The sequence below is a fragment of the Setaria italica genome, chromosome VII (genome assembly GCF_000263155.2).
Source record: "Setaria italica strain Yugu1 chromosome VII, Setaria_italica_v2.0, whole genome shotgun sequence".
Classification (NCBI taxonomy): domain Eukaryota; kingdom Viridiplantae; phylum Streptophyta; class Magnoliopsida; order Poales; family Poaceae; genus Setaria; species Setaria italica.
In genome coordinates this window covers 25,002,420-25,062,190 of record NC_028456.1, presented here as the reverse complement: position 1 = coordinate 25,062,190, position 59,771 = coordinate 25,002,420, and the positions used below count along the sequence as shown (strand labels likewise).

At 49.2% G+C, this 59,771-nt stretch overlaps 6 protein-coding genes across 6 annotated transcripts; 5 read left to right on the top strand and 1 right to left on the bottom strand.

Moving 5' to 3' along the window:
• The first annotated feature begins 8,814 nt into the window (after positions 1-8,814).
• On the top strand, positions 8,815-11,556 carry LOC101756700 (phenylalanine ammonia-lyase). The gene is made up of 2 exons (XM_004976184.3): positions 8,815-9,367; positions 9,493-11,556. Exons 1-2 carry the CDS (start codon positions 8,967-8,969, stop codon positions 11,237-11,239), a joined length of 2,148 nt encoding a protein of 715 aa, XP_004976241.1. The 5' UTR covers positions 8,815-8,966; the 3' UTR covers positions 11,240-11,556.
• Positions 11,557-21,706: 10,150 nt separating this feature from the next.
• Positions 21,707-24,468, top strand: LOC101756300 (phenylalanine ammonia-lyase). The gene is made up of 2 exons (XM_004976183.3): positions 21,707-22,181; positions 22,439-24,468. Exons 1-2 carry the CDS (start codon positions 21,817-21,819, stop codon positions 24,177-24,179), a joined length of 2,106 nt encoding a protein of 701 aa, XP_004976240.1. The 5' UTR covers positions 21,707-21,816; the 3' UTR covers positions 24,180-24,468.
• Positions 24,469-30,965: 6,497 nt separating this feature from the next.
• Positions 30,966-34,694, top strand: LOC101755894 (adenosine kinase 2). The gene is made up of 13 exons (XM_004976182.2): positions 30,966-31,178; positions 31,709-31,762; positions 32,051-32,097; positions 32,202-32,233; positions 32,348-32,449; positions 32,551-32,618; positions 32,691-32,767; positions 33,234-33,331; positions 33,401-33,471; positions 33,648-33,714; positions 33,789-33,911; positions 34,138-34,198; positions 34,420-34,694. Exons 1-13 carry the CDS (start codon positions 31,087-31,089, stop codon positions 34,560-34,562), a joined length of 1,035 nt encoding a protein of 344 aa, XP_004976239.1. The 5' UTR covers positions 30,966-31,086; the 3' UTR covers positions 34,563-34,694.
• Positions 34,695-39,919: 5,225 nt separating this feature from the next.
• On the top strand, positions 39,920-44,380 carry LOC101755481 (phenylalanine ammonia-lyase). Its single transcript, XM_004976181.2, has 3 exons — positions 39,920-40,741; positions 41,206-41,579; positions 42,358-44,380. The coding sequence occupies exons 2-3, from the start codon at positions 41,215-41,217 to the stop codon at positions 44,102-44,104; spliced, it is 2,112 nt and encodes a 703-aa protein (XP_004976238.1). The 5' UTR covers positions 39,920-40,741; positions 41,206-41,214; the 3' UTR covers positions 44,105-44,380.
• Positions 44,381-51,115: 6,735 nt separating this feature from the next.
• LOC101779156 (auxin-induced protein X10A) lies at positions 51,116-51,511 on the bottom strand. The gene has a single exon (XM_004978080.1). The coding sequence runs from the start codon at positions 51,509-51,511 to the stop codon at positions 51,116-51,118; it is 396 nt and encodes a 131-aa protein (XP_004978137.1).
• A 4,183-nt stretch (positions 51,512-55,694) lies between these two features.
• On the top strand, positions 55,695-59,119 carry LOC101755074 (wall-associated receptor kinase 5). Its single transcript, XM_004976180.2, has 4 exons — positions 55,695-55,809; positions 56,404-57,309; positions 57,403-57,549; positions 57,715-59,119. Exons 2-4 carry the CDS (start codon positions 56,424-56,426, stop codon positions 58,911-58,913), a joined length of 2,232 nt encoding a protein of 743 aa, XP_004976237.1. The 5' UTR covers positions 55,695-55,809; positions 56,404-56,423; the 3' UTR covers positions 58,914-59,119.
• Positions 59,120-59,771: the final 652 nt, after the last annotated feature.

Sequence of the window (59,771 nt, the reverse complement as noted above, 5' to 3'; positions counted from 1 at the left end):
TTTTTTTCACTCCGAATTGTTAGCCAGGTACCTGGGTAATATTTTTGTGCAACTACATCTCTCACTCAGGCACAGTTTTACGGATCCCAAGTGGCTAGTGATGTCCCGCACGACTATGATAGTACGTAAAATAAAATTATCACTAGTTAATTATTTTCTACCTCCTTATATTTAAGTGTTGAGTGTAACATTCACAAATTTCTCCATTATTGGTAGTGTTATATTCACTCCGTACTCTTGCAGAAGAAAAGAGTAGAGCGCGATATGTGTAGGTCTCATAGGATTCATAATGGACGTGGTCGTAAATCCACAAGGAGACTTTTAGTCCTATTAATGGCAATTAGATGCTCTGAGAAGCATCTCGACGTGAAGATTGTTCATATATAGTTTGATTAGTATATATTATACGGTCCCCCCCCCCCCCCCAACCCACCGGTCCCGCGACCCATCGACGCCGCCCCCGCCCCGGCCTGCTGCGCTACCTACCACCGCAACCCCCCTTGCGCTGTGCGGCTGTCCCTCCGCGCATCGCATGCAGCGGCTACCGGCTAGCGACGCGATGGCGTACATCGCCGGCTCGCCCTGCAATAAGCTTGCCCTGCCGGCTGGCAGGTGCCAATCGGCTGGCCGCAGGACGCTGAATGCGGCTACTGCTATACTGCATCTGCACGGCTGCAGACCTGCAGTGATGGATGGGAGCCTGGGCCATGGCCGGATCGATCGATGGAGACACGAGTTGTACTGATCGAGGAGCTGGTGCTGGTGCTGCAAGCCTGCAACCACGTCGTGGCTCGATGAATCATGAGCCCACTAGCTAGCTGCCCAACTAATAACGTAACGTCGATCCGTCTGTAAACGCCTAAGACTACCCGGAAGCGTCTAGCTTTCTTCTACTGGTAACACGTACGCGTGAGGCTAGCTACGGCGGATTGGAACGTGTCATTGGGCGTACTGATGGTTACGTTCCTGGGAACGGGCCTGGGTCACGGACAGACGACATGGCATTCAAGAAAGACAAGCTCATGCATGTCTCAATATGTGCGCACTGAGTTTCTCCTCGTCCATGGAGGGATCATTCTTCCTGTGGCTCCTATTTGTTTGCACGATCGAGGTCCCTGCCGACTTTTTTTTTAACCCCTTTTGCGAAAGATTCTCACAAATACGTCCTTGGCGGAACCAATTCCAAAAAGATTCGAACTCAGGTCTTTGGGATAAGAAGCCCACGTCCTAACCAGTTGAACTAGAGCATAGTTTGTTGCACACTCCTCGAAATAATTATACTTGTTTCGTTTGAAACGCCGGAAGGCATGGGTAAATTGATCGGCGCCAAGGCCTACGGCGCCAAGCTTTGCGCCAAGAACCATGGCGCCAAGCCCCCGCCACGTCGGCATCCGCGTCAGCAGCTGCGCATGGACCTTGGCGCCAGGATGGCTGGCGCCGAGACGTGTAAGCTTGGCGCCGTCGTGGATGGCGCCAAGCTAAAGGTCCATTTTTGGAATTGGTTCCGCTAGGGACGTATTTGTGAGAATTTTTTGCAAAAAGGGCTAAAAACAAAAAAGTCGCAGGTCCCTGTGACCCTGGAGGTGATCGGAGCAAAGAGGTCGACCGGATAATTTAGCTACGATACGCTTTCTTCAGTGACTGACTGACCACCCAATCTATCTACCTGCCGCGTTCTATTCATGCATGGAGCTAGCAGAGTTTAGCCCAGTTTGGCTGGGCTCCTTGTGCTCCGACTCCTGCCACTGTAGCATGGCGGGGGTAGAGGAGTCATGGCTCCTCCAGCTCCTTGCCGGTTTGTGAGAGGGAGTGGGGAGAGAGGAAAGTAGCTTCCATGAACAGTGTCGCTACAGCGTTGCTGCAGTGTATTGCCAGGAGGAGCCAGAGCTGGTAGAAGCTCGCCAAACTGGCCCTTGTACGACTTCCCAATCGATCGAGCCAAATGGATGCATTCTGCTAGGCTGTAATAATCAAACTGCATGCCTGAAGTACGAAGGATCTGGTCTTTTCCAGTGTTTGTACCCTTGCATTTGCAACACCAACCAGGCACCATGCCGACGAACAGATGAACCGTCTGGGGTTCCACGTACGCGACCGGCCATGCACCGGACGGGGGGACGAGCTCTCGCAGGGCAGTCCACGCATGGCAGCGCGGGGGTCGGAGCTCGAAGCACTTCGTCATGCGTGGGCACTATTTCAGCGTTGGTGGCAGCCGTTGGCTCCACCCGGCCGTAGACCAAGCGTGGCCTCTTCCCGGTCTTCCCCTGCTCAGTTCGGCGCTGATGATCGTTGAACTCGGCGAGGAATGTCAACACACGTGTCTCACCAACCCCAACCAGAAATGGCATGGTCGACCACAGCGGCTTCGCTTTTGGTGGTGGCCGAGGACACCTACCTACTATACGCACTTACGCAGCAGGGAATGCTTGCACATATGCAGCTTGGTTATTAGTAGTTGGTTACTGGTTAGCAACAAAAAGAAGCACGTCCGCGCATGATGTGGTGACGGATGGGGAAAGTTGACTGAACAACTAACGGTGATCTCAACGGGTTGTTGGCCATAGCTGTTCTGTTCTAGCGGCCAGGCCAATCTCGCGGAGAATTGCCCAGCTTAGAGAGACAACGGGACGAAAAGGTGCAGGAATTTTCCACTATAAGGAAATCATAGGATAGGAAACATTTCCACGAAATCATTGTTACTGATGAAGTGGTATGACTGATCGAGACCAAACCGCGCATAGATTTTCACAGAAATCCACATGCAATTAATTAAGACGCTCCCGCATGATAATTTCTTTGTATACTCCTTGACGTGACAGTTGGGATCATGATCTTCTTTTTAGTAGCTCCTCGAGAAAAAAGCTTCCTTTTAGATGATGAACTAGTTAAATCAAAGGATAAAAAGGGAGCCTCTGAGAAGCATAGACAGGGGCGCTAGGCCCCCATTTGACAGTGAAATTTCCACTACAAGATTTCAAATTTAAATATTTTTTTAAAAATACTAGCAATGTTGGCCGCACTTAACAAAGAGAAAAACGAATTGCTAGCTCCGCGTGTATAATGGAGTCTGCACTAGTTGCATATAGGTGCTCACCTTTGGCCCGAATTAAATTCCAGATTATATAATAGAGGAAGGGCAAGTGGGTGCTTTTGGTAGTAAATACGTGCGCATATGCTATGTAAGGTTAAAAACTAATCCAGTTTAAACCTAATTTGCATACTTTTGACCAATTAATCCAATCTTATGTATATCTTTGAACTAAAACAAATCATATTTTTTAAGCAAATGGTTGTCTCCTTTTACCTTCAGAAAAAAAAACAACACTGAACTCAAAATATTGTGACTTGATTGAACACGTTCTATAAGATCGTCAACTTCTCTGTACTTAATAATTAAACTTTGTTAGAATCAAAGAGAAAAAAGGGGAGTCTCTAATCCCCAGGCATGGGAGAAGCAGCTTAGTTAAGATTTTTGGTGTTGGATCCAGGGGCGGATCTAGAACGGGGCTGCGCCCCAGGCTGAGCTGTTGAATCACACCTAAAATAGTCTAATTTTGTCTCCTAAGTCTCATTTTCTTAGGCTAAACAACACATAGGGTAAAGGGACTCCATGGTCTCGCCCCGGGCCTTGGATCCGCCCCTGGTTGGATCCTAACCTACTGTATGCGCTCACACTACTACAGTACTACAGAAAAGATTTTTAGTACTGAGTAAAAAGTCATTTGTAGTGGCGGGTATGTTACCGCTTCTGCTTTTCGTAGCTACAAATAGTTGTTTGCAAGAGCAGTTCCAGATTAAAACATGAAACAACCACATGGGTACTTTACTCGTAAACATGTACCTATTGTGGTTTTTGAACACATTAACTATATTATATGTGTACTAAAATTAATTATTTTGGTCAAAGTTATCTGAAATTTGTAAATCTTGCATTTAGGAATTAGTAAGGGGCACTTGATCACCTCTAGCGCGTTTGCGATGAGGGAGAGTGTAGTGAAGAGGCGAAGAAGGTTGGAGTTATTAAGTCACTTGGAGTTATTAAGTCACTTGTTGAGTCGCATGAGAGAGAAATAGTGGGTAGAAGTAGGTGTTTGTATCCAATTGGGATGTGATCCAGATTATGCGATGGAGAGGGATACACAATTGGATTGTAGTTATACATAAAAGGATGATTTCAAAACTTAAAATGTTTGGTGGATGCATAGAAGTACATGAATTTGAGGAGAGAGAATGACCATATGGGAAATTTTTAACGAGGTTGAGCCTCATGCTCATTCCTCCCGAATTACAATGACGTGAGCCATTGCATAAGAAATCTATAGGATTTATGGAAAGCTCAAAGGTATTTCTAAATGAAATTTTGGTTCAGAACTTTTGAAAATCCTTTTCTTTAAAGGTTCTTTTGAAAATCCTTCGCTTTCCCTATTTTCCTATTCTCCTGGCCTAGATGCGGAGTATGTGCGCACCTGACTGACTTGGACCAGATATGTGACTAGTGACTTGACCACTCAAGTCTTGCCAATAATTAGTCAATACTATGATGCTGCAATATTCATGGGCAGAGGTAGAGGAGGTAATTCCCTCGAAAAAGTGAAGTTTTAACAGCATATACATCCAAGGTAATTTCTGTTGCAATTCTGACGGGATGCGGAGTGTGCATGCAGATGACCGACCCGGCGCGAGACCAGAGCTCGTCCCTATCACCTTTCGTGTGTCTCTTGTCCGTGTGAAGATGTTGGGGTACGGTCAAGAGGGCAAGACCCAAGGACTCCAGACTGGAGAGAGGCCCCCACCCGCCTGTAGCACCGGCCCAGCAAGTCGTTGCACTGAAGCTCTCTGCAGCTGCACCGTAATCTCGTGCGCATTACAGATTATTCCAGTCTTTGTCGTACTCGCTCTCCACTTGAACGGAGGTGAGAGGTGACCTCGACGTGAGAAAATTAGGCGATGTTTAGTTTCTCAAAACCCCCAACTTTGACACCATGCAAAAAGAAGATTTCCCATCATATCAAACTTGCGGTACATGCATGGAGTACTAAATGTAGACGAAATTAAAAACTATTTGCACAGTTTTGTTGTACTTTGCGAGATGAATCTTTTGAGCCTAATTAGTCAATATTTGGATAATAATTCACAAATACAAACGAAACGTTACAGTGTGCTACAGTGCTATAGCAGTAATTTTGCACCTCCAAACTTTGGGCAACTAAATAAGACCTTAAGCGTAGACTCATCCGGTGGTCAGGTCAAGTGTGCACTGAGAACAAAACACAGGACTGCACTGCTGCGGCCAGACCGGAAGTCCGCATCAGACGAAGACGTCTGGTTGCCTCTGCATTTCGACCCCAATCCCACACCATTTCCGCGAATTGGAACAGCAGCGCGCTACCTGGAGACCAGGAAGTTAACAAACGAAAGCTCCGGTCACTTGCAGCGCGTCAGCCGTGATTCAGTCAGCAGTGCCTGTAAGACCGTTCGTCCATTTGTACGTAACTGGATGCTTACAAGAGATTGGGACTGAAACAGCGTCGTCTCGTATATGCTAATGTACAAACTGAACTGTTCGTGAAACACATGGGACTGTGGGAGTCTGGGAGACCGACTCGCTGACGGACTGTGACGGCGATAGCTCTCTGCAACAAGACAACGGTTCAGCTGCATGATTCGCTTTGCCTTGCCCGCACAGAAATCGAAGCTCAAAATGTGTTTGGTCTGCTTGCTTTGCTGCCTCGGGGCCTGCACAAGCAAGCATTTCCTTGCCAAAGCGAGCGAGCCGGATTGGCTCTCCGCTGCGGGCAAGGCAAAGCCTGGCCTTGCAAGCAAGGCCAGGCAAGGCTCATGTTGCTACCAAGCAGGCCCTTATGGTATCCGGCGTATTTCTGTTCGCAGCTCACGTTGCAACTGTTCTTTAAGGGTTTTCCCCCCCTCTCCCTCGATTTTAGTTTCAGGCTTTCAGCACAAGATGTAAGCAGCCGCCCAGTGGGATATAAACTGTTCAATGCTGACAAAGTGAAGCGGTTGCGTCAGTACGATGTGGGTGTTAATTACTTGAGAGTTCAGCCTTTTGGCATCGATTAGGTAGCATTTCCAGCACAGGTTTCAGCAACTAGCGGGCATTTCAACTACACATGGGAGGAACGTGTTAGTTGCCAACGCTTAAGGATTTGTTGCATGATTAGTAGTCAGAAAATACGAGGGACTAATGATTAAAAGAGCGACGAGAGAACGAGATGTGGTTGTTATTTTTTTCCTCTTTTTTCCCCTACTAGTAGAGTGCAGTGCCCCAGGCACGTGTTTCCAAAAACTCTAGTAAATAAGAACTTTAGAATTGTATGCCAAGGTATGTGTTTTCAAAAAAAAATTAGCAAATAAGAATTTTAGATTCGTAGAAAAAAATATACTTATCGGAAGGTACATTAGTGTGTCCTTTGTTTTTTTAAAAAATAGTAGAGATGCACCAACAGATTTGGAGGAAATTGGTAAAGAAAGTGAGACTAAAAATTGATCGCACGATTAACCAAACTAAAAAAATGAATCACGAGTGTATTGCAAGCCTCAATTACCATAACAGTATAACACGTACTTATACCAGGCCCAATGCTAATACTACCTCCGTCCCAAATTATACGTCGTTTTAACTTATTTAGATTCATAGATTTTGTTATGTACTTAGATATACCATATGTTTAGATGCATAATAATATCTATGAACGTAGAAAAGTCAAAACGACCTATAATTTGGAGGGAGTATAATTTAAGGCAAACATATTGATCTACCGAGTGTTTTCTTTCATATAATATATTCATTCATATCACCCAAGCTTGGAGCAGTCAGAGAGGCATCATATATCACAGTCAAATATTCATATTGCATAATAACATGAATTCACAGGTTGAAGGAAATGTGCTAACTAGCCTCATATGCAATCATCAGTATGTACACCTCTCAAGTCCCACCAGGCTCGCATATGCAAATTGCAATCATCTAAACCAAAGTAGTTAGATTACCTGTTGACCGGCACGCAGGACATATCAAATAGCTACATCACCATCGCTGTCCAGTTGCCCACGCGCGGGCTGGTGACGGCACAGCCTTTCGCACCCTCGCATCGCCTGTTTGCGTCGATCAAATTAACCAATGCAACGATCCAAATAACGATCTTGGTGTTGCTGTATGGGCTCCGTAACCAAGGTTGAAGTTTGCTGCACAGCAGTCCAGGGGGGTGGCCTTGCGGAGGAGGGTGAGGCACCGGTGGGCGGTCGCAGAGAGGCGACGGTGATAATGTGAGATGACGGCATCGCGTGGGGGAAGCCACAGGGTGAGGCACCACCCTTCTGATTCGTGATGGATCAATCACGCCGTACGTCACGCGCACAAAATTAGAAACAACGGAGGCGTGTGACTGGGTGGGAAATATGCTTCCTAAATCCTAATTGGCAAGCGCAAAGGGGAGGAAAAGAACGCGTGGAAACCGGGTGGGTACGGTGGGCGGGTAGGAGAAGGGGCTGGTGACTCTAATTCTTCTCTAGAGGTGTAAACATTTTAGAAAACATGATTTCAGGTGTTTCTCCATCCTCCTTCCTCTTTCTCGCCTACAGTGTGGGACCATATGTGAGGGGTAAGGAGGTTTAACCTCAGATGAGAATTTTTTAAAAATATTTTCGATCCTTATAGTATAGAATTAAATAAAATTTGACAAATCTCTCATCACCTATATTAAAAAATAGACGTTTGTTGTCACCGCAATATCCATATAAAGAGAACCTAGGGATTAAGCGGCTTTCAAACATCTTTGATCGTATTTATATATGGAATAATTCCCTGCAATCTATACATATTGGAAGGGTTGATAGAAAATTTAGTTCATTCCACCCCCAATCCATACATGGAAATAGGGAATGGTGTTATCCAAATAAATCCTGATGGGATTGCCGGTAGCTGTACAACCTGTTCGCTTCAGCTTATCAGTTGGCTTATCAGCCACCGAACAGTGTTTTTCTCTCACAACAAATCAGCCGTTTCAGCTTTTCAGCCGGTTTATAAGTCCAGCCGAACAGCCCTGTAGAAACGAATGGCAGAAAAAAGACAAGGCGATCGAGTGTGTGAATCTACTACACTTGTGTGTGTAATCGTTCGTAGCAAGGTTTGGACGGTAGCGGATAAAACGGTTTCTTATCGTTTTCGATCTGACCTCCAACATAACGAAGGCAATGTGGGTGAACAGCGTAAATCCATCACAATTGCGCGGGCTACTCAAGAATTCAAGATGACCACGTAAGGGAGAAACGGATCAACTTTGGTTGCAAAGTTGTTAGCGAAAGCAAATCTCCACACCACCACAACAGCGAGAGTGCACCATTTTAGTCATCGAGGCGCAAGAACACCGCCAACGATAACGCAAAGGTCCGGATGAAATGTCCCCAAAATGGCAAAGACGCACGCCCGGACGTTACGGGAACCCAAGACGGGGACAACGACGACAGCCGCGAGCCGAAACAGGCGTGCCCCGTGCGGCCACCTCCTGCGTGTTCTACTCCTGCTCCTCTGCCCGCACCAACCCCCGTCGTCTCGTCCCCCCGCGCGGCGCGCACCCACCAGAGCCACAAACCACATCTCTCGATGGCTCCGCCGGGCGGCTGCCGCAAAGCCGCCACGGCGCAGCTCTACGTAGCCGGTAGCCACCGTCTGGTCAGTGCGAACCAATCCAGCAGCGGTCAACCCCTGCCCCACCACTCTGACGTCCCGACCAACCCCGTTCCCCCACCCACCCTGCTGCAGTGCTGCCGCCTATTTAAACGCCTCCCCCTGGCCCATTCCCCTCCAAGAAGAGCCTGAGCCGCCGCCTCCTCTGGTACTCGCGAGCTCTTCTCCACTCCACGTCTCCTCCATCCATCCAGGCCGCCCATCACAACTACCAAGCTTCCAAACACAATCACGCGCACACAAGCCTCTCCGCCGTTTCGAAATGGAGTGCGAGAACGGTCACGTCGTCGCTGCCAACGGCAATGGCGTCTGCCTGCCGGTGCCGCCGCGGGCCGACCCCCTGAACTGGGGCAAGGCGGCGGAGGACCTGTCCGGCAGCCACCTGGAGGCCGTGAAGCGGATGGTGGAGGAGTACCGGAGGCCTCTCGTGAGGATCGAGGGCTCCAGCCTGACGGTCGCCCAGGTCGCCGCCGTGGCCAACGGCGCCGGCGAGGCCCGGGTCGAGCTCGACGAGTCCGCCCGCGGCCGCGTCAAGGCCAGCAGCGACTGGGTCATGAACAGCATGATGAACGGCACCGACAGCTACGGCGTCACCACCGGCTTCGGCGCCACCTCCCACCGCCGGACCAAGGAGGGCGGCGCGCTCCAGAGAGAGCTTATCCGGTAATAATAAGCACTAAAGGACAAGTTTCTTTCATCTGCCAGCGGTGAGGTGGCTCATGTATGGGTAATTTTAGAGGCCTTGTTATTTACGCGTCCAGCACGTTTTGTCTGTCGTACCTGTACAGATTCCTTAACGCCGGAGCGTTCGGCACCGGCGACGACGGCCATGTGCTGCCGGCGTCGGCCACGCGCGCCGCGATGCTCGTCCGCATCAACACCCTGCTGCAGGGCTACTCCGGCATCCGTTTCGAGATCCTCGAGACGATCGCGTCGCTGCTCAACGCCAACGTCACCCCGTGCCTGCCGCTCCGGGGCACCATCACCGCGTCGGGGGACCTGGTCCCGCTCTCCTACATCGCGGGGCTCGTCACCGGCCGGCCCAACTCCGTGGCCGTGACGGCCGATGGGAAGAAGGTCGGCGCCGCGGAGGCGTTCAAGGCCGCCGGCATCCAGCACGGCTTCTTCGAGCTGCAACCCAAGGAAGGCCTCGCCATGGTGAACGGCACCGCGGTGGGCTCCGGGCTCGCGTCCATGGTGCTCTTCGAGGCCAACGTCCTCGCCGTCCTCGCCGAGGTCCTCTCCGCGGTGTTCTGCGAGGTGATGAACGGCAAGCCCGAGTACACCGACCACCTCACCCACAAGCTCAAGCACCACCCGGGCCAGATCGAGGCCGCCGCCATCATGGAGCACATCCTGGAGGGCAGCTCCTACATGAAGCTCGCCAAGAAGCTCGGCGAGCTCGACCCCCTGATGAAGCCCAAGCAGGACAGGTACGCGCTCCGCACGTCGCCGCAGTGGCTGGGCCCCCAGATCGAGGTCATCCGCGCCGCCACCAAGTCGATCGAGCGCGAGATCAATTCCGTCAACGACAACCCGCTCATCGACGTCTCCCGCGGCAAGGCGCTCCACGGCGGCAACTTCCAGGGCACGCCCATCGGCGTGTCCATGGACAACACCAGGCTCGCCATCGCGGCGATCGGCAAGCTCATGTTCGCGCAGTTCTCCGAGCTCGTGAACGACTTCTACAACAACGGCCTGCCATCCAACCTGTCCGGCGGGCGCAACCCGAGCCTGGACTACGGCTTCAAAGGCGCCGAGATCGCCATGGCCTCCTACTGCTCCGAGCTCCAGTTCCTGGGCAACCCCGTGACCAACCACGTCCAGAGCGCGGAGCAGCACAACCAGGACGTCAATTCCCTGGGCCTCATCTCGTCCAGGAAGACGGCCGAGGCCGTGGACATCCTGAAGCTCATGTCGTCGACGTTCCTTATCGCGCTGTGCCAGGCCATCGACCTGCGCCACCTGGAGGAGAACCTGAAGGGCGCCGTGAAGAGCTGCGTGATGACGGTGGCCAAGAAGACCCTAAGCACCGGCGCCACCGGCGCCCTCCACAACGCGCGCTTCTGCGAGAAGGACCTGCTCACGGCGATCGACCGCGAGGCGGTGTTCGCGTACGCCGACGACTCCTGCAGCGCTAACTACCCGCTGATGCAGAAGATGCGGTCGGTGCTCGTCGAGCACGCGCTGGCCAACGGCGAGGCCGAGCGCGACCCGGAGACCTCGGTGTTCGCCAAGGTCGCCACGTTCGAGGAGGAGATCCGCGCGGCTCTGCCGCGGGAGGTGGAGGCCGCTCGTGCCGCCGTGGAGAACGGCACCGCCGCGATCCCGAACAGGATCGCCGAGTGCCGGTCGTACCCGCTGTACAGGTTCGTGCGCGAGGAGCTCGGCACCCAGTACCTGACCGGAGAGAAGACGAGGTCCCCCGGCGAGGAGGTGGACAAGGTGTTCGTGGCCATGAATCTGGGCAAGCACATCGACGCCGTGCTCGAGTGCCTCAAGGAGTGGAACGGCGAGCCCCTGTCCATCTGCTGAACAGAGGAGCCATGCCCTGTCCCCAAGGAGATGATGGAGTGAAGAGTGGATACAGTACAGACAAAGATAGCGAGTTGCAGAGTGGTCAGACCCAGGGTCCTCAAGGTGTCCAGATGTGCGTAGCTGATTGTACTTTGTTTTGTTCCTTGTTTTTTTTCCTCCCCTACATAGTTACTGTTTGAAAAGTTGTATCCGGGCTGCGACATCATCGCTAATGTTTGCCATTTGCAAGGCATGTATGGTAATGGCAGCCCCTGGAACTTGTGTTGATGTAAGTTAAAAGGTACCGAGTGGGACAGATAATTTTTCGTTGCCAACGCTCCCTGGTTCTTCATGTTCAGATAGTAGTACAGTAGCGATCCAAACCACAAGTCAAGTACAGCTATGGCTGGCATGCGAACATCAATCGAGGTACAAAAGGACAAATAATCTTAGCCAGTTCCTCGGATACTCCATGTATCACCTAATTTCAGTAGTTTAGGGCTGGAAATTCTTCTTTTATTTGCAAAACAGCTTCACATACCCGTGCATCATCAATGTACTGGTTGTCAGTCAAGGAAAACGGACATGAGGAAAACTGCACATCAACCAAGGCCGGCAAATACAAAAGCACCATGAGTTTGGCGTGGATGATGCCCATACTTTATCCACATAAACGCACATGCCTGTACCCTGCACACACGCACCCTCCTCCCGCCGGCGCCCCTCCCTCTCACTGCCCCAGCCGGCGGCGGCCGGTGCCCCTCCCCTCTCTCCTTCCCCCGGCCGCCACCCCCTACTCGGCCGCCGCGCCCCTCCCCTCCTCTTCTTTCCCCGGCCATCGCCCCCTCCCCTCCTCACGCTGGCGCCGCCCCCTCCCCTCGAATCCCTACCGCCGCGCCCCTCCCCCTTCTCTTCTTCCCCGGCACCGCCGCTCCCCTCCCAGTCCTCCCTCGCCTGGATCCGGCGGCGGCGGGGATCCAGCAGGGGAGCGCCCGGCCGGCCCGTGTGGCAGCGCAAGGAAGCGGGGGCGGCGGGGGTGGGGTTGCCGTGCGGCGACGGCAGGCGGCGGGAAGGACGCCGCCGGCGGGCGGAATGGCGGGGATGGCCTAGGCGGGAGGGAGGGTGAGAGAGAGGAGGGCAATAAATGAGGGTAGTGGGGGTCCAAGATGAGCTTTAGATTTTAGGAGGGGTGGAGCTCCTAAAGAAATTGAAGCCTCCTAAATGTTTTTAGTCACTTTTAGTCATAATGTTTGGCTCTTTAGTCCCTTTTTAATCACTTTTTAGGAGCTAAAATTTTAGGAGGGTGGAAACAAACAGGGCCTAAAGAGCAACTCCAAGAGTATCCTAAAAAATTCTTCCCAAAACTATGTATTGGAAGTTCTCCAAAAAAAATTTCCCCTAAAAACATATCAGTCCGCAGCAGATCGCTAATAAATAGCCCCCAATATTTCAAACACAGGGCACGTTATTGTATTGGGCCCATCGGAAGGGACGCACGGGCGTGCGGGAATTAGGATTGGGGGAGGAACGCCAACGCTAAAATATACGCGGTGGCAGGTTATTTTTTAGCATCGCTAAAAAATTAGGGAATGTTTAGGTGGATTGTTGGAGTTTATTTTTTCTCTCTTTTTTCAAAAAAAATATCGAGTGGGTAAGATTAGCTGCCTCTTGGAGTTGCTTTACGCGTGGTCAGGAGGTGGATAGACTTTATGTGCGCGGAGTAGGATCTGTGCAGGTCTGAAGCTGCTGACGCATGGGGGCACATACGTATTCAGTATTTTTCTTTTCTACAGACAGCTGTGCACGTTACCTGTCGACGTGTAGTTCCCGTGGATGGCTCCTCTGTTGCTCGCGTGTTGCCGGTTTCTGGAGAGACCGATCTCTGCAGCCTCGCCAGCAACGGAACCGTAGCAGCTTCACAACGTGCGGTAATAACCATGTCCTTTATACCTCATTCACAATCCAACTCAATTCTATCTATTTTTAGCTTAAAATCATATATAAACCAATCCTTATTAAGTACGATCTTTAAATTTGCTAGATTAAATTTAAAACCCTTTACCATCCTACATGTACTGCGGCCGTGTGTGTCTTCTTGCAGGAAAACAATGCTGCGAAGTACTGAAGAAGCAGCTACCGGGAGGTCTAGAAGACCGAACCTGAACAAGCCCATCCTGATTCCTGAGGTGAACGTGATACCGCCAGATCCACCAGGAATTCGAGTTGAAAACCAACCCGATGGTCTTGTTTGCTAGAATCCTTACTGCCGTTTTGCTGTGAACTTTGATGCGCTGTGTCGCGGAGCGGCGGAGGCTACGTAAAGGGCGCATCTGGCCATCTGGCAAAGCCTCCAAAGTGGACGAAACCGAACGAGTGATGACAGCCAGAGCCAGATACAGAAGCAGGTCCTGCAATTTCAGAAATTTCACAACCACCGCCACCACCGCGACAAATTCAAGTCAGCTGAGCCTTGGCTTGGCTTGTCATATCCGTCTGAATTTCATATTTTTTTCCGTATCCGTCTGAATTTCATATTTCTCTATGAAAAGAAGTAAAAAATCCTCATATACCAAATGTTCGCTAATTAGTACTGCGTCTTCAAAATTTAACCCTCCCAAGCATATAAGCTACTAAATGTTTTTCCTAATAAAGCAAGTTCCCACCAACCGTAGCTGTTCCCTTTGCTAAAATTTACCCTTTTTAATGCATTTATTACCCTGCGGAACACATGGTTTTTTTTCATACAAGTATTACCCCGCGGAACCTGTAAGACAGCGCAGAAGCGATGAAGGAAACGCGCTCCACTTCCACTCTCATGCAACACCACCTGAGAAAGACTACATCATAGGAAGATCCTGCTGCTAGTTCTTCTCTCGAATATTTTACTCGCTAGTACGGTGGTAGTAATAGTCTCTGTAAACGATTCTAAGTGAGTCCTCTTTAGCGAGCAGGCCATCTGTGTCTGGTTACTGAAGATCTATCTTTTGGCTCTTCGGTTTGTAATTAAACCTGCAATACTGTGCAAAACTCTGTAATTTCGTTTCTCTTAAAAAGGTAACGAAATTCGGATGAGACCTTTGATGGAATTTTCTTTTTATTAGAGCGCTGATGGGTTCGATGGCGCATCCACCCGGCCCGCCACGTGTCTAGGTCACTTAAGCAGGCCTGAACCGAACTGGTAACAAGCCAGAGGGGGCGGCCCAGCAGCAGCTTTGGGTGCAATGGGCTGGGCTGGTTCAAATAGAACAGGCCGAAATACTAACAGACGGAGCCCACTTGTGCCCACTACAACCAGCCCGGCCTAAACCACCTGAGAGACAAATTAAAAACGGTGTGGAGGATTTGGGATGGGTTTTCAATTCAAAACATTTTCTATTCACGTAATCTAATGTTCTCTGTAAACTCCGATGAAATAAAACGAAAAAATGACTGATCCTTCAATTATCGACCCCATACCTTTTCGTGCTTTATTGAGATCATGTTGATCCATGCACTGTAGAGGGATAGCGCGTCGTCAACAGACACCTGTATTATTGCTTCAGCGGCATGCTTCTCTCCTAGTATGGTCGTCCTCATCTTCATTTCACTGTTTCAGATAAAAATAACCGCAAAATGCCAAACCAAAAGGTGGCTGGTAAGATGAGACTACTGCTAATTTTATTTTGGTCAGAGTTTCAGCAGAGGTTTGGTCATTTAGTGCAACGCTATGCTCCAGTGGTTGGAAATAAAATCGCACGGTGAAAAAAAAAAGCATACGCGGCTACAAATTTGTAGGTCAACGGCAGGCGTTACCAAACAAACCTCACCAAAAGGTTTTTAACCTAACCACACTATTGGAAACTCAGCATTCGTCCTGAGGCTCAGCCCCCACTCGGTACTAAAGGGGTACCTCCCCTCACGTGTCAGCCCGCTTTCTCGCTCACCCTCTCCCCACACGTACTTATCCGCTCGTCCTCATCATTCGGCCTCTCTCTCTTCTTCTCCCTATCGAATCCCCTCTCACCCCACACAGATTGATCCCCTCACCGCCCCTGCCGTCGCCGCCCCTCTCCTCCCCCCTCCGCGCTCGCCCCTCACCTCTTACATGTAGCAAGGAGCGGCAACAGGGCAAGGAGCGGTAAAGGCAAGAAGGGAGGGTGCGGTGAGACGGCAGAGCGTCAGCAGGGCATGGCGGAGCAAGGAGTGGTGGCGGGGCAAGGAGTGGCGGAGCGTCAGCAAGTGTGGCGGAGTAAGGAGCGCGTGGATCTTGGAGTAGCGGCCACCTCTCCCTCAGATCCGGCAACGGCGGCAATCGACAGGCTGAGGAGTAGCGACGGTAGCAACCGGCGGCGGTGGCTGAGCAGCGTAAGTACGCTGCCTCCCTCTCTCCCTCCCTTCCTCTGGTGCGGGGCTCAGGTGTTGTGCGGTCACGGCTCCGGCGCTCTGGTGGACGGTGGCAGGGTGCGGCCGGAGCTCCGACGCTCCGGCGCTCTGGCTGACAGCGGTAGGGTGCGGGCGGAGCTCTGGTCGGCGGATTTCCTTTTTTATTTTTTAATACCCCTTTAGTACCGATTATTTGACCCGGTACTAAAGCCCCCCCTTTAGTATCGAAGTAGTAATACCGGTTGCACAACCGACACTAAGGGGGTTAGGAACCGGTACTGAAGGCGCTTTCCCAGCAGTGCTTAGTTCCAATTCTCACTTGCATATAGGTGTAGATCGTGAACTGGACAAATGCTAAGATCTGGTGCTTACTGGTTACTGCTAGTTTCTTTTCCTTGTTTAAAACAATGCAGGGTGCTTCCGTCTTGGTGACGGCATATTTAATTTGGACACAGATCAATGTTGATACTGGTTTTTGACCAGAATCAACCGTTGCGGATAAGGTTCTAACAGCCAATAGAGGAGAGAGAAAGAGCCTGAAGTTGGCGCCACGTTGATCAAGACTGGCCGCTATTGATCATGATTCTAGAAGCGATGGAAGATCAAGCGGGTCCAGTCCGAAGCGAAATCGACTCAACCAAATAAGGGAAAGCATGGAGATTTATCTTTAGTAGTTTTTAGAAATAGTTGTAATAGTTCATGTCGTATTCGACTAGGATTTTAGTTTGCTCCAGAGTATAAATATAAGCCCATGAGCTTTGCAATAAAAAATCATCAATCAATCAATACAATCTTTAGATGCCACGCTAAAATTATAGGAGTAGGAGTAGAGTAGATTCGATTGAGTTCCTTCTAGCGCGCAAGACGGCATTGGCTTCGACCTCAGGCGAGGTTGTAAGTACCGTCACTCGGTCATTACAACCTCTATAAGAACTTTCTGAGTTAAGTCTCATATTCTGATATTGTGTGGCTAGTTATCGAGTTATCTTAGATTGCAAGTAGAAATTTTTAGACTTTGTCCAATATTTTGCTTGTTTTCAACGTTGCTCAAGTTATTGAACGGCTTAAATCTGGTTAGGTTGTCTTCATCGCCCCCCTTGCCTTGTTTAAACGTTCACAATTATCAGATCGTATTAGCTGGTAGACTCTGCATGCGTTTAGTACTTTATATATGCTAGGTCCGATAGATCTTTACCTCCTGCCCCTCATATTGCTAACCGTCAAGCCTCTAACGTCAGCGCGCTACCATTAAGAGCCAATGCTTTGGTCGGGTCTTATCCGTATCTCACGGAAGCATGATGATGTCATTGAGTCGATAGGGGTGCATGCGAGGCCTTGTTGTTGCGAGCCTGTCTGTTAAGATTAACGGGTCAAAATTAATGCACTCTCACCGTGTTACTTGTTTAAGTTCAATTACATGGTCATGACATTGATTAGACTTTGTTACATTAATAGGCTTGTAAGCGGTAGGCAAGAGGTCTTTGGTGATTGTGCTCTAGTCTTTTACATTGTCAGATCGAGGTTAATGCTCTCTCATTCGTGTTGCCTTGTCTAAGTTCAATGCACTTATCAAGACATTAATTAAGATCTGTCAATATATCTGACTTGCGTAGAGTCAACATCGACTGTTTCTTGTTGCTATGTTCTAATCTTTTAAGTTAGTAGATTGATGCTAATGCCCTCTCATTCGTGTTACTTTATCTGAGTTCAATACACCTGTCAAGACCGGCTAGATCTGTTAGCTTATCTGATAAGCGCGTGGTTAACAAGAGCTCCCCTTTTATGACTGTTCTGTTACAATGCTTTATCTTAGCCCGTCCGCTGATATAGCCGATGGCGCATGCCATTAATATTTTATTCATTTACACTGCATGCTTACATTAAATATCTATCTGTTGTGGTGTTTATTCCAAGAACGCCTACCCATAGATTCGAAAGGATTTGCCACCGATCGGTTCAGGAATTTAATGTTTACCTCGTTAATTTTCAGATCAGATTGACTGGTACGTCTTGCACCACTCGCGAGCTGATTTGCAGCCTGCATTAGAGTTAAACAGATCTTTCAGATCCTCCATGTTGTTCAACGCAGAACAATCAGTCATATTCATAGCTTCAAAAGTTGAGAGACTCTAAAAAAACCACTAGATTCACGTTCAAATTCGAAATAAAATCCTTAAACTTAGTACTCGCTCAAGAGCGAGACCATTAGTAATAGGACCATTTAGGTTTCTCCGGGCCAACTGGCCCGTTTGAACGTACAGCTTCTGCGTGCTTGATTTAAACGATTTTTAGCATATTTTTCATTTTATCGCGGCTCGTTGCAGAGCATCTTCGATGCTCGAAAACGCCGGTAACAAACAACCAGCACACAGCGCAGCTGGTCAGGCTGCTAAATGTTAATATCCAAACTCTGGCAATCAACCGGTCACCTCAACCAACTGTGCTGGTTAGAAACCATGCATGGGCGCATGGCTGTCTCGACCTGCTCGTGCTGGCACGTTTGATCAGAGGTAGTCTTGACCCGTAGCTCCAGATGTTCGTTCAAATTCGAGACCAAATCCTACGTACTAAAGTTTCTATAGAGCTCTTTTTTCCTAGCGCTGGTCCCTCATCTCAGAGCTCGGAGCTCATCAGTAATAGGGTCCACTAGCTCAAGCTCATCTGTGCCTCAATGCCCCATTTGAGCTATAGTACAACAGCATGGCTCCTGGTTCCACAGGTACGTGCAGTGCAGACTGCAGAGCATAAGACAAAGGCTAGCAAATCCCGGAGGTTAAAGGACAAATAAAGCGTGCCTTGCCACTTTGCCAGGGCTGATCGACGAGTACAAGTTTCGACCACCATATACGTAGGGTGACGTTGCTCATCGCGTACGAGAGAGATCGAGATCACGAACCAGACGATAAGAAAAAGGCTGCCATCGCACGCGAGGGAACTACAGGATGTAGCGATTGGTTGAGCGAGTACAATTATTGGTGATTTCCAGGTCCCAACAACCCTCGTTTCTCCCTTTCAGGGTTGGTGAGACCGGTCGATCGGTTTTGCGCTCATCCGCTACGCTGAAAACCTGAAAAGGGAAGTGAGGTGATCGGGCCTGGCCGGCTTCGGCGCTACGTGACCGCAGTCGCGGTGGAACGGTTAGCGTTGGCACCCGGCCGGCGTTCGACACGGCGGCGCGGTACAACAGAACCGGCGTCTGCCGTGATGATTCGGCGGCGGTGCGGTACAACAGAACCGGCGTCTGCCGTGATGATTCGGCGGCGGCGCTGCACGTACCACGCGCGTCGCGGGACCGGAAGTCAACGCTCCGTCGTCCCGTCGCCATAGAAACCTGGCCCTCCGAAATCGATTCCCCGTTGCGGGCGGACTACTGGCTGGTTGCTTCCTGTCAACACCTGGGTTTTGTTGAGAGCGCGGACGATGGAGAAAGAGGGTTGGTGAGAATGGGCATGCACCTTAAAATGTCGCAATGTCATGTCGTGAATGTAACGTTATTTGGGTTTGGTTGGGGAAGCGGGTCGGTGGTATACTTTTTTAAGATGAAGAAATAAGATTTTTATGGCCGCTGCACTAATTAAGGATATACATAACCGTTTGTTATTACAACTTAGAAAACAGTGAGAAACACACAATCCAGAGATGAAATCAAATAATTTTGAAGACATGACTAAGACCTCTAGTAGATACATAATAATAATCATAAGAGTAAATACGCGGGCAATCCTTCAACTTGTCGTAAGTGTCACCTAAGTCCTTAAACTCTCAAAATACATTTTTAGGTTCATAAACTTATCTCAAGATGACATCGGGTCTCTAAACTCTCAAAACATATTTTCATGTCCCTCAACTTATCTCGTGGTGTCATCTAAGTTCTTAAACTCTAAACATGCATTTTAAGATCCCCAATCAAGGATCAAGCAACTGTTACACCTGGTTTTAAAATAAAACCAAATGCTATCTATATGTATATGTATGCCAGGATCAAGTTTCATACATATAGTGACATTATCAGTGAATAATAGTAACATTATCACGTAAAGGAATATAAATAATGACTTATGAGTCTATTAGAGATATATAGCTTAATCCTGGAAATGAAGGCTCCAAACTTCACAGGCAATCGACTAGGGGTTGCGTACGTTTAGCATCATCTTCAATAACTTCACACACCTTCCTTTCCTGAGCAGCAGTAAGCAAGGATGAGTGCACTTATGGTTGGTACTCAACAAGGTCACAAGAAATAATCAGAATAACGATTTAATTCCATCTTCAAGTTTATTAATCATGTGAGGGTCCAGGCTGCTCTTAACCGTAAGTACGACTGATATATCAGTTTTACACACTCTGCAGAGGTTGTACACTTTCACCACAAGTCACGTAAAAGTTCAGAAGAACTTTAGACCCAACCATGCTGTGAAAAGTAGCCACTTATCACACTACCGAGGTGTGATTGCATAGAGACGCTATGAGGTCTTTACAAAGATTTCCTAGTAAGTAGTAACCCGCTAAGGTTTTAGGTCAAAGCAGAGCATAAACCTCTCTCAAGACTGCGAAGCTACCATAGAGCAAATAAGCTTGAGGGCCGAGCTATACCCCATCAACGCCTCCCCTCTTGCCCTTTTGGTAAGATTACCCCAACTTAGAGTCTCTGATTAATTAGCCAAGATCAGAGCCATGTAGTCCTTGTGATTGCACTGTTTTCCTGGGTGGTTTTCCATGTTCCAATTAATGCACGGTATTCTTATAAATAAGCATAGATAGGCCCTGTTTGGCATGGCTTCAACTCTGGGTGGAGCTGCTCCACTCCAGAACTCCAGGTGGAGCCAGCTCTAGGTGGAGTCGGAGCTGTCTGTTGGAGGTGTTTGGCTGGGAGGGTGTCCCTAGCTCCAGAAAAGAGGAGTTTGAAGGTCAATTGTCATTCTTGCCCCAACTCATGGTCCCACCTGTCATCCTCTTATTCCCCTCTTCTTCTTCCTCAGGTAGCCAAGCAGCTCGCGCAGGAAAGGACCTCCTCGCGCCGCCGCTAGGCCCCAGCCGAGCTAGCACAGGGGCTGTAGCACAAGGAGGAGGTGGATCAGGTGGAGGAGTGGCAGGAATGGGAGCAGCGGGAGGGTGTCGGGACGAGGCGAGGTGACCACCACGTCGGTGAGGCGGCACGTGAGGAAGTTGTCCTCCGGCGAGTCGGGACGGGGTGGGTGGTAGTCAAGGAACGGGTGGGGCAATGCGGTGGTTGTGAGGGGCTTGGACTCGGCCGTCGGAGCGCAACTATCAAGACAATTCTGCGACAAGTTCGTTTTCCGTACTTCCAGAAGACAAATAAGATCAAAGCTTTTAATTTCTTTTGAAGAATATGAAAGATAATGGTGTTTAGTTAAGTTGGCTGCACATAGATCACGCAACTCTACCTAGGAAACGGAATCGTCATTTGGTTTAGGAAATGGAACGGACTAGCCTTGATCCATCACTACCAATTCATCAATCATATATGGCACGTGGTTAATTTATACCGAGAAATTTTCACGCCACATCTATGGGGCGACAAAAATGATAAACCACTCTCCTCTTCTGTATGAGTCAATTCGTTACCCCGCAAACCCTATAAAAGTTTGCATAAATTTCACGACAAAAAGAAGTTTTAGTTCTGGTAGGAATGTAAGAAAAAACGGCATAAAACTTCTGAAAGGATCAGGTGGCGGCCCGCGGATTAATCAAGAGGGTCAATGGGTTGCAGTCCTACGGCGGCTACTAGAGACAACAACTGGAGTCACACTGTAGTTGGACTTTCTCCGTTGCGAAGGCCAAAGGCCTCTTCATCCCCCGACCAACCAACGCACATCGGCACATACAGCCACCTGTCTTCAATTCCAACCAGCGCACGCTGGGCTGCATCACTGGAGCTCAGCTCTACAATGTCAACATACAGCCACCTGCACGCACATACTCTCGCCATGTCAAGAGGAAAAAAAATAGAGGAAAACAAGAAAAAAAATGGGGAGAGAATCCCACTCTTCTCTCAGATCAACCACACCACACACCAACCCGGTCGCCAACCCACCCACCAACACCCGGCTTCACCTAAACCCTCCGGCCCCCGGTTGCTTTATAAACTGCCGCCTCCGAGCTCCGTTTCCCTCAGGAAGAGCTTCGCAGTCCTCCGCACAACCTCCCGAGCTCTTCTTCTTACCACCTACTACCACCACACCGCAGCTCCTCCTCCTCGCTTCTCAGCAGAAATGGCGAGCAACACGGCCATCCTCGAGAGCGACCCGCTCAATTGGGGCAAGGCGGCCGCGGAGATGGCGGGGAGCCACCTCGACGAGGTGAAGCGCATGGTGGCGCAGTTCCGCGAGCCCCTCGTCAAGATCGAGGGCTCCAGCCTCCGCGTCGGCCAGGTGGCGGCCGTGGCCGCCGCCAAGGACGCGTCCGGCGTGGCCGTCGAGCTCGACGAAGATGCCCGCCCCCGCGTCAAGGCCAGCAGCGAGTGGATCCTCGACTGCATTGCCCACGGCGGCGACATCTACGGCGTCACCACCGGCTTCGGCGGCACCTCGCACCGCCGCACCAAGGACGGGCCCGCGCTCCAGGTCGAGCTGCTCAGGTACTCATCACGAACCCACATGTCTTTCTCTTTGTTTACTTCTTGTTCCAGTAAAGTGCCGTGGAGTGGTTGCAGCTCCAAATGATTTATGTGCGCGCCCACTGACAACGACTGGTCAGTTGTTGCAAGTTGCAATTGGCGCGGATGTGTTCAGGCTCTGGAGTGATGTCTGTCAGCGGCTCACTCTGACAGGCCCGACAGATTCTTCGAACATTTTTCGTAGGCTGAGCTCGAAATGTTTTGTCCTCTCGAACCAGGCATCTCAACGCCGGAATCTTCGGCAATGGCTCCGACGGCCACACGCTCCCGTCCGAGGTGTCACGTGCGGCCATGCTCGTCCGCATCAACACCCTGCTCCAGGGCTACTCCGGCATCCGCTTCGAGATCCTCGAGGCCATCACCAAGCTCATCAACACCGGCGTCAGCCCGTGCCTGCCGCTCCGGGGCACCATCACCGCGTCCGGCGACCTCGTCCCCCTCTCCTACATTGCCGGCCTCATCACCGGCCGCCCCAACGCGCAGGCCGTCACCGTCGACGGCAGGAAGGTGGACGCCGCCGAGGCGTTCAAGGTCGCCGGCATCGAAGGCGGCTTCTTCAAGCTCAACCCCAAGGAGGGCCTCGCCATCGTCAATGGCACGTCCGTCGGCTCGGCGCTCGGCGCCATGGTGTGCTTCGACGCCAACGTCCTCGCCGTCCTGTCCGAGGTCCTGTCCGCCGTCTTCTGCGAGGTGATGAACGGCAAGCCCGAGTACACCGACCACCTCACCCACAAGCTCAAGCACCACCCTGGCTCCATCGAGGCCGCCGCCATCATGGAGCACATCCTAGAGGGCAGCTCATTCATGAAGCACGCCAAGAAGGTCAATGAGCTGGACCCGCTGCTCAAGCCCAAGCAGGACAGGTACGCGCTACGCACGTCGCCGCAGTGGCTCGGCCCACAGATCGAGGTCATCCGCGCCGCCACCAAGTCCATCGAGCGCGAGGTCAACTCCGTCAACGACAACCCGGTGATCGACGTCCACCGTGGCAAGGCGCTCCACGGTGGCAACTTCCAGGGCACCCCCATCGGTGTGTCCATGGACAACGCCCGCCTCGCCATCGCCAACATCGGCAAGCTCATGTTCGCGCAGTTCTCCGAGCTCGTGAACGAGTTCTACAACAACGGCCTCACCTCCAACCTGGCCGGCAGCCGCAACCCCAGCCTGGACTATGGGTTCAAGGGCACCGAGATCGCCATGGCCTCCTACTGCTCCGAGCTCCAGTACCTCGGCAACCCCATCACCAACCACGTCCAGAGCGCGGAGCAGCACAACCAGGACGTGAACTCCCTCGGCCTCGTCTCGGCCAGGAAGACCGCTGAGGCCATCGACATCCTCAAGCTCATGTCCTCCACCTACATGGTCGCGCTCTGCCAGGCCATCGACCTGCGCCACCTCGAGGAGAACATCAAGACCTCCGTGAAGAACACCGTGACCCAGGTGGCCAAGAAGGTGCTGACCATGAACCCGGTCGGCGAGCTCTCCAGCGCGCGCTTCAGCGAGAAGGACATCATCACCGCCATCGACCGTGAGGGCGTGTTCACCTACGCCGAGGACGCGGCCAGCGCCAGCCTCCCGCTGATGCAGAAGCTGCGCGCCGTGCTGGTGGACCATGCCCTCAGCAGCGGCGACGCCGAGCGCGAGCCCTCCGTGTTCTCCAAGATCACCAAGTTCGAGGAGGAGCTGCGCGCGGTGCTGCCCCGGGAGGTGGAGGCCGCCCGCGTCGCCGTCGCCGAGGGCACTGCCCCAGTGGCGAACCGGATCAAGGACAGCCGGTCGTTCCCGGTGTACCGCTTCGTCCGCGAGGAGCTCGGCTGCGTGTTCCTGACCGGCGAGAAGCTCAAGTCCCCCGGCGAGGAGTGCAACAAGGTCTTCATCGGCATCAGTCAGGGCAAGCTCATCGACCCCATGCTCGAGTGCCTCAAGGAGTGGGACGGCAAGCCCCTGCCAATCTGCTAAGCTGAGCACCAGCACCAAGAGGAGGAGGAGACCGCACCGTACGCGAGGAATAAAGAAGGGGGGAATTTCAGTACTCCGAAGGTTTCTTATTGTTTGCGACTTCGCAGATTATATTGTTTCTCTGTTCGTCCTTTTTTAGCTTTGTCACTGTGATCCGTGTAATCGTGTATTTTGTCCCATTGTTCTTACCCTCGATCGCTGCAATGCCATTGGCCATGGCCTGGCACTCAGCTTTCTGATCTGTACTCTATTTTGGAAGTAAAATGTACTACGGCTGTATTTGAGTACATGTGCTCCCCTGTCTCTGTTGGAATGTTGTTTTCTTCCGTTACGTGAGAATCGAACTCTGAACTTGTGTAACATCACATGGTCTGTAACTTCATACTCGTTTCGCAAAAATTATATACCGAATCACTGAATCCTCTTCTTTCTTCTTTTTTAAACCAGGATCTGTCATCAGGACATCAGGTCAGCATACTAATGGCGGGAACGTAACTGCATTGCACGTGGTTGTTTGGCAAGAGCAGTCCCGAACTACTGAGAGTGACAGAAGTCCTTTTTCGCGTGATCTTGCTGGACGCGGCGAAACACAACTGGATATGCGTCAGTTCGTCAGTTGTCGTACATCGTCCATCTAGGTAGGGGTCGGCGAGGATGGCGATGGCGCGATGCCCACTCCTACCTACATTTGAGTAGTTGAGTTCTCGCTTCTCATCATGGTTGAACTCGTTCCTAGTCTTGTTCTAAGTCGGACTTATCTATTTTAGTAATTTTATGGAGAAAACATAACACCTATGATATTAAAGTAGCTTTATTAAATCCAAAGAAATTATAAAGCGCTCTCAATCAGCCATCGGGAGAAATGGGAGAAATTACAAAAAAGGGGAAAAGAAATTAAAAAAGGAAGAAAGTTTGAGAAGTTTGACCTTAAACAAAATTAAAATATCTTACATTTTGGAATAGACGGAATGCAATCGAATGAGTGATGCAGAGTTTGGGGCTATGATCTGTCCTATACGTGCTAGCTAAATGTTCGGTCAAGGTCTCAATGGCCAGAGAACATTATCTGAAAATATCCAGTCAAAGGGGGGCTGGATTTTGGCACGAGTTCGATATATTTGTAATGTTGTTCACCGTTAGTACGCATCGTGAAGGCTGTTTTATTTTGAATTTGAACTGAAGTACGCTTTGACTGTCCATGGCAAACATCCTTCATTGACTGGATGGACGGAGGAAATATATTTCACCATATTCTATATTATGTCACCCCGGATGCTACACAGTTAGCTGGCGCCCCCTTTGACTTGTATGATGAGGTAACGAAGCGTGTGGAATAGTCGGCGTTTTATCCTGTGTCATGAATGGGTGCTCGTAGTCTAAGAGGAGGAGGAGGTGAATTCTTAACCTATGACTTCCACTACTTTTATATCAAAGATCATGCTATCAAGATGTGCAACTATGGTTGATCTAGTGTGAAAGCTCCATCCCAAAACAAGTTTTGCAACTTAGAGCCAATCCTAACAAGATACTACACTAATAATGTAAAGGCACACAAGTTGCAAGAATATAATGCGGAACGTAAGAGAAGGGGATGATGGGAAGCAAACTCTTGACACGATGATTTATCCTCGTGGTATCGGTAGGTACTAAGCCACCACTAGTCCATATTGTTGAAGCAATCACACAAGAGTATTGCTTCCCGGTCACCAAGTCTCTTCCGGGACACCCCTTGACTTGGCACAAAAACTTGGCCACTAAGGCTCACGCGAAGTTCCCCAATCACCTTGATGCTGTCTCCACTAAGGAGCTTCTCCACGAAGGAAGGGGGTCTCCACATCCCCCGCACAAGGTAGTCAACGCTGCTCCACACCAAGCTGGAGGGTTGAAGACTTTCCGGCGAGCCACGAAGGCTCCAAGGCCGCCACCTTGTACAAAAGTGGTTTACTCTAGAACCTGATCACAAGGTAGGCCTACCTTGCACTCTCTCTTCTCTAGGCCTATCCTAGCACTAATCACTTTCCTAAGCTTGTGCTAAGCCTTTGATGAATCACTTAAGCACTTTTGGTGATTTGGATGTGTTCTTGATGTGTCCTACTCTTCAATGGACTCCTACACACTTTAACTTCATCCAACAACTCCAAATGGGCAAGTGGAGGGGGTATAAATAGCCCAAGAGCTCAAATAGCCGTTGCTCCAACGGCCAGTTAAAGTATACCATCGGATGTTCTGATGGTCTATTTTTGGGATCGGAACATCCAGTGCAACTAGCCATTGGCTCCCCTACGGCCAACTTCTACAAGAATTTATCCGACGCTTCATCCAATGCCCCCATCGGATCATCCGATGCTGATGGTTTTCTGGCCAAAATCTCTATAGAACTTCGTAAAGTAAACATACTTCATCCGATGCTCCCCTTGGCCTACCATCGGATCATCCGGTGCTATAGAGTTTTCCTCATCTTCCAAATCTTCTCCTTAGAATTCATCTGACGATGCTACAAAATACGGTATCGGAACATCCAATGGTCTTGACTCAGACAACCTTCCGCGCGTTGTACCAATTGCTCCGATGCTTACTCCGACATTTGCTCCGGTGGACCATCAAAATATCCAATGGTACTGATTTTTCTATGTTGAATACCACCACTTGCACACTGAATACCACTTGCAGCACACTCTGAATTTTCTCTATCATTTGGATGCTTGAATACCATAGAATAATCCTAGATACCATGACTTGGTCACTTTAATACCATAGCTTAAATAATTGAATATCATGATTTGGACCTTGCCATTGTTTGGTTTGCATACTTGGGACCTATTAGGCACATACTTGACAAACCATTAGTTCCAATAAATTTATTGTCACTCAATCACCAAAATCACAAACTATGACCTAAGGGATCAAGTTCGCTACATCCTGTCAAAGCAAGGAATGAAGTCTCTGCTCTTTCTGACAAAAGAGTAGGTGTTTGGTTACAGGGACTAAAGTTTAGTTCTTTAGTATCTGTCATATCAAATGTTTAGATACTAATTAGGAGTATTAAATATAGGTTAATTACAAAACCAATTGCATAAATAAAGGCTAATTCGCGAGATAAGCCTAATTAGTCCCATGATTTGATTGTGGTGCTACAGTAAATATGTGCTGATTATGGATTAATTAGGTTTAATAGATTCGTCTCGCGAATTAGCCACAGCTTATGTAATTAGTTTTATAATTAGTTCACGTTTAGTCCTTCTAATTGGTATCCAAATATCCGATGTGATCCGAACTAAAAATTAAAAATTAGTCCATGGTTCCAAACACCCTGACCAGTGCAAACTAGCAATCCATAGCCGAAAAAATTGACCGCACGAGGAGAGAACTAGGCCTGTTTTGGTGATCTTGCACAGCACATTATCTAGTTCCCCTTTTGTTTTCTCTCTCCCTGTCTTCGTTCAGCATGCTGTTTATGTACTGTAACAATTGGTAATTCAGTAACATATACTATAAATTAAACCCATAATTCTATTGCAAATTTCAGAGGCATAAGTAGTTTCCAAATCTGCAATACGGTTGCAGGTAATGTAATGCAACTCTGATTTTTTTTTTGGGGATCTTAAAGGCATACATAAACCAGAAACTAAAGGTAGTGCTCACCTAACGTTCGACAATTTGATCCTTATCTGATATCAGTACGCCAAGTCACCAACCATGATATCAGTACTGTAGTTCGATCACCAAGATTCAAAAAGGAGCACCTAAATATCTGACTTAGTACAGTACTAGTACATACTCCGGAAGGAATAAGCCATGCTGTATCCCATGGAAAACAAAAAAGGTATGGGACAAAAACCAGACTATTCTCTGTGGCAGTTCTTTCAACAATTCCTTGTTCAAAAGAAATGAAAGGACGACCTAAGCTCCGAGATCACAACATTTCCGAACACAGGTTCCTACCGACAAAGGTCAGAAACATTGGGCTACTTAATTAGGCAGAAAACCAGCGAGAGTATCATATGCTAAAAAGATAGCTGAGGTAACGTAGCAAGATTTCTCCTCACGAGTTTGAATCAAGGCAGCAGCTTCAAAGAAGATCCTGAGCAGGTCAGAAAACCTTCATGGATAACGTATAAAAGACAATTCTAGCTTACTCGCCAAAAGAAAAGACAATCCTAGCTGACTAGAATAGTTGTGATTACGTTATTGAACTGTCAAAGTACAGCTCTTCGGTGGACCTGCAAACTGTCATTGTTTTATCCATTACTCAGTTGAGGGCACGCATTAAGTTTATTACTAATCCTCCGATCCATGTGCTAGTGTCTGGTGGTCAAGAACCATGTGCTTCCACCTCTGTTAATCCTCCTATGAACAAACGACCACGTCCTAATAACGACCTAAACAATTGTGCTTTCCTTTGTGTTGACGAAATGGCCAGAGAATATAATGCATGGTTCATCTCACGGTACATGCCAATCAAGCTGGTAGCTGTTACATGTACGGATAATTTTTTTTGTTTAGCTGGAGAGGCCACATACATGCATGGCATCCGATAAGGAAGCACGTACAGTACTTGCATTGCCATTTAATTTCGTTTGGCACAAACAGTGGCTATCCGTATTCCGTAGTACGCACATCCGTGAATCCACAGCGAGCACATGACCACCCACGCTCTGAACATTTCCCTCTGTCACGACAGAAACCAGCAGGATCGACCAAAAAGAATCGAGCGGTTGAAGGCCTCACGAAATTACAAAATGCAAGCATGCAAAGATTCTTCCTTTCTCGTCAAACAAGGGGCGAGGTCTATCCGAGGGGTTCTGCAGAGAAGTGGAGCACGCAACAAAGGGCGTTCTGTTGGTGAACACATGTGAGACGGAAGGGGTGGTCGGTCGTTGGCAAGTTGCTGCTCCGTACCCGTGCATGTGGACCGTTAGTTGCCGCAGGGCTGGCCAGCCGGCCGGCCCAATTGCATTGGTTTCCCAGCGAAACTTAGCACAGAGACGCACAAGAACGTGTGGTATATATGCTAGCTGTATGCGTTTACTAGCTGAATAAGTCGGGCAGGATGTCAGTGAAGCCCTCCCGTTTCGCCAGAGACTGAATAGCGTCGCGCAGTAACTTTCAGCGCAAGTGCAATAACCAGACGTGTAAACTGCAGCCGGAAAAAGAATGCTCGCATGGGTCAGGATGAACCAACAAAAGGAAGCAAGCTATTAGAGAAGCTATTAGAGACAGGTAAAAATGGACGGAATATCTATCTTTTTAAGCAAAGCTATTAGAGAAGGCACGTGTCGCTGTCGTCTACCAACCTAGCCTGACGGGATCAGCTGGTGCGTGTCCGTCCTGGGGCGCGAGCGCGCGAGGGAGAGGTAGGTGAGGAAAGCAGAGCACCCGTTTGACTTGGGGCTCTCGGATGTGCGTCATCGTGGATATGCATCGTTGAGCCCTCCGAAATAAGAGTTGGTTGAGGTCCCAACCACCCCTCCACTAGTTAGTCAGATCGAGTGGTGGTATTGTTGAACCCAACTCTTGTTAAAAAATATACTAACCTTTAAAGAAAAAACTATAGCCAGCAAACGAGAAAGGATCGCTCAACCATACTTGTAATGCCACTTACCACAACTCCACAAGGCACGCATGATGACGAATCAGGTGCCAGGTGAGGTGTGTGTTTATGGGTGAAGGTAAATGGGGGCTCTACATCGGATCAGGGATCACCCAACTTCTTTTGTCCATTAATCATACTCTTACTTCCTTTCCACAGGCACACTCATTTCTTTTGGAGAAAACACTCAATTTGCCTGGCACTACGCAAGGCAGCATCACATCCTGCTCCACTAAGCTAGATAACAGTTTTTTTTTCTTGAAGTGTCTACCGATAAATTTTTAGAGGTAAAATCTATCAAATTTTATAATGTTGCATATGTAATATGTTATTCTCTAATATAGCAGTTATTATCTGCTCATGTCGTATGTGGCTGAAACATGAAGTACTATGCAACATGCAAGAACAATGCTTAAAATATAGTAAATGATATCTGCAATATTAGAAGAATCTGACGTATTTTCTCTTCTAATATTACAAAATATTTTGAAACATCGAAAAATAATGTTTGCCGCATCAAATACAACATTAAAAGAATTTGACAAGACGAGGCCAACAGGTGGAATTACTACTGGGCCAGTCTTTGCCTGCACGCGGCGGGCGGTTCCGTCCGATCGACGCGGGACACGCGCTATAGCCCACTTGGTCTCACTGGGCCCTTGTGTGGTGTTGTCGCCACCTAAGCCCAACCAAGTAAACAATACGCGGTCCATTCCTTCTCGTTGCGTTCGTTTCGAACGAAAAAAACGCTACGCCACCGGCCGTCGTTGACCTCCTCCTCACCGGCGCCACTCGTGCTGTCGCCACCCAGCCGTCAAGACCGGACCTCCTCTCCCATAGCAGTATAGCACTGACAGCACACACCTCGAACCGCACGTAGCAGTCTCGTTAACCTGGCGCGCTCTGTCGGGACTCGGGAGCGTGGCCGCCTGCCGATGAGGTTCCGGTTCGGACGGGGACACGCCCGGGGCCTAGACTCCAGGCGAGGTCCGTAGCCCCTAGTCACGCACGCGTGGCACGCGTACGGTACGATCCGCGAGCGCAGCGCGGCGCGCCGGCCGGCCGGCCGGGCCAGACGGCACAGCACCTGCCGATGCGATGCGTGGGCCGAGTGGAGGATGCCGCAACGTGTTGGGCTGCCGACACGTGGGCCTGTGGCATCATAGGGAGCCGGGTGTTCTCTTCTTCCTTCCGTGACGATTTTCTTTCTCCGCGAACGAACATTCCGGGGCCGCCCCCGTGCTTTCCCAATTCCGAATTCTCCACCGGATTTCTCGCGCCGCCGCCGCCGCGCTCGGCTCAGTCCGAGGAGGGGAAATGGCGAGCGGAAGCTACGAGGGCATCCTGCTGGGGATAGGGAACCCCCTCCTCGACATCTCCGCCGTCGTCGACGAGGCCTTCCTCGCCAAGTACTCGGTTCCTACTCCACCACTTCTCTCCGCATCGCATGATCTCTGAGCTGTGCCCTACTTGTTGTATCGGCTGATACTTGAGCGTGTAGTTATGTTAGTGGTGGCGTGGTGTGGGCTTCAGCGTAACCGATTCACTATCTCTTTCGTGTTCGCCTGCGATTGTGCGCGCGGGTTGTTGAGGTGGTACCCCTGAAAATCTCTGAATAATCAGTCAGTAATCAGAAATATGCAGAGGGCCTTGGCGAAGCTACTAAGAAAATCAATCTAACACAAACCATTTTCATCATTCCATTTGGGCTCACTTCGTTTGACTGCGATGTTTTTGCTGATTCTTCTTCATCACCTGCCTAAGCCATAGTCCGCGGAATTTTTACCTTCACTTACGTTAGCTATAGCCTATAATCAGAACTATCTGGGTTGGATTTGATCCTGCCTTTTCTCGCGTGCTTGTTCGGAGTAGTGTGGTGGCACCTGGAGTTGTACCGTGAACTAATTGAGACTTTTCTCTCTCTGCAACCGTGTCCTAGGTATGATGTCAAGCCAGGCAATGCCATTCTTGCGGAGGACAAGCATTTGCCGATGTAAGTTTCTTTGCCATTTTACTTTCCTTGCATTATTCAATATTGTTGGCTTGTTGCTAGTATGTCGTGAATTCAGAATGTTAAACATGTTCTAGATATTGTCACGTTAAGCACACATGAAAGGAAAGAAAAAGTGTGTCTGAACCCTGAACCTATCAGTTTAGTAGCTTAATATCCGAGCTGACCAGTCCAGAAGCCATAGTGGAGAATTTATGCAGATAGCTGTAAACTGGCCGTTAAATATAAAAACCATGTGGATTTGTATGACCTGAATTTCTGTGATTCCAGGTATGATGAATTGGCTAGCAAGGGCAACGTTGAATATATCGCTGGAGGTAGTATTACGACTTGTTCTATGTTAATCTATTAAGTTACTGCTTGGAAGTACTGTTATTTTTCTTCTCTCACTTTTTATATTTGCTATGCTTGATTCTTTCAGGAGCCACCCAGAACTCTATCAGGGTTGCCCAAGTAAGCTCTGAAGATACTAAATCATAAATATCCAAATCTATTAACCTTGAACGGTCCTTATTATCATGCGTGCTCATAAGAAAGGAAATCATACCAATCCTGATTGCTTCTCAGTGGATGCTTCAAATTCCCGGTGCGACAAGTTACATAGGTTGCATTGGAAAGGACAAGTTTGGTGAGGAGATGAAGAAAAATGCACAAGCTGCTGGTATTAATGTAAGTTATAAGTTTGCTTTTGTTAATTTTTTTTCTTCTTCATGCAATGATTTTCACCCTTTTTCACCACTAGATGCTTAACGTTGGCATTTATACAACAGGCCCATTATCATGAGGATGAGAATGCTCTGACGGGCACATGTGCGGTCTGTGTTGTTGGTGGCGAAAGGTATGGTTCCTACATTGTCTTCACTAACAAAAGTGACTTAATTTTAACGAATTTTCTTCTATCTATAACCAGGTCACTCATTGCAAACTTGTCCGCAGCAAACTGCTACAAGTCTGAACATCTGAAGAAACCAGAGAATTGGGCACTTGGTAATGAAAATGGATAGCTAGAGTTGCTTTTTGTGATTTCCACCGTTATTTTCTCATGGTACAGACAAGGTTCACATGTTGTTTGGGCAGTGGGCACAATGTTACAAAACATCCTGCTTTGAATTTTTCCATTGTGCAGACATCTTGTGGATGTCCAGCTTAACATAAGTACATTTATAGCTTTGCATATAGCCAAAATTTTGAGTGGAACTGCACCATTATTCTTCATTTTCTGGGGTTTATTTTTAAGTAGTACTTTAGTACAGGGGGCGTAAGCAATTTCCAAATGTTATCTTATAAAATAAGTTCATTTGCTATGTTTCAGTTAACAACATAGCACCTTCTGGTACCTAGCTTATCAAGTCATTGTTGGCAGTTACTTACAAAGCATCTTTGCTAATTATTTGCACTTGGTGGATTTATATTATCGATCATGTTTCCTAACAATGATACTCCTTAATTGTAGTTAAGAAGGCAAAATATATTTATATTGCTGGCTTTTTCCTTACTGTGTCACCGGATTCTATTCAACTTGTTGCTGAGCATGCTGCTGCAACTAACAAGGTAAAATGGTGCCAGTAAAAAGAGACTGTTTTCCATTGATATCATTTCCATTAATGGCCATGTTTGCAGGTGTTTTTGATGAACCTTTCCGCTCCCTTTATCTGTGAGTTTTTCCGTGATGCCCAAGAGAAAGCTCTTCCGTAAGTACTGGAAACTGCATGCATAATTATGTTATGTGACCTTTATGTGAGAGCAGTATATAAAAGGTTCAGTTTGGGGTGCAAAGCTTTATTTCAACTCTCTTGCATGTTAGGTTTTTCCAATATTTTGGTGTGCTATATAAAATTTATGATTTTCTTGCTGTTTCCAAACATAGGTACGTGGACTACATCTTTGGAAATGAAACTGAGGCAAGGACCTTTGCTAAAGTTCGTGGTTGGGAGGTAAAGTTTCATCTTGTGTTGTAATTTTCACCTGGTTAGAAAGTTGTAATAAATTGCTCCGTAAAAAATTGTAGACTGAGAATGTGGAGGAGATTGCTCTGAAGATCTCACAATTGCCCAATGCTTCAGGGACACACAAGAGGATTACTGTGATCACTCAAGGCCGTGATCCAGTAGTTGTGGCTGATGATGGAAAGGTAAACCTCCTGCTTTCCATGGTTGCGTATTGGTTCACTGATAGGCTTCATTGCATTGTGATTATTGTGAATTTTACATTCTGTTGAAAATATATAGATTATTTGCGGCACACTATCAGTCGTGACAAAGTTAACATTCACGTAATTATTGTGTATTGAACCTTGGCTACTCGAGGTAAATGTTTATCCTGATCCCTGATAATCTTAAATAATACGATGCTTGCAGGTGAAAACTTTCCCCGTGATCCTTTTGCCTAAGGAGAAGCTTGTGGATACTAATGGTGCAGGTACGCCGTAGCTTTCAGTAGTAATAATGTTAAATTATGTGCTGCAGTTTTCTTTTCTTGAGCAGCTGAGCCATCCTCTATTTCAACGTAAACTTTGTAGATATGTACCACTCTATTGAAACAACACAGTTGACCATTACAGTAAATGATTCTCGCATACGCTTTTGATGTTTATTATGTTCGCGTCGTGCTAGTTACTGAATCTAAGCATTGTTTGGTAGGTGATGCCTTTGTTGGAGGCTTTCTATCTCAATTGGTTCAAGAGAAGAGCATCGATGAGTGTGTCAGAGCTGCTTGCTACGCCGCGAATGTTGTCATCCAGCGTTCAGGCTGCACTTACCCTGAAAAGCCCGACTTCAATTAGAGCGATCCCTAGCATATTGAAGACATGTAAGGCCACAGTTTTTGTGACATTTCCTCTGTATAACTCTGCTCCTCAGCAGATCTGGCCAACATTATCTATATCAATCTCTAATTTGCGGCACATCTGTACTTATCCTTGTGGCGCGTCCTTGGTCGAATGGAGAATATGGAACGACAAAAGTAATCGCGGACATGGACTACAACCCTACATCCTTGACATCTGACAGCGTGTTAAGTGTTAACATGTTCAGAGCAGCTTTTTCGGACTGCTCCAAATCCTAGCGAGGCAGGACACGAAGCCAGAATGCCAAATTCACAGGACGACGCCACTCCCGAGGAGAGTAGAGGAAGCACAGGTGCCGTTGACGCCAAAGCAGCACCCAACGTCTGTGCTGTTTGGGTCGCCACTCGCCAGCAACAGCAACACAAGCAAAGGCGTGCAGAAACGTGCTGCCAGGCCGCCGAATCCTAACCGCAATATTTGTATTGAGGAAACGACAGTTGAAGGTACGCAAACGCCATAAATTTTAGTCCTCCTTTCATTTTCGGATAGTGACGGAGCAAGACAATACAGTAGCCTACTAACCTAGGAATAGCTATGTGTGATAATGATGTTTTAGGAGGTAAATCAGTTGCACACACAAAGGATGCAGAGTTTACTCCCTCCTTCCCAGACGGACTATAAATTAAGATTCGAGAGTACCGAAGAACTACCTAAGGACTACCTAAAGTCCTAGAGGAAGAAAAAGTGAAGAAAACAACGAAGATGAACTGTATAATCTCACTCTACTATTTATATTACACACTTATTTTTTTTTAATGGCAGGAGCTTATTTTTTTGAAACGGCAAGAGAGGTGCCGATTATATTAAAAAGAAGAAAAAGTCCAGACTGGACGAATATAACAAAATGAAAAAATAACAACAAACACCGGCAGGTTGAATTGGGTAATCAACACGTACCACACCATGTCATCGCACTCAACTCAACTAAACAACACATCGGTCGGTTGGATTGGGACATCAACACGTGTCGAACTCAAACACATCTCAAGCAGATTTGACTCCACCCGACAACAGCAGCAGAAACGAAGCTTACCGCGGCACCCACCAACATTCACACTCATATAGTTGCCGAAACCTCCAGGCATGACCCTACGTCGACAGGGAACCTGATAGAAGCAGACTGCACCGCACCGAAAAGACCACTGCCATGCGGGATCCTCCGCCAAAGTACCGCTGCAACACCACCCTCCACCTGACAGAGTGATACCATTGAATCCGGACCTCTCGCAGGCTGCCTCGCAGTCGCCACCATGATAATACAACACGCAGGGGTCTCGCCACATCCGCCGTTAGACTCCACATTGCTCTCGTCGCCTCGAAGACACACCACGCGGGGGGGCCTCGCCACGCTCGCCACGGTACTCCACGTCATGGATCTGTTTCTTTTGTCGCCGTCAGGGTGGAGAGCAATGTTGCCCCGCTTCCCTAAATCTCCATCAATCAGCCGAGCTGCCGCCGCAGGTTGGCCTTGCCTCGTTGCTTCACCCGCGCACATAGCCTCCGCCGTCGTGTCAGTGAGCCAAAGAAGTTGCTTGCACCGTCTTCTGACGATGTACCACATCGGATGGCCTAGCCAAACTGAGGAACCCGCCACGGTCCGCTGCAAGCGTAGTCGTCCCACGATGCCGTTGCCGCAAGCGCCGTCCTCCGACGCAGTCCCATGCCGCACTGACCGTTGCTAAGCAACGCCAACCGCCGCGGTCCGCTGCAAGCAACCAAATCCGACAACCATGTGACAACCCTTGGCCGCCACCATAACTATGATCGCCTCCACGTGGGCTCGACAACACCCGTCCAGCTTGCCACGTGGCGGGATTGCCGCCACCAGCTGCTGTCGCCAATGACCAATGGACTAGCAATGCCTCAAGTTGAGTTGGGTCTCTAGAGACGATGCCTCCAAGGAGGGCACGGTGCCAATGGTGCTGCCGTCGCTCGTTTAGGATCTGGACAGGGTTTTCACCCAGAGAAACCCCGTGCAGCAAGGTTGTAGTTCCTACATGACACCCCCAATGGGGAAAACGACGCCCTACTAGGGCGTCGCCATCATCTCCACCAGCACGAAGGCCGGCGAGGGCTTTCGCCTGGAGTATCTCATTCCCTCGCTACACGGTCATGGCAGCCCAGTCGGGGTGGCGCCGCCACCGCGCCTCCAGACGCCACGCCGCCGTACCTCCACCTCCACTGCGCTCGCCGCCCAGAGGCACCACCACTCGACCTTCGCTCCTCGCACGCGGTCACCGCCCCAATGTTGCCAGGCATCTCCCGGGGACGTTGCAACACCGCGTTGCCAAGCCTCCTCTATGCCGCAAGCTCGCCATCCGACCACCGCTGCCCACGCGCAGCGCCTCTGCATGCAACCTCCACTGCTCGTTGCCCACGCGTAGTGCCTCTACGCGCCGCCTCCAGCCAACCACTGTGCCTGCAAGCCACTGCGCCCCAGATCTAGCGCGCAGGCCTTCTTCCGCCGTCGCCACCTACTTCTGTGGCCTCCTCCTCGCCCACGCACAGAGCTGTTGTGGTTGCGCACCATCGCCTCTACGCCGTCGTCAGCCCGAGCCGGTTGGCTCAGATCCAGCGTGTCGCGGCTGGCGGCTGCCGACGCGCAGCCACCACACCCCGCGCGGGCCGCCGTCCCGCGGCTACCACCTAGCTCACCCAGACGTCGACGCCGCCCCCGCACACGAGGCCTGGCCACCCCAGAGGAGGCACTCGCCATGCCGGGCGGGTGGCTCCGGCCCGCGTGGGGGAGGCCACGGCCACCACACCAGATGGCGGATTCGGCGCTATGGGCACCGCATCCGGCCTCGCCGGCCCCGCCGTGTGCCGCCTCACGGCGGCTCCCTCCGGTAGCCATGGCGGCCACGCTCGCCAAGGGATGGAGGAGGAGACGAAGGGCACCTCACCGTCGCCGTCCTCGCAAGCCACGCAGGCTTCTGGTGGCTTGCTTGGGCGGCGACGCGGCGGTGGGGAGGTGGAGGAATGTCCGCCCGTGTTGCTCACGCGGGGGCACATGGGCGTGCATTTATTATTATTATTATTATTATTATTATTATTATTATTATTATTATTATTATTATTATTATTATTATTATTATTATTATTATTACACACTTATGACCCGCGAATAAAACATGCTACGCACGATATTTCCAACAACTGCAAACAATTACTAGCCCATGACAAACCACCATTGTCCTGGCGATAATTACAGGTCCATGCTAAACATTACGTGCACATGTTACTACGAACGGAGTTGTTAGCGCCCGAACGTCCAGATGGAGTCAAATCCATCGGACGCTCCGATAGTCCGTTGCAACATCCAAAAATAGCGTCTACAACATAGAAAATCAACATTTGCAACCGAAAATCAATGTTTGCAACATCAAAAAACGTGTAAAAAACTTAGTGATTCGTTGACGATGGAAAAAACCCGCCGCAACATTTGTATCATGTTGTGTGCGACATTCAATCTCGCATTGGAAAAAATGCAACATCCCAAACTAACTATTGCAACATCAAAAAAATTTGTGCAACATCCAAAGTAACATACCGAAACATCATGAAAAATGAACCATTCAACATCAAACTGTCGATGCATGAAACATCTCATCCCAATCAAATCGCAAATGCAACATCGCAGATCGCACATGAAACATCACAAAAGTCGTTGTTGAAACATCACAAAAATCATGTTGCAACATCTCAAAATCGATAAAAAAATCCCCAAATCACGGCTGCAACATCCCGAAATGGCGTCGAGCTCCCCGTCATCCGCCGCGCCCACGCGCGCCTCCGGGCAGAAGCGCACCACCAAGGCCGTGGAGATCCATCGGAACCAAAAGGAAGAGGAGGAGGTCACGGCGACATCCTCCTCCAAGCGCAGCCGCAGAGCGTCCTCCTCGAAGAAGCCCAAGCCGCCACCCAAGCAGGCCAAGACAACCAAGTCGGGGAGGAAAAAGGCGGAAGCGGAGAGGGCGGAGCCCGTGGAGGACGACGTGTGCGTCGAGGAGCCGGACGAGGAGGAGATGGCCATGGGCGAGGAGGAGGAGGCGACGGCCGAGGCTGAGGAGTTGGAGGCGGCCGCGGCCGTCGTGGGGTCGTCGGGGAAGAAGAGGGTGGCGTAGCCCAGGAAAAGGGGAGTCGCAGCCGTAGGAGCGGCGAGGGGTGAGCACCACCGCCGGTGTGGCAACTGCGAGCTACGAGCACCGCCGTGGAGAGAGAAAGTTAGGTATGAACATCTGGACAAAATGAGCGATGCGGAGAGGAAAGGAAATGTCTGGAAGCAACTGGTAAGAAGGATAAGTACGTCCGATCTTTTGTGCCCGCGTCGGTCGTATGCTTCCTAGCATTTCCGTACTACGAAAAGCTAGGGAGAAAAGGATCTCCATTTGGCTGACGAGTACAATTTCAGTGCAGTGAGAGGGCCCCGGGATCGCTCTGGGTACATGATCATAATGGGTGCCATGGGACCAAAAATCAACGCTCCATACTCCGTTCCACCACCATAAGAAATTGGCATCCAAGCTCCAGAATTGCTCATTCCTCCACAGCTAGCCTCCCGCGCTCTTCTTCTACCATCTCGCATCGCGTCACCTCTGTTCCACCACCGACAACTAAGGACCAATGGTGGTCACCTTTGGATAATGAGTGATTGATAACGTTGTGTTGGTTTGATGTTGCTCTTGGCTTGTGATGTGCAGGTGTAGGATGCGATGTGGCTATCGAAGGCGTGCGGTGAAGGTCAAGTGAAAGGTTCATGCCGATGGACCAAGGGTGGTGAAGGATGAACGCAAGTAGGCTTGGACCGATGGACCCGAGGAGTCCGGGCGAAGTCATGGCGGTCCACATGGTGCACGGAACGGCGAGAGAACATGACGGGATGGAGATGGCGTCGGTCGAATCGATCGGGAGGCTTGACGGAGGCCGGACACGCGTCGACATCGAGGAGGTCGCATGGCGGCCAAGCGAAGATGGACGGTTTGGGTGGTTTGGGCCTCAAAACCACCGTGCAGGCAAGTTTCCCGATTTGGGCCTCAAAATCGGGGGCGAGCCCGGTGCGGCCGGAGCTTCGAGAAGGAGGGCACGTGGCGTTATCGCGAAGCTTGCACGAGACAAAACAAAGTCGTGAAGGCGCCGTGTCCGTCCGATGCGCGGATAAAAACTTGGACCAAAATACCTCTTGTGTGGGTAGTTATCCTAGTTATATTGTTAGGGGTAGTATGGTAATTCATCTCGGACTATATATAGGGATGGGGGCTGGTTATTTTTAGCACCTCTTTGCTTAGCAACTCATTATCATCTTGCTTAGATGCTAGTCAAGTGCTTAGAGTGAGAGGAGAGAGGGAGATTAGAGAGTGATTACTCTTTTCTCTTTATTTCTTCATCTTTAGTGGGTGGATGAAGGGAGGAGGCTAGTACTCATCTTGTATAGAAGATGTTCTTGTGATTTATCTTTGGTTGTTGTCTCAAATCGTGCGAAATCTTCGATTCCCGTGCGTTTTTCTTTTTCCTTATTTTCGGAGCTATTTTTGGGGAATTTTCGTTCATCATGTTTGAGCCCGAATCTCGTGAGATTGGTTAAGGGAAATGTTGCTAGGACTTTGGAGAGCATCTTTGATATGATCTCCATTCAAATCTCTCACGAATCCGGCTTGATTTTGAGTTTTTTCCTAAATCGTGTTCTTGGGCTAGGGTTTCGGTTTTCTCCAAGATTTGAGATGAATACTTGAGATTTTTGCGATTTGTCGCGTGGATCTATTTGCCCTCGGGATATTGCTTCCTTGTCTTAAGTTTCGTTTCGATCCTTGGAGTATCGAGGACGGATTTTTGAATTGAAGTTCAAGCCGAGTTCTTGGTGCTTTTCGTTTTCTTTCTGTCTCCAGGTCGAGCGGCAGGCAAGAGGCTCGTGGCGGCGCACGCAAGCCTGCACCAGAGCAGCAGGCCAGCGAGTTGCGCAGCAGGCCGGGCAGGCCGCGCCGCAGGCCAGCTCGTTACCTGGGCCGGAACGGCTCTGGTGGCCCAAGTTGCAACAGCAGGTGCTTGCGGGCCAGGCTTTCAGCAGTTCCAGGCAAGCACCCGCAGGCCATCCAGTGGCACCAGGCCGGCCCACACGTGAGGTAAGCTGCATGGCAAGCCAGCTGGTCCAGCACGTGTACTAGGAAATGAGCAGGTTGTGATAGAACAGTGAGCTTGTCTTTGGTCCTTTGTTAATTCCTTGCATTTACTAGTTAATCTCTGTTAAGTTGATTAGTCTTTTAATTAGTATTGTCTCTTGTGCTAATCATGCTTAGTTCATTTAATCAATTGCTAATCCTTTCATGCCTAGTTAAGTAAGTGATTAGTAGTGTTCTTATTTTATCTCATCTGTGCAAACGAGTCGATTCAGGCTATATTTCCAGTGTGATTTGTGCGTCTCTTATCGTTCCTAGGGTGAGCTTGTCACGAGTTGACTTGCGTTATCTTGACGATTGAACGCGCGGTATGCTTTGGGGTTGCATTTGGGACATAGATCTTGTTTTCGTTGAGAATTTTTATAAGCTCCTATTCACCCTCCTCTCGTCGCCTTTTTGTCCTTCAACAGCCCAGCGAGATGGCGTGCAGCACGGCCATTGTCACGAGCGACCCGCTAAACTGGGGCAAGGCGGCCGCGGAGCTGACGGGGAGCCACCTCGACGAGGTGAGGCGCATGGTGGCGCAGTCCCGGGAGCCCGTCGTGAGGGTCGATGGGTCCAGACTGCACGTTGGCCAGGTGGCGGCCGTGGCCGCGGCCAAGGACGCCTCGGGCGTCGCCGTCGAGCTGGACGAGGAGGCGCGCCTCCGGGTCAAGGCCAGCAGCGAGTGGGTCCTCAGCTGCATCGAGAACGGCGGCGACATCTACGGCGTCACCACCGGCTTCGGGGGCAACTCGCACCGCCGCACCAAGGACGGGCACGCGCTCCAGGTCGAGCTGCTCAGGTAGTTCGCGCTGCACTAGAGTAGAAGTACAGCACAGCACTGGAGGAGCCACTGGCGACGTCATTCGGTAGTTGCACGTTTGCAACCTGCAATTAGCCAATTACTCTGTTTGCTACACCTTCATCATTTAAGTATGGACTAGCAATTTTAAAATACAATATCAAGAACTACTAAATATTATATTTTTTAGGCAAAACACAAGAGCTTATATTAATCAGAGACACGAGTACATTTTTGGTAATTACATCTGCCATCCTAGGTGGGGCATAGGTAATCCAAACATGGTGAGTACTACCAAGCTTAGCTAGCTTAGCACAAACGTGTGCAGATAAGTTTGCATCCCAATTTACATGAGTGAAAGAAACAGAAATAAAACTATAACTCAGCTCTTGGACATCATGCCATATGCAAACGACTATGGCATGTTTTGAACAACAACCAAACAGAGCCTTAAGCTCTAACTACGGATCAGGGACGTAGCCGGAAAAAAAGTGTCATTGAGGTCACTTATTGTAACTACATGCTCCAGTAGGGTGTCGATCACTAAAAGTACCTTGATTTGCATGGATTAGCACAAAATTCATCGGGATCATTAGGCCCCTTTGGATACAATAGCATCGCCCCTACCCTGGATGGGCAGCAGGGCAGGTTCTACTCTGAGTAACCGTGAAACATAACAAACCGAGAGTTGCAAACTTCTTGCATGTTGGACTAGCTTTTTATGGCTGAGGTTAATTACCGTGCTGAAGTTAAGCTCTGTTTTCTTCTCTCCAACCAGGTATCTCAACGCTGGAATTTTCGGCACCGGCTCCGACGGCCATACGCTACCGTCCCAGGTATCACGTGCAGCGATGCTTGTCCGCATCAATGCCCTGATGCAGGGCTACTCCGGCATCCGCTTCGAGATCCTCGAGGCCATCGCCAAGCTCATTAACACCGGCGTCAGCCCGTGCCTGCCCCTCCGTGGCAGCATCACCGCGTCGGGGGACCTTGTACCCTTGTCCTACATTGCCGGCCTCATCACCGGGCGCCCCAACGCGCAGGCCGTCACCGTCGACGGCAGGAAGGTGGACGCCGCCGAGGCGTTCAAGGTCGCCGGCATCGAGGGTGGCTTCTTCAAGCTCAACCCCAAGGAGGGCCTCGCCATGGTGAACGGCACGTCCGTTGGCTCGGCGCTCGCGGCCATGGTCTGCTTCGACGCCAACGTCCTCGCCGTCCTGGCCGTGGTGCTGTCCGCCGTCTTCTGCGAGGTCATGAACGGCAAGCCCGAGTACGCCGACCACCTGACCCACAAGCTCAAGCACCACCCGGGCTCCATCGAGGCCGCGGCGATTATGGAGCACATCCTTGATGGTAGCTCGTTGATGAAGCACGCCAAGGAGGTCAACGCCATGGACCCGCTCCTGAAGCCTAAACAAGACCAGTACGCGCTCCGCACGTCGCCGCAGTGGCTCGGCCCCCAGATCGAGGTCATCCGCGCTGCCACCAAGGCCATCGAGCGTGAGATCAACTCGGTCAGCGACAATCCGGTCATCGATGTCCACCGCGGCAAGGCGCTGCACGGCGGCAACTTCCAGGGCACCCCCATCGGTGTGTCCATGGACAACGCCCGCCTCGCCGTCGCCAGCATTGGCAGGCTCATGTTCGCCCAGTTCACCGAGCTGGTGATCGACTTCTACAACAACGGGCTGCCATCCAACCTGGCCGGGAGCCGCAACCTGAGCTTGGATTTCGGGTTGAAGGGCGCCGAGATCGCCATGGCGTCCTACTGCTCCGAGCTCCAGTACCTTGCCAACCCGGTCACCAACCACGTCCAGAGCGCCGAGCAGCACACCCAGGACGTAAACTCCCTGGGCCTCATCTCCGCTAGGAAGACAGCCGAGGCGGTGGAAATCCTCAAGCTCATGTCCTCAACGTTCATGATCGCGCTGTGCCAAGCCGTCGACCTGCGCCACCTCGAGGAGAACCTGAAGAGCGCCGTCAAGAACTGCGTGAAGACGGTGGCGCTGAAGGTGCTGACCACGAGCCCCGACGGCGAGCATTGCAGCGCCCGCTTCAGCGAGAAGGCCTTGCTCGCGGCCATCGACCGCAAGGCTGTCTACAGCTACTACGATGACCCCTGCAGCGCCAGCTCCTCGTTAATGATGACGATCCGCGCCGTGCTGGTCGACCACGCCCTGGCCAACGGTGAGGCCGAGAACGAAGCTCGCGCGCCCATATTCTCCAAGATCACCAAGTTTGAAGAGGAGCTGCGAGAGGCCCTGCCAAGGGAGATGGAGAAGACCCGGGTGGCCTTCGAGACCGGCACCGCGCCGATCGGCAACAGGATCAAGGAGAGCCGGTCGTACCCGCTGTACCGTTTCATCCGCGAGGACCTCGGCGCCGTGTACCTGACCGGCGAGAAACTCAAATCCGCTGGTGAGGAGTGCAACAAGGTGTTCCTGGCCCTCAGCGAGGGCAAGCTCATCGACCCCATGCTCGGGTGCCTCAAGGAGTGGAACGGCGAGCCCCTGCCCATCTGCTAAGCACGGGCGAATGCTACGTATAGTACGACGAAGAGGAGCAGACCACCGTACTCGAAAAATAAAGGAAGTAGCATTTCAGGATTTGGAAGGCTTCTTATTATTTGTGACTTCGCAGATCTTCTCTGTTCGTCCTATTTGAGCTTGGTACACTGATTAGTGTAATCGTGTATTATGTTGACCAATACAACAGTGTACGAAGCTCATACTCCGTCCTGAAAATAAGTGCAACTTTAACGTTCAAAAATTTATCTTACGAAATATGATTTGTAGCTTTTCGACCAGCTAGATTTAATCGTCTTTGTTTTTCACTTTCCAAGCTACGTACATATTTAATGACTGATTTTTTCTTACCAAGGTGCATGCACATTAAATCGCTGGTTTTCCCCCTTTAAAGATTTGGTTCATGAAGGTACATGCGGCACGTTTGGTTAACTAACCTCTTTGATTAGGGGCAAATAGATCATTTCTAGTGACTACTAGTTTTCCTTAAAAATTCAAGAAAACGCACCTTTCAAGATGAAGATAGTACTATTCGTATGGCCTGGACACGTCGCCCCATCGCCGCGTGCCACTCGATCGTATGTGGATGGCCTGTGATGGCGTACTCTACAGATAGGGTGCAGCCTCCCCCAGCTGGTTCCTGCGCCGTACGTGTATGATTGACCGACGGGACGATGCCTCTCCCATTTGCTTGCATCGCCGGTGTTCTACGGTGCACGTCGCCCCTCCGTACGCGCGTGGTGTGACCGACGGGATGGGTGGACAGTGGCTGCCCATTTGCTTGCATCGCCAGCATTCCACGGCACGGGTGCCTCACTTTTAGGTGAGGGCTACGTGCTCTTGCAGTGTCTCACATTTGCTCATTCCGTCTGTTGGAGACCTTGGTCTCTTCTCTGTTCTTCCCTCTTGCTTTCTTGCTGGGTCTTCGATCCGGTGGCGGCGGCGGCACATAGTCAGCCTGAGGTGCTGACAGCGCATAGCGCCTCCTTCTACACCTCCCTTCGGCCTTCATCCATCCCCGACACCTGCTGTCCACCGCTAGCCAAGGAACCGACACAGTGTTCCCGCCAGCACTGCACAAGGTGCGCACAGGTGCAACGAAGACATGGGACGTGCAAGTGTGGGCAGCTCCCTCACACCCCGAGAGACCTCCCATGGCGCAGAGCCCGCCGGCCATTACCCCAGTAGCTAGAGTAGCCGTCAATATAGACGACGCCCAGAAGGTGCTTGAGGAAATGCCTCCAAGGTAAAGAGTGGCCGTCAATATAGACGACGCCCAGAAGGTGCTTGAGGAAATGCCTCCAAGGTAAGCCGGTCACTGAATAGTTTATTTTTTCAATTTTAGCAAGTACCAACGGATGTATCTCATATCAGTCAACTCTATCCATTTTTTATTCACAGCAAAGATTCTTCACGCCCTGTTCTTGCTGTTACAAGTTGCCATGGATTTGTGACTCACCAAGGAGCGACGCCAGGTGAGGATGGGTTGCGAGGATGTGCTGTGCCATGGCTAAAAAGAGCACTCGTTTGTGCTGTTGCCGAAGCAGTAGGTACAACATTCCTTTCATTCACTTTCTGCTGCTCCGAAAGCTACTCATGGATTCTCCCTATTGGATTTAGTGACCGGCAGTCCACCAGGGGTTACCCATGTGGTAGATTTGTAGGCGGGGGAGATCGTAAGACCAAAAACTCGAATGGTAACACAAGGGTACAAGGTTTAGACAGGTTCGGGCCTACAGAGAGTAATACCCTACGTCCTGTGTTCTGGTGGATTGTATTGCAAGTACGGGATGAGAAGGGTCGATGTGCGTTACCCTCGAGGGGCGTCCCTAGCCACCTTATATAGGCTGACGACCTAGAGTTACAATGGATAGGATATAATCCTAGTTGGTTGTTACATAGAAAGCAATCTGAGTCGGTTTACAACAAGTATCCCGTGATATCCGGGCAGAATCTGTTCGCCTGGCCTCCGGGCTTGTGCTCCACATATCTTCATGCCTTATCCCGCACGACATGGTCGGGCTGGCCCATTTTTTAGTGCCGACTAGTATTCTGGTCGGTGGGGACCCGTGGGTACCCTTATCCCTCAAGCCCCCGAGCAATGTGGAGTCAAACAATAGCCTGACGGATGCACAACGAAGCTTGTAATGCACGCAGCTGAAGTTGCGATATCGTCATAGTGATGGAGAGGCTTCACAGTGCTCAAAAAGGGAATAAAAATTGAAGCTTCCACAGACGTATGACCAAATGCGCATGGCTATGCGACCGCCGAGCTCCGGGATGTCTGGCAGCCTGTAGATTGAAGGGAAGCACATGGAGGGTGTCGCAAGACGCACTCCATATGGAGTAGCCCTCGAGCATTGAAACGATTAAAGTAATCAGTCCAATGGTTAAGAATCTGATGTATTGTTTCCGTCATAAAAGCGATCTAGATCAAAGTAGGTGCCCAGCCCAGCAGCTTGGGAGCCGGCTGAGTCATGGAAGTACGCTGAGTTGCCACCTGCCCCGAGCTAGAGAGGTCGGCCGGGCAACGGGAGGCACGCTGAGTCATATGTGGCGCCCAACCCCTGAGCTTGGGAGCCGACTGAGCCACGGAAGCACGCCGAGTCACCGACCGCCCCGAGCCAGAGAGGTCGGCCGGGCAACGGGAGGCATGCTGAGGCGTCTGTAGCACCTAGCCCCCGAGTCTGGGAGCCAGCCGAGCCACATAAGCACGCTGAGTCGCCTTCCACCCTGAACCTACTTTACCTCTTTCTACAAAATGCATTTCACAACATATTAGGATGCCTGGTCTAGTGTGAATTTCATAAGAAAAGGGTGCCCGGTCCATTCTGTATAAAAAGAACTACATGGCGAGGAAGAAGCAAGAAGTTACTAATAAGAAAAGATGACAGATTACATTACATGGTGACCCATACACAACTACGAAACAGAGCGTTGTCCTGAACATGATATCAGACAGCTAAGTGACAATGGGAATTGGGCCAGTAGTGAGAGGCCCGGTGTGATGAGTTAAACGCCCAAAAATAGAAATCGGCTCAAGTTATTCAATTTTTAGGACTAAATCTAATTTCGTACCTTAAAATAAAATTGTCAACGACAGATTACTAGGAAATATTTTGACTTTGAAATGACCGCTCCCCACCAGTAAAGAATTCTAGAAAAAAACTTAGAAATTCCATCTTCCTATTCGAATGTGCACACAATTATTTAGGATATATAAAGGTATCATCTATATATGCACGTCCCAACGCAATGGTCATATTCGAACAATGTAGCACATGGGCCCAAATTGGCAAGTCTGTTTAGACTGCACTTAGGAGAGCACAACAAAATTAAGGCCCAATAGCTTATTTAACTCCAGCTATAGATAAAAAAAAATATATGCAACCAGATAGAAAAATAAACAAAGGTTTCTAAAATGGTGTACAAACTCAACCAAGCTGTTGACAGCAGCTAGCATGCCAGTTTGTGAACCGCAAGTGCACAGATCGTCATAGCTTTTCCCTCAGAGTATTCCATCCAAGATTTATCAATCCGTGGATCGGTAGCGAACTAACTAGGGTTTTCCATCTAATCCTAACATGAAGCATAGATTACATATGAAGAGGGTAACCTTGGTGTAAAGGTAAATCATGAGAACAGGTAGATCACATCCACATGTATGTATATGATAAAACACCACCAAGGGTAGTAAGAGCATATCGTCTTCTAGTTGTAGTTCTAGCTAACAAGGAAGCACAACACGCATCTCATCCAAAACAATCTTGAAACTACTACCTCCGGTCAACCTCTCGAAAACCCCCACCTTACACAAGCCAGATTCTGTCATGATCCTCTCTATCAGCGTAGGCAGTTTAAGAGCACAAACACAAGTGAACATATCTAAATATTATGAAAGTTCAACCTACTAGATCTAGTCACCATGATTACATAAAGCATGCTATGAAGTCTAACCTCGAATTGGACTAAGGAACAAGCATATTCATGATAAGAAGAAAGCATAAAAGGAGACAACGAGTCACTAATAGATCGGATGACATGAAAAATATTACTCATATAATAGATGTATTTAGATCATCATCACCGAGTACATACCATTGATGATCATAACTAGCTCCTGAACTCCACCTTGACACAACCGCACAGGGAGGCCAAGGTGGCTAGAGTCGGTCCAAGCCATCTTCTAGACAACTTTGAAGACTTGCAGCGGCCCTCAGCTCCCTCTGGTGGATGTCCTTCATTTAGTCAAGTTCTCATGGATGGATCTGCGTGCTCGATGAAATATCGGAGTATTTATAGTATGGAGAGTGCGTGATAGAAATTGCAACAATAGAGGAGCGAGAAAAGGCCCAGGGCAATCGGCCCTGTGGCCTCTCGCACCCTTCTTCATCCCCAAGTATTCTTAGGTGTCCTGGAGTCTTATTTTCACTTGCATGTGGGATTGGCACGTCGGTAGCTTTGGGATGAGATTGATCTTCAATAACTTTTCAAATCTCCGCTTGATCCTCTTTCATTCCTCTTTGATTCTGAAGTGATCCTTGCCATATCTTCACAAACTGAGCCCGTAAGTAATCTATTTCGAGGAGTGCTTGCCAAAAATGAACGTCGGAGGAGGCTAGAAGACCCCTGGCCGATCGGCTTGGGCTTCACCAGGTCGATCGGCTTGGGCTCTTTTTGAGCTTGTTGGCCTTCGTCTTTGATAGGTTCGTTGCTCGTTCGAGGCTTTGTCCAAAAATATACTTTTAGATTCAATTTCTTGCAAAAACAGAATGTCCTCCAAAATATAATGCATATGCAAAAATGGGATTATTTCAGGTGCCAAGTGGCGGGTTAGTATAAGAATATGTATAAAAATACCACTTAAATGACACTAAAAATGTGTCAATAACGAGTGTCAACATTCTAAAACCAAACCCCGTGCTAACGACATGTTCTTGATATTGATTGAGTTGGAGGGAGTCAAAGACTACCACGGAATCCTACCATAGTTATGCCGGTGATCTTCATCACCAAAGCACCATGACAGTTCGAAAACCCTTCATATAATCTCTAAACATTAATTGTTTGGCTCATTATAGCCACTCGATCGCTGGGAGTACGTGTAGGGCTCACGTTCAGGTTGCCCTCCATGGGTAACGTCCCCTCTCTATTGCCGTATCCCGTAACGACAGAATATGGAATTGCCCCGCATATCTAGATAGCAGGATAGGCGAACGCTTTTATCAAGCGAGGACGATATAGGAAAAAGGCTGGGGAGATGATAGCGTAAAGGAATCGAAAAGTGTACCAACAACGACGCTAAAAAACATTAATTATTTAGGATATTATACCACGACACACACAATGATCAGGTGCATTCATCAAATGACGGCAGCGTGCGAGTGGGCGCCCTAGCCACTAGTTCTATACTATAAGCCTACAATGCCGGAATTTCAAAAACAACGTCATGCTTCGTTAGTTTATCAGTCTAACAAACTTAAGTTCAAGTGATTATGAGGTCGATTCCTAATAACTAACGGAAGCACAAAATACATTTTATCAACCTAAAAACACATAAACTCCAGATAGAATTTCACCGAAGTGGGGGAACCACAGCAAGCTAAGCAGAGGTACGGTGGTGAGGTCCGTGATCCGCCGTTCTTTTTCTTCACCTATGCGCTCACAACATTATTTGTTACTCGCTTGCTTATCCTGGTCATCTTGATTGCATTTTGTTTTCTTATGTATCATAGGCTCCACATCCATCCATTCCCTTACTCGTCCCTAAATTATATCTATTGTCTTATCCCGCTTCCTCTAATTTAGGAGGGAAATCTAGAAATTTTAGAAGAAGTTCAAGAGTAACTTGTCAAAGAGTTGCATATCAATTGTTCTGCTCATACCACTTGTATAAGTATGTGTTGTTGATGAGGTCTAGAGGTTCAAAACTAGTCTTAGACTCTTAGTAAAGTAAACGACAAAAAGATACAACCGAGAGTTTCAAAACTACGTCAACAAAATCAAAGGAAAATCCGATGGTGTATCTCCTCTACAAAGAAATCCAAATCAAATCAGTAGTAATGGGAAATGAAATCTATGTAGGTTGGCCCCCAAGCCCATCAAAAGAGGCTAAGTGGGCCTATTAGTTAGCCATTGTAAAGATGTCATAAAATTGTTTGAGCCCAGGAAAACATTCCTAGTAAAAAATGTTCCCGTCAAAAATAAAGAACAAATAAAATACTTTGAAAAAAAAATCCTGGTCATATATAGAATAGTCCGTATCACAAAGGAAAATGGTCCGATGCTCTGTTTCTAAATAAAAAAATACTGATTTTAAACAAAATTAAAAATATACTTATGTTTGATCTAGCAAAGGCCCTTTTGGCGTGTTAATTCTTTCGACGGGGCTAACATTGTTTGCCGCAAACTATTTTTCGTGTAGCAGCGTTCAGCCCACACTATCAATAACAATGTTTGCGGCAAATGATTTTTTACTTCCTCTATTCCAAATTATAGGTATTATTATACATCTAGATATATTGTATAGAAAAATCAAAACAAACTACAATTTAAAACGGAAGTATATCCTTTTCCGCAATCATGCGTGCAGAAACGGAAGCATATCATTTTCCGCAACCATGCGTGCAGGTCAGTTCTGTCTCTTACTTCAGGCGTCTTTTGTTGACCATATCTTACGTGCTTGCTTAATTGCTGCGCGCCGGCTGAAACCGTATGCACCGAAATATCATACCCCTTTTACAATTTACACTCGACAGCGTCTGCGTGCACACGTGACGTTGCAGCCAAAAAGATGTTCAGAGGCGGCTCAGAGCAGGTATCGTGGTGCGTTCCTGAAGAATCGAATACAGAACCTGGAACAATCCCAACTAATTGCTAATAACATGCCCTACACCCTATACAAAACTGACAGCATGTAAACGTGTTCAGAGCAACACCTTTTGAACAGCTCCGAACAGAATCGCAGAAACAGAGGAAGGGTGGCGGCGTGGCGGGCGCCCGATACCGTGGTCAGCTGCACAATGCCAGCCTCGACTCCCGCTCGGCATCGACGTGGCAGAGGACGCCGAGGAAGGCGTCCTCGTCGCAGGGGATGCAGAGCCTGGTGTCCGCGGCGGCGAAGCCGTACTCGTCCCGCGCCCGGTCCAGCAGCTCGCGGAACAGCGGGTGGTCCAGGGAGGACACCCTGACGACGTATCGCCGGAGCTCCTCCCCGACGTACACCACGGTGTGGCCCCTCGGCACGTCCCTCGGGATGGCCTCGCCGCCGCCGACGCCGCCGTCAAGGTGAGCCCACTCGCCGGCCCCCGCTGCCTGGGCGGCGCCTACTAGGTGCAGCTTCTTCCACGCATGGAGGAAAGCCCTGAGGTTGAGGAATCTCCTCCTGGACGACGACCCGGCCTTCATGCTCGTACACTTCCGATCCAATCCGATCGTGTATTTGGCAGTGTACTTGGCAGTGGGTATTTATACAGCGGGGCTGCTTGTGCGGTCGTGCCCTGTTTGAGCATTGTTAAATGCTGACGGTTTGGCCTCAAGGTCTGTGCTATTGCCTGTATGCAGGTCGCTAGGGTGAGCTGGAAAGTGGCGACATGAGCGATGTTTGAGGGGAGAGGTTTGGATAAAAGCTTGGGAACAGAGCGTCGTTTGTTCTGTTTTCGAAGGTGATAAACGGCACGCACACGTAGGTCTAGATCGCAGGCTCGCAGCCACTGCAAGTTGCGAGTGGTTCTCAACAACCATGGGGATTCATTCCTCCCGTCACACGCATCGTTGTGTGGGCAACTCCGCTTGCATGACGGCGTCATTTCAAAAGTAGTACGTAGAAATATATTATTCTGCTTCATACTTCAATTATTGGCCGGCTTGGAGAAGAGAGCAGCAGCGCTCAGCACCAGCCGAAGACATTCCACCAATGGGTGTACAATTGTACAAATGACAAAACTAAAGGTTGGAAATGGGACACATGTAACGGGCCAATATCATCATCCTGCAAGGAAGCTGACTTCTCATGTCGATGGAGAAGTATACCCAACAAAAGCCATTGGGGTCAGCACTCAGCACCATGAAGCGCGCGAATTTAGTAGCCGGCATGTGCTGACCACGCAAGGGCAAAGGCTTCCATAGCCTTCTGAGAACATACACTCAAATAATTGTTCAGAAAAGGCATGGCAACGCGTACGTACACGTACATGAACGTATGGAGATGGTAATGCCGTAAGGGTACATGATCGTGTATTCCTTTCGTCCTCCCGGCAAGCGCAGCCTTTTCGCTTTTTATCTGCTTGCTTGGGGTCTTGGGGAGGATGAAGTACGGGCGAAGGATTCATTCAAGTACAGCGAAGAATCTCGGTCGTCTTCCCGTCTCGTCTCTCTCTCTCTCCAATAATGGAAGGGGAATGAAATAACGAACTCCGCCTCGAAGTTGGCAACGGAGTTAGATCCTTGCACACCTTGCCATGGTTCGGTCGGCCTGGCCCTGCCCCTTGAGAGGCGGATAAGGCCGTTCGTCCGAGCGTGGCTGCCGCGACCGCGAGGACGGAGCTGGAGAGAGAGTGGGGGATGCCCGGATATGGGTCGCTGCGGCGGCGCGGCCTCATTGGAGGGGGTGACGCCGGCATTCATGGCGTTGGAAAGGAGGAAGGTCTGGCCTCTGGAGCAGCTCCTCAGTCTCTGGAGTATGGATGGGGTCTGCAGCGAGGCGGCCGCCCAACGGTCAGCTTGGACTTCGGCGGCGGCGCAGTTGCCAGGTGCCGCCGGCGGAAAAGTCACGGCGTTGGTTAGATGTGGGCTTCCTTGACTGGAAAGGGCCCAAATCATTTAGCCCGTTTAGCACGCATAGGCCTGCCTAGTCCACCACGCACCGGGCCGGCACACCACGATAGAGCCCACTGAACGCCTTCAGTGTCAGCTGCAGCCTGCAGGGTCCGAGATGGCATATCTCCATTCATCGGCGATGTGGTGGTGCTCAACGTTTCCTTGATTCAGGATTTCGGGGCACGATCCGGGTGCTCAACCACATCTCCACGTACTGGTACTGCTACAGAGCCTCCTCCGGGGCCACGGAGATCGGCCGTTTCGGGAAAGTTCAACGCTAGCAATAACTCCCACCACAGGTTCTCCGACGTCCACAACAAGTTCGTCGTCGTCGGCTGCAACACGCTGAGCATAATCCTCGACCCCAACGGCACGCGGTACAAGAGCGCGTGTGCGTCTCGACGTCCGGCAAGCTGTCGGAGTTGGTGGACCGCTCCTGCTCCGGCGTGGGCCTCTGCCAGATGGCGAGCAATAACCCAAGGCCAAGGGGCCTGCGAATTCGACCTGCCAGGCTAAGTTGGGACATTCTGCTGACTTGCTAGTCAAAGTCAAGTCTCCGGCGCGTAGTCACGAGCGACACTCGTAAGTGCCGGCGCGTTTGACTTGCTAGTCAAAGTCAAGTCTCCGGCGCAGTCACGAGCGACACTCGTAAGTGCCGGCGCGGTTTGGCTCCAAGAGGCACCGGCCACTGGACACCCCCATTGTTTGGGGCGAAGACCTGGACAGTTGACTATCACTGTTACACAAGGTCGCGTCGCTTGCAAACGTGTGAATTGTGATGCGCGCCCCTGCAGGTCTTTCGTCGATCGCGTAATCCGGTTGTCGTCACAAGGTTCCGGACTGTGACCTGATGGGCGTTTTGTTCTACGAGGAAGTTTCGTTTTTCCAAGAGATAGAAGTATAGAACAGCGTTAAAAATGCACCACACGTTCCAAGTTCAAGCACTGTCACCAGAGCAAAGAAGATCCCAATATTGTCATTTTTGCAACTTGCAGTAGCTTGTGTGGTAGGAATAAGCTTACCACTGCAAGACGAGATCGTTTTTACACGCCTAGGACGTATTCTCTGTTTTTTTCCAAGATTTATCTTTGTTAAGACAAAATACTGGAGGAAATATTTGAAGGCCCTGTGTTTTTTTTTTAAACAAAAGTTTCTATAGACTCAATCGCTGCTGTGCGTTGACTGACTCCCGATGACCACGTACGTTGACGCGAGATGAGCTCTTCTTATATACTGAAGCTATCTCCAAAGGTTCAATGCTCTTTGCGTTCTTGGGATACAAGACTAATAGACGCAACGTGATGTGTGGGCTAGGTTTGGTCTGATTTTGCAGTTTTTAATTACAAGTTCATGACTAGTAACTGACGCAGTGTTTAGTGACTAGTAACTTACGTGGATTAAAAGGCTAACAATAAATGACTAGTAACGGTTGCTCGTTGATGACTGGGGTTACTAGTAACTTACCATTTGATGGCGGTCAAGTAATGACAATTAACCTGGATGCTCAAGAGTCTCTGCTACCTATAAGTAGAGGCGCTCCTTCTGTCTTCCACGCGGTACAACTACCTACCTGAAACCACTGTTGCGCTGCATTTTACTTCTCTGTTCCGACGACCTGTGTGCACAGGGAACGCACCGAAAGAGCAGGCCTCCGAAGCTGCGCTTTTTGCCTAAGACATACTCTACACCTGAGAAGTAGAAGGACGATCAAGTTTTCAGGAGCGCATCGGCACGACTGCTCGCTGCACCCCTCTACTTTCTGGAGGCGCATCTGCACGGCGATCGTTGTTGACTGGCACTCTGCTGCTCGTCTAGCCACCGGCGCGTACCGGGACAGGACACGGACGTGATATATTTTTGGAGCGAACTAGACGGAGGGGCCCCTCCTGGCGAATCCAACCGCGGTGCGAAGAGCCAAGTGCTCGCTGGGCTGCCGTGCAGGAGCTCGCAGGTGACTGACCCGGCGCGGTGCGGTTCCAAGAGGGACGGGCGCCGCTAGGCTGAGGACACCGCGAGCGAGGAGCGGAGACCTGGACAACCAAGACGCGAGGTGCCTGGGTCGCCTCGTCTGCAACCGTGTCAATTGTGACGCGCTCCTGCCAGGTCTGTCGTCATGCAAACCGGCTGCCGTCACAGCAGGATTCCGGATTGCGACCTGGTTGTTCCACTGTACAAGGAAGTTCGTTCCGTTGTTCCACGAGAGACAACAGCGGTAATAATGCACCACTGTACTCTTGCATGGTGAGTGGCGACTGTTTCGATTCGGAAGATCGAGCGCTGTCACAAAAAAAAAGGCGTTGTCGTTTCAAACATGTACCTTACCTTCCACTTCGAGTGAGTCGTGATAGACTGTTAGGAAGAACAATTTTCTGTAACATACCACAGCAAAGTGTTCAAAAAGAGTATACAGTTCGAAAATCGACTTTTTACTTGTTTGAATTTATGGTCTACTTATATGACTGAATAAGTATGTGAATAAGTGCGCACCAAAGAGTTCTAAAAATCAGAAGCTGCTGGCGTCCTAAAACAACAGAGAGAACCACCGGAAAGATTAATTTTGAAACTCAACTATGTCGTTATCCTTATCTGTTGTTTTGTTCGCGGTGATGGGTACTTCGAGGGAACAATTGCAGGCCCCGTTTCGCAAACAACAAAGCTTCTCAAGACTGTCTGGTACGACTCAGTCTCTGCAGTGTCTTGACTAGTTCCGACGACCCGTACAGTGACGCGGATGTGCTAGCTCTCCCTATATAAATTCTCCAACACACACAAAAGGATGCTTGGTTTTGTTAGAACAAATAACTGAAGCAATCTCCAAAGGTTCAATTGATCAGTTCCCTCGGCGTTCCATCCGGGGAGATTCGAGTTGAGCACTCCGCAAAGCTAAGGTACATATTCTATTCGATGAAAGCTGAACCCCTTTGCTATTTCACGCCGATTCTACTAAGTTTATCCTACACAGCTTACTTTATCATCAATTCCCTCTTCCCCTTTTGTTCATATATCTGCATGTGAAGGTTGATGTTAGATTTTTTTCAGATTCTTTTTCAAAAAAAAAAGATTTTTTTTCGGATGCCAAGCAACTTAGATGAACATTCATGTATTTCCAAGACAGTGAACCACCTTTAAACCATGATTGTTTTTGCAAAACCATGCCCATTCTATAGGCATTTCTTGGAATTATACCACATATTTTTTTGAAATTGTGTCATCCTTACCTAACATCCCTCGGGGTCAGGGGAACTAATACTTTCGACTGGAAGAAATATTATTTCGGACGTATATAACCCATACTACCTTAAATTTTCAGCTATCTTTTTGTTTCTTTTCGCAGAGCATCTGTGAACATTTTTATGAATAATTCTTTAAGCGTACATATTGGGAATTTTCAGTGTAGAAGTACACAAAGCACAGTTTATGTGTATTATATTGAGTCCACTGATTTAGCTGACCATTGCAGTATCATGGTTTCTTCTTTCTAGTTATTATCCAGCGGAGGAGTATGGAAGTGCAGTTTCTGCACCTTGGCTTTGGTCTTCTACTTCTGTTGTCGGTACAGCAGCACGCCGCTGCTGTTGTGATTCCTAGCCCTCAATGCCAGACGCATTGTGGTGGCATTGAGATTCAGTACCCGTTCGGCATCGGTGACAACTGCTCATCACCAGGTTTTAACGTCAGCTGCCTGGCTCAAGGTAGCGTCTACAAGCCATTCATTGGTAATCTGGAGCTGCTGAACATTTCCTTGATTCATAGCACAATCCGGGTGCTCAACCATATCTCAACATACTGCTACAACCACTCTTCCGGTCACATGGAGGGTAGTTCATGGACTCTCAACGGAAGTAGTTCTTCCTATCGGTTCTCAGACGTCCACAACAAGTTCACTGTCATAGGATGCAACACCCTTGCCTACATCTCCGACATCAACGGCACGGGCTACCAGAGTGGGTGCGTTTCGACATGCAGCGATCCGTCAGACTTAGTGGATGGCTTCTGCTCTGGCATGGGCTGCTGCCAGACGGCGATACCCAAGGGGATGGGCTACTATAAGGTCGGCTTCGACAGCGGTTTCGACACAAGCCAAATCTGGAGGTTCAGCCGGTGCAGTTATGCCGTGTTGATGGAGGCAGACAAATTCAATTTCAGCACCACATACATCAACACCACCAAATTCAACGACACCAGCATTGGGCGGGCACCCGTTGTGATTGACTGGGCGATAAGAAAGGGGAGGATGTCGTGTGAGGAAGCCAAACTGAACAAGATGGGCACTTATGCATGCCTCAGTAGGAACAGCGAGTGTGTGGATTCACCCAACGGACCAGGCTACCTGTGCAACTGCTCCAAAGGTTATGAAGGCAACCCGTACCTTGACGACGGATGCCATGGTAATAGTTGTGCCAAAACTACAGTATATCTGTATAACATTTAAATTCTAAACTTTGAATTTATCATTGTTCTCTTTGGTCATCTTACTGCAGATGTTGATGAATGCAATTACAGTCCATGCCCTTCATCAGGCGGTATTTGCCACAACTTGAAAGGAAGCTATAGATGTTCTTGTAGAGTTGGAAGGAAGTTTAACGAGCAAGGCCATACATGTGACCCTGATACCGGCTTAATAATAGGTAAGATGCTGAGACCAGCTAGCTGGACCAGACCAATATATCTGAGAAATTCTATATGGCAATATGAAATCTTGAATTGGCTAAGGCTAACAATGATTTTCTCCCCAACATAAGAAGGAACGCACGTTTCTGACAGTATGCTCTCATCTAATGTATGTTATGCAGGAGTTACAGTCGGCTCTCTTGTTCTCGTGATTTTCTCCTCCTTAGGATACATGATTCTTCAAAAGAGAAAGCTGAACCAAGTTAAGCAAGAACATTTTCGAGAACATGGGGGCATGATTCTGTTTGAGAGGATGAGATCAGAAAAAGGTCTTGCTTTCACGGTGTTTAGCGAAGCTGAACTGATACAAGCCACAAACAACTACGACAAGAGCAGAATAATTGGAAAAGGAGGCCATGGAACAGTCTACAAAGGGATAGTTAAGGGCAACATGCCTGTTGCGATTAAGCGATGTGCGCTTATTGATGAAAGGCAAAAGAAGGAATTTGGACAAGAAATGCTAATACTCTCCCAGATCAACCACAAGAACATTGTCAAACTAGTGGGTTGTTGCCTTGAGGTGGAAGTTCCAATGTTGGTCTATGAATTCATCCCAAAAGGCACACTGTTTGAACTTATCCATGGCAAGAACCAAGCATTACAAATCTCTTTCAGCACTTTATTAAGGATTGCTCATGAAGCAGCTGAAGGTCTCAATTTCCTACACTCATACGCATCTCCCCCAATTATCCATGGTGATGTGAAGACTGCCAATATTCTTTTAGATGAAAACTACATGGCAAAAGTGTCAGATTTTGGAGCCTCCATACTAGCCCCATCAGATAAAGAACAGTATGTCACAATGGTTCAAGGTACCTGTGGCTACCTCGACCCTGAATACATGCTGACATGCCAACTGACAGAGAAAAGCGACGTCTTTAGCTTTGGTGTTATCCTTCTAGAGGTACTCACTGGCCAAGAGCCTCTGAAGTTGGATGGGCCTGAGACGGAAAGAAGTCTGTCGTCAAATTTCTTGTCCGCTATGAAGGAGAACAATCTTGATGCGATCTTGCCGAGCCATGTAAAGGGACAAGAGAACAATGAATTGATCAGAGGCCTTGCGGAGCTAGCCAAGCAGTGCCTGCACATGTGTGGCAGCAACAGACCATCGATGAAGGAGATCGCCGATGAGCTCGGCAGATTGAGGAAGCTTTCACTGCATCCTTGGGTACAAGTCGATGTTGAGATGGAGACTCAGAGTCTTCTCGGTGGAGCGTCAACTGCTAGCTTTGAAATGGAAGGTGCCACTAGTATTGGTTATCCTACACAAGAAGGTGAGAACCTGCCCATGAACCCAGGAAGTTCGTACTACGCCAGGTGATCAAAGCATATGTCCTAGTGCACTGTAGTTCCTTAAAACTTCTGCATGCTAGGGCATTTGCGAGCTAGTAGCTGGTCTGCTATCTATTTGCGTATGGTACAATATATATATACACTACAAAGTTCTGTCTCTCTGTATATGCACTCTGTTTCAACGCATCATGCATGTCTGCAATATAGAAGTTTTTGCAATATATATTCTAGGCATATCTGGTCTTTTTTTTTTACTATTACATATCGAAAAACATATTAGTGCCGCCCTTGCTGCAATGACGTGCTGGAAACATGGACTGGTGGCTCCAAAGCTCTCTCGGCCCTGCAGACAAGTACGGACACTCAGAGAGATGGAGGCACGGCCTCATTCGATCGGGTGACAACGTCATTCATCTCGCTCACAACACCTGGAGCTGCTCCTTAATCTCTCTTTCTCTCTCTCAAAAGGACGGCAAGAGATTTGCCATAAATATAAATATAAGAAGAAGAAAAATATGATTACAATGATGGCAAGAATAACTTAGCACGGCCACGAAATTTTTCTGGATAGATTTCAAGAAGGAAAAAGTTCAAATTACTACCTCCAACTATCACCCAAGTTCACAAAACCCCCTAAACTATAAAAATGTTTATTTAACCCCTAAATTTCAAAAACCAGCTCATTTTTCACCTTTGCTGCTCAACTGAACTGGTTTTCAGCACGTGAACACCAGTTTTATTCATGTTGACGATTAGATGGCCACGTCATCCCTTCTCTCCCATCCTGGCTGCCGTTCTATCCTGCTTTCTTCTTCCGTGCCGAAGCCAAAAGAGCTTTGCACAGCTAAAAGCTAGAACTATCTTATTATTACTAATTGGAGGTTCT

Coding starts and splice junctions, on each gene's coding strand:
- LOC101756700 (XM_004976184.3), top strand. CDS start 8,967: ATGGAGTGCGAGAACGGTCACGTCGTCGCTGCCAACGGCAATGGCGTC. Junction 9,368..9,492: donor CTCCAGAGAGAGCTTATCCG/GTAATAATAAGC, acceptor GTACCTGTACAG/ATTCCTTAACGCCGGAGCGT.
- LOC101756300 (XM_004976183.3), top strand. CDS start 21,817: ATGGCGAGCAACACGGCCATCCTCGAGAGCGACCCGCTCAATTGGGGC. Junction 22,182..22,438: donor CTCCAGGTCGAGCTGCTCAG/GTACTCATCACG, acceptor CTCTCGAACCAG/GCATCTCAACGCCGGAATCT.
- LOC101755894 (XM_004976182.2), top strand. CDS start 31,087: ATGGCGAGCGGAAGCTACGAGGGCATCCTGCTGGGGATAGGGAACCCC. Junction 32,768..33,233: donor ACCAGAGAATTGGGCACTTG/GTAATGAAAATG, acceptor CCTTAATTGTAG/TTAAGAAGGCAAAATATATT. Junction 34,199..34,419: donor TGTGGATACTAATGGTGCAG/GTACGCCGTAGC, acceptor ATTGTTTGGTAG/GTGATGCCTTTGTTGGAGGC.
- LOC101755481 (XM_004976181.2), top strand. CDS start 41,215: ATGGCGTGCAGCACGGCCATTGTCACGAGCGACCCGCTAAACTGGGGC. Junction 41,580..42,357: donor CTCCAGGTCGAGCTGCTCAG/GTAGTTCGCGCT, acceptor CTCTCCAACCAG/GTATCTCAACGCTGGAATTT.
- LOC101779156 (XM_004978080.1), bottom strand. CDS start 51,511: ATGAAGGCCGGGTCGTCGTCCAGGAGGAGATTCCTCAACCTCAGGGCT.
- LOC101755074 (XM_004976180.2), top strand. CDS start 56,424: ATGGAAGTGCAGTTTCTGCACCTTGGCTTTGGTCTTCTACTTCTGTTG. Junction 57,310..57,402: donor CCTTGACGACGGATGCCATG/GTAATAGTTGTG, acceptor ATCTTACTGCAG/ATGTTGATGAATGCAATTAC. Junction 57,550..57,714: donor TGATACCGGCTTAATAATAG/GTAAGATGCTGA, acceptor TATGTTATGCAG/GAGTTACAGTCGGCTCTCTT.